This window comes from Nelumbo lutea, chromosome 1, assembly GCF_056320005.1.
Source record: "Nelumbo lutea isolate HS-2025 chromosome 1, American lotus-T2T, whole genome shotgun sequence".
Taxonomy (NCBI): Eukaryota; Viridiplantae; Streptophyta; class Magnoliopsida; order Proteales; family Nelumbonaceae; genus Nelumbo; species Nelumbo lutea.
Genome location: NC_142684.1, coordinates 119439107 through 119511195, shown reverse-complemented (window position 1 = coordinate 119511195; position 72089 = coordinate 119439107). Strand labels below are relative to the sequence as shown.

At 38.4% G+C, this 72089-nt stretch overlaps 1 protein-coding gene and 2 long non-coding RNA genes across 3 annotated transcripts; 2 read left to right on the top strand and 1 right to left on the bottom strand.

Annotated features, from left to right (window-relative positions):
- Positions 1–36937: 36937 nt before the first annotated feature.
- Positions 36938–38304, bottom strand: LOC148877109 (uncharacterized). The gene is made up of 3 exons (XR_016105314.1): positions 37721–38304; positions 37252–37612; positions 36938–37115 (listed from the first exon to the last, which is right to left on the bottom strand). It is a non-coding gene; the product is annotated as an uncharacterized LOC148877109 (long non-coding RNA).
- Positions 38305–38568: 264 nt separating this feature from the next.
- Positions 38569–44187, top strand: LOC148877108 (uncharacterized). Its single transcript, XR_016111311.1, has 4 exons — positions 38569–38968; positions 39060–39186; positions 42769–42856; positions 43752–44187. It is a non-coding gene; the product is annotated as an uncharacterized LOC148877108 (long non-coding RNA).
- Positions 44188–46530: 2343 nt separating this feature from the next.
- LOC148877107 (lipid phosphate phosphatase epsilon 2, chloroplastic-like) lies at positions 46531–57167 on the top strand. Its single transcript, XM_088981774.1, has 4 exons — positions 46531–47031; positions 49103–49328; positions 55641–55714; positions 56902–57167. The coding sequence occupies exons 1-4, from the start codon at positions 46735–46737 to the stop codon at positions 57127–57129; spliced, it is 825 nt and encodes a 274-aa protein (XP_088837900.1). The 5' UTR covers positions 46531–46734; the 3' UTR covers positions 57130–57167.
- Positions 57168–72089: the final 14922 nt, after the last annotated feature.

Genomic DNA, 72089 nt, shown 5'->3' with positions numbered 1-72089 from the left:
CAAGGCTTGGCCGAATTCACTATAGGAGACAGTGAACCCCTGAGTCCATCACCATCGGCTATTAATGGGCCTAACATTTACACTAAATGGTCCTTGGGTCCAGCCACCTTATAAAAACGCAAGGACTGTGGGTAGATACAAGATTAGCCCATCAGGTATTACCCTCAATGGTCTTACACTTAACCTCTCAACCCATAATGATTGAACACTACTTGACAAAAGAGGACATTTCCCTCGGCTGCAAGGAACAGTGCTACATCTCTACTCACATGGATCCCGGGAATTAAAACTTTTTGCATATATTTTGAAACCATAATATATATATATATATATATGTATATCTCTATATAAATATATTTTACAAAAACAAATTCCAACAATTGAAATCAACTACCGGAAGTTTAGGTTTCCATCAAAGAGAGTGCATCCCTGATCATTCACTTTGTCCGACAAAGGGGCTGATCCTGTCACTATGATCATCCACTCAGATGAATTCTCAGATTGTCCCAACATACCCAAGTTTTGACCACCTCTAAGGATTTCACTGATTGGCATATCAAAGACAGTCTGATCCGACACTTAGTGCAGTACCATAATCGAGTCTAGGGGTCAAGTGTAACATTCATGTTTTGCCCATTTATCTCCAAGGTCTAGGGCAATACTGAAATTTTGGTTTGATTTAGGGTTTCAAGAAAACCCACACTGCATGTACCTCATGTCTCACCCTAGCAGATAAGACAAGCCACCCCAACCAACTTGGCGGTACATCAGTGTCAGCCTTGGCAGGATAAATCTCCCAAGATCTATCCAATGGCTACGAGGATTCTAAAATAACACATCTCATAAATGTCCAGTTTAAGGGTATTACATAGAAACACACCACAATGACATGAATCAATCATGTACTTTATTCATTTGTAATAAATTTCAAAAGATACATCAATCTGATTGGAGCTAAAGGCATATCTGTCTAACATGAGCTACATAGGTAGATCAGTCGAATCATCCTTTATATTTATTTTTGAAATTAATTTTTAGTTCAGCTGATCTTTCTTTGGTCTTTTTTTAGAAATGGCAAGTACTGCTTCTCATCTAGTAGCAGCGAAGAGATCTTCAAGGAAGAAGAGGAGGGTGGCCGATTTCACGTCAATGGAGGGGACATCGTCCAAGAGCTTGAATAAGCTGGCATAAACCTAGCCACTTCCCCACTTCAGGTCGGCCAAGAGGAGCGCACTATTGGCCCCTACACCTCTAACATACATCGCTTCATCCCCAATATTGTTATTTCCATTTTCAACTACCTTGTCAACCCCCTAGCAGCTCTACGTACGAGGAGAAGTGTTCTTCCGGAGGACTTGCAATTCTACAATGGGATGGACCCTTCCAAGATCAACACTAGGATGACTCAGTGCATCCTTCAGGTTTGATCTTTGTTCTTTGATGTTTCAGTTCTCCTTTCTTCTAAGCCTTGTTCTAACTAGTCTTCTCTTTTTTCACAAGCGAATATGATGGGCCAAGTGTTGCTCAATCAAGTCACCTTGTCCCGATAGGAGAGGTGTGAGATGTAGGTGAACATATAGGCTTTACAGGCCCAACTAGAGGGAGCTTGTCTCAATGCTGAAGTTGTTCATCGTAGTGCTAAGGAAGACTGTCAACGCTTTATCAACCTTAGTGTCGCATGCAACACTAGTTGGAGGAGGCTAAGGGGACCATTACCACCTTGACCGAGGAAGTGCGAACAAAGGATCGTCAATTGGAGGAGCGATGAGCCAAGTATACTGAGGATATCCGCCATGCTAACGTCACAACCGTCGAACATTTCTATCAGTCACCTGAGTATGCCCAGGAAAAGATCAATAATTCCCTTCCCTCAATGAAGAGGAGATTCAAGCTATGTCTACGCTATCTTAAGTCTTTGCACCCAGACTTCGACTTCAGCAACTTGTCTATTAGGTCAATGTTAGACGAGCTAGCCATACAAGTCGATTAGGAGACTTTGACTCTAGATGAAGAAAAGGAAGAGGTCAGTGACGAGGCAGGCAAGGTGGTGGACGTAGTCGATGACGAGCTGCAAGACGAGGAAGAATAGTGGTCAATCAAGTCATTTCTATTCATGTTCTTTTTGGAATTGCTATTTCCTAGAGCTTGCATGCTCCTGATGATTTTCATATTCTATTGTTTCTTGGGGCCTACGTGCTCCTATTCATTTTTGTTAATTTTTATTTCTTCTCTCTCCTTTTTTTTTGCAATTAACTAATCAAGTTTTCACTAAAATCATATTTTGGTATATATTGTCTTTCCTCCTTATCTTATATTTTCACCTACTAGAGGATCAGTTGTTTGAAACATCCAATACTACCGTGGTGACATGGTGCACAGATTGCCAAAGTGATTGTAGTCTTAATTTCGACTAAGTCTAAACATCACTAACGTATCAACTTATCGACATGTCCCAATGTCAACGTAGGGGCCTTAGGACTAAAAAGCGATTTGACTTCCCTTAAGTTCATTTTGGCCAACGTGCTTGTAGGTCGGTAACTAGACTTGTAATTTTGGCTAAGTCAAAATGTCGTCAAGGTATCAAATTGCCAACGTGTCTCAAGGTCAACTTAGGGGGCCTTAGAGCTAAAAGAGATTTGGCTTCCCTTTGAGTTCATTTTGGCCAACGTGCTCGTAGGTCAGGTAGACAAGGTCGTCAAGGCGGGTGGTCATATTTTCATACTTGGAAAAATTTTGTAATTTTAGCAGATGCAACTTGATACTTCCAATCTTTTTCATGGGTAGTACCTCCTTAGGTTATCCACGTTCCATGCGTAGGGCACCTGCTTCTTTCCAATGTCTCGAGCTCGTACACGCCTTCACCGATCACTATGAGAACTCTATAGGGGCCTTCCCAATTCGGACCTAGATTTCCTATGCTAGGCTCAGGTGCCATAACTTTCTTAAGTACTAAGTCGCAAAGGTCTTGTATGTTAGGTTGAAAGGTGTTTCTTTGATCGTCGTCCTGATAGTAGTTCCATAGGCCTGTAGGACACTAGGTAGCTCATCCACCCACAAACCTTTAGCTCGAGAGAACCAAGCTTTAAGGCCGTGTGGAGTATTGGCCTATTCGTCACTTTGGCCTAACTGTTTGCTTGGGGATGGGCTACTGAGGTGAAGTTCAATTATATACACATCTTGGTGCACCCTAAAACTTGATATCTTCAAGTTCTATTATATACACATCTTGTCTGAAATCAATACCTTAGGGAGTCTGAATCTGCATATGATACTTTTCTAGAAGAAGTTCTGCACGTTCTGAGCTATGATGGATACTAGTGGCTCAACCTCCACCCATTTTGTGAAGTAATGAACCACAACAACCAAGAACCACATTTGCATGATTGCGGGTAAAAAGGAGTTGATGATATCAATCCCCCACTACACAAAGGGCCATGGGCTGGTAAGGTACCTTAGGTCGGCTTTGGGTTGGTGTAGCATGTTGTCGTGTCATTGACACTTATCACATTTCTGAACTAATTCTAATAAATCCACTTTCAACGTAGGCCAATAATATCCTTGTCATAGCACTTTTTGTGCGAGGACCCTACCCCCTAGCTGCCCCCCGTAGAGACCTTCATGTATCTCATGTAGCACCTGGTTTGCTTTAGATTGACGTAAGAAGCACTGGTAGGAGAGCGTGAATGACCTACGGTACATCTATTTGCCAATGATTACATAGCGAGTTGACTGCCGCTCTACCCTCTGAACTGAACTATGATTTGCTAGTAGGGTCCCATGGTGCAGATAGTCAATGAGTGAACCTATCCAATTCGATTCTACCACCAAGAAAGAGGCAACCTCCTCTTCCACCCTTTCTATGGTAGGGTGTGGCAGGTCTTCCATGTAGACCTTTCTCTTTGTGGAGCCCGTTGTACTAGCCAGCTCCAAGAGTGCATCGGCCTCGGTGTTCTCGAACCTCAGGATCTACTAGATGTACTAAGAGTAGAAGTTTGGTATGAGGCCCCTAACCTTGGCCAGGTAAGTCGGCATGGTGGGTTCTTGAGCCTCATACTACCCATTCACTTGATTAACGACCAACTATGAGTTGTTGCACACTAGTGGATGATTTGCACCAACATTCTTTGCCAATAATTGCCCGACTATTAGTGCTCATATTCAACTTCATTGTTCAAAGGTCGAATGTGAACCGGAATGCGTACTCTAGCTTTACCTCACTAGGTCCGTAGAAGATTAGTCTAGCCCCGCTTCCACACTAGTTGGATGAGCCGCCCACATGAAGGATCCAAGGTTCTTTGTCCCAGGTTGGGATAGGGGCCACTCTGGTTGATGCCTCTGAGGTGGTCATTAGCTCGACAACTTCAGGAATCGGCATGCTAAAAGTACACTCGATAACAAAAAGACCTGTGCCTTGATTTCTAGTCATGGCTCAAACCAGATATTGTACTTGCTAAGTTTGATTAACCATTTTTCTAGTCTACCCAATACCTCAGGCTTTTGAAGGATTTGCCTAAGAGGTCGATCAATTAAGACCACGATAGTATGGGATTAAAAATAGGGTCATGGCTTACGGGTTGCTAACACCAGTGAGAAGGCCAACTTTTCAATGTTTGGGTACTTAGTCTCAATAGCATACAAAACTTTACTTACATAATAAACAAGTCGCAATACATTTTCTACTTCTTGAATAAGGATCGGGCTGACCACCTCATCACTCGCAAAGAAGTAGAGTTTGAGCTTTTCTTTGGGTTCCGGCTTACTTAACATAGGCGGCGAACTAAGGTACCTCTTGAGCTTGTCAAATGAGAGCTAGCACTCTTCAATCCATTTGAAGTCTTGGTTCTTCTTTATGGCCTTGAAGAATGGAAGTCACCACCCAACCAACTTAGACATAAATTGGTTTAGGGTGGCTATTCCTCCTATTAATTTTTGTACTTCCTTTACTATTTTGGGTGGTTGTATATCTAAGACAGCCCAGATTTTGTTCGGGCGGGCTTCGGTGCCACATCGGCTTACTATGTACCCAAGGAACTTGCCCGATTTAATCCCGAAGATGCACTTGTTTGTGTTGAGTTTCATGTTATACTTCCTTAGAACGTTAGAAACATAGTTCAGATTGACAATTAAAGAGTTTCAAAATTGAGTTTGCACGACCATATCATTAACATAAGCTTCAACTTTATTTCCAATCAAGTTAGAAAAAAATTTTTTTACAAGATGCTAGAAAATCGCCCCAGTGTTTTTTAAACCAAAGGGCATAACTTTATAACAGTACAAGCCCATCTCAGTTACAAAGGCGGTTTTCTCTTCGTCAATGGAATCCGTTAAGACTTGGTTGAAGCTGAAGTATGCATCCATGAAACTCAACAGCTTGAACCCCGATGTGGCATCTATCAGGCGATCAATTCTAGAGAGTGGGAAGTTGACCTTTGGATAGGCTCTGTTGAGGTCAGTGTAGTCAACACGCATGCGCCACTTGCCACTATGAGCACTAGGTTTGCAATCCAAGTCAGATATTCGACCTCTCTAACGAATTCTACTGCGATGAGCTTCCCTACTTCCTCATCTACTATCTTCCATCTTTCTTGGGTGAGGTTCATTTTCTTCTATTAGACTAGTCTAACTAAGCGGTCAATATTTAACTTGTGAGTTATGATAGAATGGTCTATGTCCGGCATTTCTACTATCGACCAAGCAAAATCATCTAAATTTTCAATTAAAAAACTTATCAGGTTAGAGCACAACGGTTTAGTAAGGCGAGCACTGATTTGCACCGCCTTATCAAGCTTGGTGTTTGAGACCAAAACTAGGACAATGTCTTCCATGGGATGAGCTCGCTCATCAATGTTTTCTAGGGCTGCTCTATGTTGATGTGATAGCATATTTTCCTTTGTCCTTTAACGCGGCCACATAGCATTTGCGAGACTCGAGCTGATTACTTTGCATGACTCCTACTCCATAGGATGTTGGGAATTTCATTGCCAAATGGTAGGCCGACACTAACGCTCAGAGGGCTTGCAAGATAAATCGGCCCAAAATGGCGTTGTAGGGTGAGGGGGTCACGACCACTAGAAAATCGTGACGAGTCGTACTGAGTTTGGTGTGAGCCTACCATCATTGGAACCCTCACCTGGCATAGGGGCCAAACTACCTCTCCACTGAAGCTAACCAAAGGGACATTAGCTGACTATAAGTCTTTTGCATGGAGACCTACTTCTTCATGGTGACCTGTTATGCTGATTCCAAGGAGACATGTGCCTTGGTGACTTGATTTTCTATCATTGCTTAGTACACCCCGATTCTTATTTTATCTTTTTCCTTTTGCCGCTCAACTCTAATCAGGATCCGAGCACCTCTTCAGCCCTCATAAACTTGGCTACTTGGTTAAGGAACTCCTCCATAGAGGTTGGAGGTGCAATTGAACTTCCCAATGCAAGTCCGAATGCTATACATCGTTGATCGTAGAAATGAGCTGGATGATAGGGTCAAGATTAGGAATCTATAGCTACTCCAAATTGAATCTTTTGATATAATCTCGAAGTTTTTCATCTAGCCTATAGATGATATTTAGTAAACAGGTTGTCGATTTCAGGCACCTCTTACTTGTTGTGGAGTGCGTAGTGAATAGGTTGGCGAATTGGTTCTAGCTTCTTATGGAGCCTGCATCCAATCTTGAGTACCACATCTGAGTTGTGCCTTGGAAAGTCATTGGGAAGGCCATGCACAAGCTCTTATCATTTGTCCTGTGTAATTGCATTAGGTCTTAGAAATGGTCAAGGTGGTCGACAGGATCAGTTGTCCTGTCATAGGATTCTAGACTAGGGGCCTTGAAGTCTTTGGTTCATGGGGCCACGAGTATCTCAGTAGCCAGTGGTGAGGGGCAGGATATTGGCTGCATTGGCAAGGTACCAATCTGGCTGGCCTTGTTCTTTTTGCGCTTCTTCTCTACCTCGCATGCAGCTAGGGGAGGTGACTTTTTCCTGTAGCATGACATGTGTGTCTGTAGCGCCTTCTCTGAGACCCTTCGGTTGAGCTGGTGGCTTTTGTTTCGATAACTGATGTGGCTTGGCTTATTTCTTCCACTGGGGATTGATTTAGGTTTTGGTCAAGAACCTAGTTCTAGTTCTAGTCATGAACCTGGTTCAGGTTGAGCCCGACGTTCTGAAATTGTTGTGCTCATTGCTACTGTTGTGGTTGTTGTTGCTGCATCCCTACCAGGGCAGCAAATCGTTCCTCCTAGTTCTCATCTCTAAGTTCATCCCACAGACGTACTGCACTAACTCATGGAACTAGCGCACATTAATCCCATCAGGAACCACTGAGGGCTTAATTGGAGGGAGAGGCACGTTAACCTGACGTAGTGGAAAAGTCGGGTTTGGCATAACTAGGGCGCATAGTAGGGTCAAGGGCACTATGAGTTGTCCAATGGTCACTAAGGGGACCTCCAAGAGTGCCATAGGCTAGTCTTGCTCCCTGTAACCTGGTTGTTGTTGTTGTTGGCGGGTTTGTTGCTTGAGGAAGCCATTGATACTGTTGTGGTAGTGGTGAAGAGAGGTCAGCACTTTGCTTTTGTTGCAGTTCCCACAGACGATGCCAATTGATTATGTACGATCTGATAGCTCCCCTGTTGGATGATGACTCGAAAGCTAAGTTGGACAAATCCTTGTTGGAAGGTGACTCGGATGTCGAGCTTAGTAATGTCGAGCTAGAAGGTGACTCGGATGCCGAGTTGAATAATGGCGAGTTGTATAATTTTTGGGGGGCAACCTGCAAGGAGACAGTATTAGAGTGCCCGGGTTGCTTTACCCGGGCTAGGCACTCCGATACTTAAGTCAGCGAATTGAAACTTTTAGAGAGAAAGCTAGAATGCTAAATAACCAAAGTATGTGAGAGCTTTATCGTACATACCTTCTCTTAGGAAAGTGATGCCTTTATATAGGTGTAAGGAACTAGAACCCCCTTGTAGCGGGTTCGGGATTCTTGGGGAATCGCTCCCGCTAAGTTTGGATAGAATATCTCAGTCAGTTACATGATCCGCGTAGTTGGCTAAGATCCGTTCGATCAACTCTAATATGGGCAGGTGGGCTTAACGATTGAGCGTCATTACCCAAAGAATTCGGTCTTGATAATGGGTTTAAGTTTGTGACCATGTCTCATAGGTTGCTACCTGTACCCTAGTTAGCTTGGCAGGTTCCCAAAAGAGGTTGCTCCTTACACTAAGGTCCCTTAGGTCGGTTAGGCCAAGGTACTATAGGTTGGTCCTAGACGAGGTGCTGCTAGCCACTCTACCGAAGTGATCTATTTATTCAATACTGAGATATCGTCTAGCTATTCAGGAATGCCACATGTCATAATGTTATTTAGAGCAAGGTTCAAAATATCGATACGCCCGATACGCTTGTAGGGGCGTATCAGGTGAATCGATACACATTTTTGTGCCTTTTTTTATTTTTTCTTAAACCGGTTCAAGAGGGCTGATTTAGGGCTCTTCCACCCCCTGGACCAGTTAGACCCCCGATACACCCACTATAGGGGCATATCAAAAGGGTCCCAGAATGATACATATCGGCTAATATGGGCCGATACGTGTCGATACTTTGAACCTTGATTCAGAGGACCAAATTACCCTCGTCATATAACTTGATGATGTACCTGAGAGATTTTTTAGTATTAAACTAAACTCCCCTACTTTAATTTCTTTGATTTCTGAAATTTTCTCCTTGAGGATTTCTAATCTCTTTATACCCTTGATACGTTCATCAAAGAACGTAACTTGGTTAATATTTTTTTAGTCAAAACTTAGGAAAGAGAACAATGGGGAAAATTTTATAATTGTGTATATAATTAACAAACTATATGTAGGGTTATTGGTATTGTGTAGTGTGTACTTCAATATAAATCTTTAAATACTTCTAAATACAAGCCGTAAAGAAAAGGCAAAATGAAATAAGAAAATAAAAATAAAGGTGCATAGCGTGGCAGATTGCTTTCCTTCAAACAATGGATAAATTATGGTTTTTAAAATTGGACTAGATCGGATGGTCAGACCGGAAAAACCAGGAATTGGTCAAGGTTCTGTTTTACCCAGAATTGTTATTTCCCTCAAAATTGTTGATTTGGTCAAAAAACCGTTGACTTGAGCGGTCAAATTGTTCAACTCATTCGAACTGTTCATCGGTTGGAATGGTTTCTAATTTTCTTAATTCTTTTAATTTTTTTATCAAAACAGACCGTCTATTCAATTCAAACAGTCGAACCATTCAACCTGAAAACTGGACCCTAACCGTTTCATTGTCCGGATCGGCTTTAAAAACGTTGAGATAAACACGTCGCCACTTTGCCTTCTATTGGTTACCGTCAATGGAAATTAAAGAAAGTAACAAACCATTGAAAAATAATTGTAGCATCCTAAAGTCTAATTTTGAGACAAATATTAGAAGTTGGTTAATTAAGAAAAAAAACTTTTAGTGTCAAATTCATTTTCCACGTGAAATTGTAGTTGCTAGCTTCTTCTTATTGATTACAACTAGGCAACTAGCTAGCAAAATTAAAAGAGCCCATAAAATATCTTTTCAATAAACCCACAAAAAGTAGTAATGGTTTGATTTTATGTCCAAGCCACTTAAACGTTGCCATATATAGAATGCCAAATCAAGTGGGGAACTAAACCCCGAAAGCTTAATTAAAAAGTAGAAGCAATCAACGTTTAACTTTTTGGCGCTTGATTTGTGAAGTATAAGGGAAATTGCAAAAGTCAAATCTAGTGTTTTGAGAATGAATCCCTGTAATATAATATGTTACTGTTCCGACGACGAGCTAATTGATTGGATTTTTTTTAGTTTGCTGATAGAAAACGTAAGGCTTGGTGCTCAAATGGCAAGGCGACCAGGTTGTTACCTCCCCGCAGGCTCGGAGTTGGCCGTCTGGAGCCGTGGATTGAAATTGGACCCCTTATTTGTTGACTACGTTGGCCTGGTTTGGTGTGTTTGGTAATCAGGTCACGACCATTTCTTTCTAACTCCGTAAGATACCATACTGAGAGTGAGACTTACGCTCTCACGCCCACAAACTCCAAGACTTGCGCTCTTCTCTCTGCGACTGTCCTTTCCAGAATTAACTCCTGTGTCTGGCTGTGGATTGTTTTACCATCCAATAACCCAGCCACCCATAATAGATTCCTGCTTCATGTGTAGATACTGTGGGAGCGGCAGGCAACTCAACTGTTACCCTTCTTTGCTACTTTTTTGGGTTTTTGCAGCTTCGATCAATTCGGCGCCATTTAAATCGTCATGGTTCTTCTCACTTCAATTTCTCAGACACAAATGCCAACCGTTGCATTGGAATCTTCAACCTAGTTTTAAATAAAAATAATTATGTACACTACAACAGGATCAGTATGAGTGTTGATGGATTCTCCATTCTTCCACAACAAAAATAAACTATAATCAATCTCCGTGAAACCCGTGGATCTTTTCCTTTATTCCCAGTCCTGTTTAACACAATGCGCAACTCACGTGCCTTCTGCTGGTTGAATAAAATTAATAGCCCGGATAACAAACGAATATCTCCTGTACACGAACCGGAAAACCTGTAAAATGGACCAGCAGTTGGGTGTCAGCAACCTGCAACCATTTATTATTATTATTATTATTGCAATGGTTTTAAACTTTTAACTGCGTGAAATTTCTATCTTTTTGCAAGATCAACTGTTGCAACGTTTCGGATTCTCATGGAAATTCAAGCTTATTATTTATTGATGTTTATTTAATAGAAAAAGGTTTAAGAATCAGGTCAAACATATACTATGTGATTAATCTTAGACAGATCATTGCCATGATTCATTTAGGTGTTGTTTGATAAGTCTTTTTTAGGAAGATCTGATAGTTAGAAGATATTGTGAGCTTTTTCAGTAAGATTTTGAAATAATTTAGCTGGAGTCATTCTTTCTAAGCTCGAGTTGAACTTCTCGCATCTTTTTGGACCGCAATCATCTTTTGATAGAAAAATCTTCCCCCCAACCAAATAGAAAAAGATTCAAATATAAACTATTAAACTTCTAAAAAGATAACAGCCAGAAAAACATGCTAAACAGAGCCTTAACTAACTTCAAATTGAACTATAGATTTCCGGTTTATTCACCTGAAAGAATGAAATCGAGATTTCAATTCCCTAACTTGAGCAAAACTAATTAAACACCTACACATTGATTTTGGGTGAAACCACCCTTAAACAGTGATCCTGAATCCTGATCCCTCAAAGATGGAACATGTGTCAAGTCATAGGAACTTGGGCTCTGAAACTATATATGGTTCCTAATTAAATCAAGTCAATCCTACACGGAAACACTTCACCAGCATCAAGGAGGCATGGAAAATGGAACTTAACGTCATCAGCTTGACTTTCTGAGCAGGAGAACATATTCTTCTTTTGACAGCATCCCAACGCCATTAGAATCGATGCCAATCACTTGTCTATGGAGTTGATTTCATTCTATTAAAAACATAAAAAAAAAAAGAGGGGAGATTTGTAATTGATTTGTTTACTTAATACCTCTAAGCATAAATCTCAACTCAGCTCGCTACTACAGATGAGTTTGTCTTGGGTCATCCCAGCATCGAAGCTAAAATGGGGGGTCTTGTCATCAGTCTCCACTTATCCCTACATAACCCCACCTACAGCTATCCTCGGATAACCAACTGTCATAAAAGACTTGAATTCTAATCGTATTCAAAATTCAACTACTTTTTTACTTTTATTAATCCAATGTATTCACTAAGAATTAAGTTATTTATATATTTTAAGTATATTATATATAATATTTAAATATTTTATATATTATATATAAGAATTAAATAATTGATCGAATTAGGATGGTCATATCTAAATTTGATTTAATTATATCAAATTAAATTTTCAAATATCATTGACACCCCTGTATCCAAGCAAATGCAGTCAAAAGTTAGTCATCAAGCAGGCTCTAGACCAAACAATCTATCGGGGCAGAGTTAGATTGCCTCTAATTTTACATATAACCACCCCAAGACCCCAAGATTAGAATCATTAAATCCTGATTGGACGGCTATGATTCGTAATAGAAAAAATATGAGCCCTTGTCCTCTGGCAGAATGTAGGCAGTTTCTAAGGATGGCTCATAATTGTGGACCTCATGCTTTCAAAGCCCAATACTTGTTCCAAACAACCACATATATTTGTACCCAATTTGTCCTATAGACATAGAAGTGTAAATAGGGCTGTTCTAGGCTGGCATGACACAGCTCACAGAATGCTGTACTGGCTCGCAGGTCGAGCGAGCCGAGTCATGCTTCCCTCCCCTATGATACTTTGGAGACCATAATCTGTTTTTAGATTGGAATCATTGGATACTTGCACTCCATTTGCTCAATAATCTGAGAACCTTTTGCTTTTCTTTCTTGATGCATATTCTATCACAAAATCTAAGCATCAGTGTTCCATAAATTAGGTTATCCATAAAGCAAACGCACACACTCACACACTCACACACCGCAGACACACGGAGAGAGAGAGAGAGAGTAGTGGAAAAGTGTATATAATGCTTTATCTAGAAACTGAATTATCCAAGGCCCATGAGTAAAAGTGCAATTATTTCAGCATTATTCGAGAAAGAGTGCTAATATTCAAGAGAATGATTTCATGAGGTGGGTGATTCGTAAAGTACTGAGCTTTTTTTCGATCTTAATGTGGCTTTCTTGCCTGTAAAGTCTTTCAAGAATAGATAAGGCACCAATCTATCTAGTCTGTTATTGTTGATTAAGATTGAGCCTACCTCGTTTAGTTGAGATTATAGGTTCCCAGATACTTTACATACAGAAAACCTCAACTTTTTTTTTTTTTTCATTTACTACTATGTTCTCTTTTCCTTTAAAAGCCTCATCTGGTTGTAATCTGTAAATGCTTCTGTTCTGTCCCCGCAATCCAGTTGGATTTCATCTATCATCTATCTTGGTTTATTTCTTCCTTTAACATTTCTTGAAATGAGAAGTTAGGTTGGATTTCTTTCGGACTTATTCCACTGTTCAAGGGCCTCTATTATTCCCTTGGAGCTGTCACTTTGTCAGCTTCAACCAATCCTTAATTATTTACACAGTTGTGTAAAGCAATTGGACTTGGGGAACTATTCCATATCCATTGCATAAAGAAAAGCATCAGCCTTGGGGACCATTCTTGTAAATAAATTGGGCTTCTGGCTCGTTAAAACCTGAAAGCCCATATACAAGAATAGTCTCCAAAGGCCCATATAAAATATCCTTTTCAAGTTTTAAATTCAGATAGAAGGTTTGAACTTGGAAGGAATAAGAAAAGCATTCTTCGAAACCCGACGGCCTGTTGAAATTATTCCTGTCACATTTGACCGGGGACTACTGGATTCCATTGATAGCTATGAACTGTCCTTCAACAAGGCATCTATACTATAGGGCTGCATTTGGTTTGACAGAAAATAAGAAAGAACATATAATGTTGAGGCAAAGTTCTCAAGGAATTACACAAAATTTGTTGATAAGTTCCCCTCAACTTTCTGTTTCTCTCTTAGGCCTTCAGCAACACAGGGGATGATTGAATATGAGTCTGGTTAAGCCTCTCACACCCTCGCTCCACTCTCGTCTGTCAGAACCGCTATTGCTTCTACTGTTCTACATTGCTCATGGCAACAGATCCGGGGCGGGGTTCATATTCTCCATCCCCGACCCTGATTATGAACTAAATCTCCATCTCTGAGCCGGATCCCCGCCAAGGTTAAAAGTTATCTTTCATTCCCAATCCCCAACGGAGTCAGATTCCCCACAGGGACCCGAATGCCTAAAATTTTTTAATTAACAATATTTTTTAAAAAATAAATTTACTTAAAATAAAAGAAATTTTTAATATATATATATATTAATTAATGCAAGACGGGGAGTTCATTCCCCATCCCTGACCCGAGTCGGGAAGTCAGGTACCCTTGGAATTGTTTTTTTTTTTTTTTTCATTTCTGGGTTGAGATAAGTTGGACTACAAATTTGAGCTTGTATAGGATGATGAGCTTACATTATTGTAAATGAATAAAAGTATGTTATTGTTTCATATTGATATTGGTACGTTTCGGTGAAATTACCTCTTAAATTGGACACTTATGAGACTCGTGTTAACTTAGAATGTTCTCAATCATTGGATAGACTTGGGGAGTTTATCCTGCTAAGGCTGACACTAATGTGCTGCCAAAGAATTTGGGGCAGCTTGTCTCAACTGCTAGGGTTAGACTCAAAGCACATGCAATGTGTGTTTGGTTGAAATACTGAACCCGGACCATTTTACTGTTATGCCTTAGACTTTGGAGATTGATGGGCAAAATTTGAAAGTTACACATAACCCATTAACTTGATTATGGTACTACATTGGGTGTTGGATTGAGCAGTTTTTTATATGCCAATCAGTGAAATCCATTGAGGGTCAAAACCTAGGTATGTTGGGACAGTTTGAGAATTCACTTCAGTGGGTGATCATAGTGATAAGATTGGCCCCTTTGTCGGACAAAGTGAATGATAGGTCTTTACACTCTCTCTGTTGGAAATCACAACCTAGGCTTTCAAGGACTGATAGAGATCAATTTTCTTCTGATTTTTGCAAGAAAAATTCAGAGGAACTTCAGGCTCACCTCCCCTAGTTTGATCCAAGTAGTTGGATTGCAATGTTGTTAAATCAACTTTACCTACACACTGCGCCATTTTTAGTGGAGGTTGGTTTTATGACTGATTTGGGTGTGAACTTGCACATTGGGATCTGCGTTTGTGGTGCTCGTATCAGATATAAATCTCCTTCTTTGATTGGTTTCAAATCTGTTCCAATCCAATGCAAGACTGATCCTGAAAAAATGTAGTTTTTCAAAACAAAGGGAATTCGATTCCTAGAAAAATTATGAAATTTTTGAAAATTTTCCCAAGCATCTAGCATTATTCTGCCATCCATATGATGGATCCTAACCCTTCCAACAATGGTATCAAAGCACTAGGTTCAGCCCATGGACAGGCTAAACCAAAACTCAAATCGGTAAGAACTAGTCTAGACGATTTTAGTAGTTAGCAAAAATCTCTAAGAATTTGGTTCTCAAAGTGGGCCAATGATATGAAATGTTTATATATTCGAACTCTTGATGGTGGCAAGATTTGTGCACACTGAATTTGCTAATTTTATTATTTGGTCTGTAATTAATTATTTTTCTTTTTCTAGAAAGAATGCATTAGTTTTTTTTGGAATAAGCAATAGAAGTTAGAGTGTTTCTATTTTTTTACATCGGATAAATCGCTGGAGCTTGTAGAGAAGATAGAAATTGCAAATGGAGATTGATTTGTAGATTGTAGTTTCATACGGATGTTGTTTTTGTCCGGATTGGATCTGGACCATCACACTATCAGCTCTAGCCATTTATTTCTGATTATTTTTATTTATTTGTTAATATGATTGTGAATCATAACTGAGAATTTTAGATCATTACCTATGTGTAGACTTGTTCATGGGTCATGTTGGGCTTTCACTCTTAATTAACAAATTTTTTAAGGCCTGAGCCTGACTCTCATAAAAAGCCCGAAGCCCAGGCCCGGGCCTGAAGTCTAATGTGCATGCCGCTGCTATTGCTTAAGTAGTTGAACAAAGAGAGAGAAATTATAAAGAAAAAAATAAAAATTATATATATAAATTATTAATATATATATATATATGTATATTATAATAAATATTATATATTTTACATTATATAACTTAGTCGGGCCGGGCTTTTTTGACAAATCCTGAGCCTGGCCTAAAACACGGTCAAGCTTGGTGTTTTGGGCCCAAGGTCAAGACCACGGGCCTAACTACATGTCTAAGCCCGACCGGGGTGCGGGCCAAGCCGGGTCGGGCCATCGGGCACCTGGCCCATGAACATACCTATGTGAATTGATGCCTATTTTGGACACCAAACCCTAGGCTGATTTGTCTTAGTTTTGGTCCAATCTTGTTGGGCCAAACCTATAATTCTTTGGGGTCTGGTCACGACCCCTTGGATCACTATTTAAGTGACCCAAAATCAATTTTATGCCAGGGTTTGATGGCTCATTGCATGGACCAATTCGGCCCATACTTGAAAACCCCTTTTGTATTAGATTAAAGCAAGATTTGCCCATTTTAGCATGGACTAGTATATAAGTTGAACTACTTTTTATAGTTTAGCCCATATACCAAGATAAAATTATTACATAATTTGGTTTGTTGATGGACTGGTCATGTGTTAATCTAAATGGATATGGGTTTTAAATGTTTTGAATTGATATGAATCAACTATGTATGTGTATGTGGTGTGTTGAATGGATGTGAGTCGTTTATGGGCCATAAGTGCTTGGCCCATGTATTGACTTATGTGGCTCTCTACAAACATCATTGCTGAATGTACATCATTGCTATGATGCCCATGGATCATTACATGATCTCATTTTTCTAATGGGCCCCTCAATAGTTTTGATGAGAGGAGAATTTATCATATTTTTATCCCCAATTACTCTGCCTTTTATATTGAATTAGTACCTAATTGGACTCATATTTCTGTTCAGGGCACGAAAGAAGGCATCAGGAGCAAAGAAAGACAAATCGGATGATTTTTTACAGTTTCGACATCATTCAGTGATCTGGGCCTAACTCGCGTATCCAAACTTCGATTGGGCTGATTCAAAACCCACTAGAAAGATAAGAGAAAAAGCCACAGCTTTCATGTTTTGGGCTTTCACAGATTCGGCCTACATCGAAGTCAAATCCGGCCCCAAAGTAGTAGAAAATTCATAACAAGGCCCAATCCGCAGCTGAAGCCCAACTTGCAGAAAAGCCTAGCTGAAGCCCAATTCGCAAAGGAGGTCTAATACGAATCCAAGAACAAGAAACTAAGAAGAATCCTTCAAGATCTAAATTCTTGATGTAATCTTAGAGAGATAAAGGGATTGAGTTCATTAGATAAAGAGATAAGATTAGAATTAGGATAGGACTTTCCATTCTTGTAAGATTAACTTCAAGAGGAAGTAGGAGACCACCCCCATCCCCTTCAATCTATATAAAGGAGGGTGCAGAACAGCTAAGGGCATGACTCAGTCACTCACTTCCTGATTTGAATGAAGAAGCAAGGAGCAATCAGTCAAGAAGGGTTCAAGAAAGGTTCAAGAATTCAAGAAACTTCAAGAAGAAGGTGGCGGCAAGAAAAATGAGATTTCAGCACCATGGGCAACTTCAAGAGTTATTTCTTCCCCTTTGCTTGCTTTAATTCTTCCATCATGAACTGATTTGTTTCTTGCTAGGGCTATGGAAAGCCTAACCATGTTAATGAATATATTTTTATCTTCTTGATTTATCCAAGATTGTGATTTCCATATAGTCTATGGATTATTGTGCTTATTGCAATTAAGAGCTTGGCCACCTCTTAATTGATTTGGGTTATGTGAATGAATTGAGAGATGAATTCACATAATTGACAGAATAATTCATAGTGTGAATTGAATGGTATATAGAAATATATATACACGATTCATTTGAATTTAATGGTTCTCTTGGACTTAATGCACTTCCATCTTGAGAGTTCTACTCGAGAGATCGAAGGGTTACCTGATGGGCATAAGTTTAGTATATCTTGAGAGAGAATATTAAATAAATTTGGAAAAATCTCAGCTTATGGTAATGACATTAGTCTTGGATAATTGGACCCATCAATATTCATTACATTGGTTAGGTGGACCAAAAGTCCTAGCGATCCCATCCTTTGCAGATTCGATTAGTGATCACCTTCACTTTTACTTTCTTATGCTAGTTTTCATTTTCAGTAGATCTTGCTCAAATCTGAAATTCAATTGTCCAGATAATTAGGGAAGATGGTGGTTCTAATGCTTATTTTGTTAAATCCCCGTGGGAACGAAATTTTTTATACTACTTGATAACTAGTGCACTTGCTAGGGTTATTTTTATAGCTATCAAGCTTCCCCCCCCCCCCCCCCAAGATGAACATCGTGGGAACCCTAACCTATTAAGGGCCCATTTGAATATGGTTTTATAAAAGTCAGTGGGAGCTACTATGGTATGACATAAATCTGACCTAGGGACTGATATACAAATTCTCTCATGATTAATATAAGTGCAATGAGATAGAGAATATCATAGGATGATTTCTCTAAAGGCCTTTTGTCATTAATATGTAAACATGCCAAATTGGTGGGTGGAGGTGCACAATAAAATTGGGCTATCCATTTCACTGAGATACTTAGTGAAATTGCTTTATGAGATGATAGGATCATCATAGACTAATGGAAGAGGCATATCCTAAATTGGAAGACTTTTTCACAGTACCTTGGGGCTCTCGATATGATGGGTCTACACTTACCAAACAAAAAGGTTCAACCTAAAATGGAAATGAACCTTGTTTGATGGAGGCCAAAGGGAAAACTTATTGATGGGTGGATATGTGATCTTTCATAGAAAGTGGTGGGGTTATGCATCTAAAGCAGTTGGCCCCATGTATCTATGTGATTTTCCACATTTCCAAGGACATAAATTGTGTCATTGTCACTAAGATAAGAGGGAAATCTTAGAGATAAACAATTTGATATGAAACATAATTAAAAGTTCATCCCGTGAAGGATAACATGAAACAATATTAAGGCTGTGGTCTGATTAATCGTGTTTTTTATCAAAAATGGCACACGATCAGTTCCATAAATTGTTAAGACGACATCAAATTTTAATGACCCAACTATGCAGACTGGTTTCGTAACCTGAACTTAGTACTCACATTAGAGAAATTGGACAATGTTGCTAAAAACTCAACACTGGAACATCTAAATGATAGGGCTTTTAGAGGCAAGAAGGAGGCAATATTAGGAATAGGAAGAAAAAAAATTCTCTTGCCCGATGTTATGTCATAGCCTCCTTGGATAGTCTAAAACCATGTATGAAGAGCATAATCATTCTACAAGACAAAAGGTCCTCAAAATGTTGATGACCATGAGGATGATCGAAAGCCAACTAGTTTATGACCATGTCATGCAGATGATAGGTTATGTAAATGAATTGTAGGGTCTTGATTCCCAACTTGACGATGACATCAGGACTAATGTCGTCCTGAACTCTCTACCCTCATCTTCAATCAGTTTGTCATGAAATACAATATGAACAAGTTAAAAGTTAGCTTGCAAAAGCTTAGCAATATATTGTAAAGAGCCAAAGAACTGATTAAAAAGAACAAGTGGTAGTCATGCTTGTTGAAGGTGTCAAATCTAGCAGGAAGAAAAGAAAAGGGTAAGAAGAGGCATAAAAAAAAGGGAAGCAAACCGAAAAAGCATAAGAGAGACAAGTATTCTGATGAATGTCACTTCTACAAGTAGACTGTGCACTAGAAGAGGAATTGTCCTCGGTATCTAGAATCCTACAAGAACAAAGAAGATAATTGTTAGACGTTGTATGCCCTTAGCTCCAATCAAATTAATGTACTGATACATTTATTATAAATGAATAAAAGTAAATAATTGTTTCATGTTATGATTGATGTATTTTTATGTAATTACCCCCTAAACTAAACACTTATGAGACTCATGTTAGTTTAGAATGTTCTCAGCCATTGGATAGACTTGATGAGTTTATCCTACCAAGGCTAACACTAATGTGCTGCCAAAAAGGTTAGAGCAACTTGCCTCAGTTACTAGGGTTGGACACGAAGCACATGTAGTGTGTGTTTGTATGAAACACTGAACCCACACCAATTTCTAGTTATGCCTTGGACCTTGGAGGCTAATGGAAAAATATGGAATGTTACACTTAGCCCCTAGACTCGATTATGGTACTATATTGGGTGTCGGATTAGACTATCTTTGATATGTCAATCAATGAAATCCTTTGGGGGTCAAACTTGGGTATGTATGAATAGTTTGAGAATTCACTCAAGTGGGTGATCATAGTGACAGGATCAACCCTTTTGTCAAACAAAGTGAATGATTGAGACTGCACTCTCTTTGATGGAAACCAAAAATGTTGGTAGTTGATTCCAACCGTATTTGAGATTTGTTATGAAAAATATATTTATATGATAATATATATATTATTTTTTAAGAAAAATATTTGCAAAAGGTTTTAATTCCTGAGACCCATCCAAGTAGAGAGTGCAACACTACACCTTACAGCCAAAGGAGTGGTCCTTCCCTATCGGACAATGCTTGATCATTATGAGCTAAGAGGTTAAGTGTAAGAGACCATTGAGGGTTGTTTTACCTGATAGACTATATCCTACTTAAGTCCATTATCCTTGGGCCTTCATAGATGGCTAAACTCAATGATCATTTAATGTAAATGTTGGGCCCATTAAGAGCCCATACTGATGGACTCAGGGGTTCACTGCGCTTTTCAATGAATTCAGCCAGGCCTTTTTCACAAAAGTTGGGCCAAACCCATACGGGTTTATGTAGGATCATTGTTGGGGTCCCACACCATACAAAATGAATCAAATGAGCCAACAACTACTTAGGGCTGAGAGCTACATGCTTAATGGGCCTAAATCCCATGATTAATTGGATTAATCAAGTGGTCACGTGATAGCTTAAGCAATCATGTGACTTGGGAAAATATGGGTTTGGATAAGGGTATGGAGCACCCATTAGGATAAGAGGATAAGTCTTATCCACTTAGAGAGTCCAAATCCAAATAAAGATTTGGATTAAGAACCTCCTAATTCGATTAGGAGTGGCACTAATTAACGCTTATAAAAGGAGATATCAAACTACTCTAGTTACACACATCTTCTCTCAATTCTCTCTCTTTGCTCTTGTTGCCTTAGAAACCCTAATTCGCTCTCCACCTTTGTGACTGATCTTGATCAGTTTGATTTCTAACTTTTTGCAAGAAAATATCAAAAATATTTCGTGCTCACCACCCTTGTACAATCCAATCTGTTGGATTGCAGTTTTGCTAAAAACTGCATTGTTGAACTGGCTTCATCTCAAGCCACACCATCTTCAATGGAAGCTGCTTTTGGAATTCAGTTTGGCTGTGAACTACCACTTTGGGAGCTACATTTGTGGAATCTGTATCAGGTATATTTTTCCCTTCCTTTTGGTTTCAGAATTGGTATGGTTTCAGTGCAAGAACGACCTTTGAAAAATATAGTTTTTTTAAAACTAGGAATACGATTCTCGAAAGGTTGCAAGAAAATTTTTAAAATTTCGCCCAACCATCTTACATGGTTTGGCCATCCATAAGTTGGATCTAACCTTCCCTTCAATAATTTCAAATCTCTTATCATAGAAACCAATATGTTGGTCACTTCTGCATTTTAGTATATTGAGTCTAGGGCTTCCACTCATGCATGTAACACATTGTAGGGGTTTAAGGAAAGTAGAAGGTTAAATGATGACAAGGTTATGATTTACTTGGGATCGACACAACTATTGCATTTACTACTATAAGAAAAATATATTTAATTTTTAGAGAATGAATTGTTACATTAAAGATTGTCTTTATGTACCTTTGCTTAGAAGAAATCTTATTTCAATTTCTAAGTTGTGTAATGATAGTTATTCTATTTTGTTTAGTAATAAGATTACAATTAAATTGAATAACAAATTCCTTACGGAGAACTTGAGAATGGTCTTTATGTTCTTTATCATTCTCTAGAAATAAATGTGACCAAAACTATATCGAAAGACATCCCCAAGAAAAAAACACATGATACAATTAATCTCGCGTGCTTGTGACATTACCAACTTGGCCATATTAATATAAAATGACGTATCACAATATTTGTGAATGATGGTCTTCTAGATTTTCTCAATGTGAAAGATCTACCAATTTATGAGCCTTGCCTCCTAGGCAAGATGGCAAAAAGGTCATTTACAGGTAAACCTAAAAGAATTACATTCACACTTAACCTTATACATACTAATGTATGTGGTTCCATGAATGTTAGGACACAGAACCAACATTGTTATTTCATAACTATCACAAATGATTATTCTTGGTATGGTTACATGTACCTAATGAGACATAAGTTTGAATCCTTTGAAAAATTCAAGGAGTTTAGACAATAAGTCAAAAAATAATTCGGGAGACAGATCAAAACCCTTCGATTAGATTGAGTAAGTGAATATATCTCTAACAATTTTAGGAACTACTTAAAGGACAATGAGATTATATCACAATTATGTCTTCCTTCTACACCATAATTAAACGGTGTGTTAGAGAGAAGAAATCAGACTATTAGATATGGTTCAATCACTCCTCATCCATTCAGAGTTACCCATATCCTTTTGCGGGTATGCATTGGAGACTGCAATTTATGTTGAACCGGATTCCAACCAAGTTGGTTCCTAAGACTCCTTATAAGCTATGGACTGATAAGATACCAAGTGTAAGACACTTGAAAATATGGAGTTGTCCAACACATGTCAAAAAGACAAGTGTAGACAAATTGAAATCCAAAACCAGTTGTCTATTTGTAGGCTACCCCAAGGACTCCATAGGGTATCTTTTTTATGACCTACGAGAAAAAAATTGCTTGTTAGTCAAAATTCCTACTTCTTGGAGAAGGACTACACCTTCAACAATCATCATCAAGAAGTTGTTCTTGATGAAGATAGCTCAGGAGAAGTGGGAGATAACTTATAGATTCTAAATAATAATATACAGCTTAAAAGATCTACCTAGATTTCTAGACCTCCAACTTGTTATGACTATGATCAATAAAACTTGATGGATGCTACGAGCAGTGGATAAGATCCTTTGACTTATATGGAATCTATGTTGGACATAGACTCTTTGAAGTGGGTAGGTGCCATGAAAGTTGAGATGAACTCGATGAAAACCAATGGATTCTGGATTCTCCTAAACCCACCCCCTGGGGTGAAAGCAATTGATTGCAAGTGGATCTACATGTTAGATAGTGTATATTCTTGGCTCCAATCAGATTGATGTACTAATGCATTTAGACAGTGTATGTTCACAGCCGTTGGATAGACTTGGGGAAGTTTATCCTACCAAGGCTAACACTGATGTGCTGCCAAGAGGGTTGGGGTAGCTTGTCTCAGCTGCCAGGGTTGGATCCAAAGCACATGTAGTGGGTATTTGTTTGAAACACTGAACCCAAACTAATTTCTAGTTATGCCTTGGACGCTAGAGACTAGTGGGAAAAACTAGAAAGTTACACGAAACCCCTATACTTGATTATGGTACTGCACTGGGTGTCGGATTGGGCTATTTTTTATATGACAATCAATGAAATCCTTTGGGGGTCAACCCGGGTATGTTGGGGCAGTTTGAGAATTCACTCAAGTGGGTGATCATAGTGACAGGATCAACCCATTTGTCGAATAAAGTGAATGATCAGGACTACACTCTCTCTGATGGAAACCAAAACTGCTGGTAATCGATTTCAATCATGTTTGAGATTTGTTTTGCAAAATATATTTATATGATAATATATATTATTTTTTAAGAAAAATGTTTGCAAAAAGTTTTAATTCCTGATCATTATGGGTTGAGAGTACAACACTACACCTTGTAGCCAAGGGAGAGGTCATTCCCTATTGGGTAGTATTTGATCATTATGGGCTAAGATGTTAAGTGTAAGAGACTATTGAGGGCTATTTTACCTGATGGGCTATATCCTACTTAAGTCCATCATCCTTGGGCCTTCATAGATGGCCAGACTCTAGGTTCATTTAATGTAAATGTTAAGCCCATTAAGAGCCCATACTGATAGACTCAGGGGTTCACCGTGCTTGATAATGAATTCGGCCTGGCCTTTTTCACAAAGGCTGGGCCGAACCCATATGGGATTATGTAAGGTCATTGTTGGGGTTCCACGCCATACAAAGTGAACCAAATGGGCTAGTAACTACCTAGGGATGAGAGCCACATGCTTAATGGGCCTAAAGCCCATAATTAATTGGATTAATTAAATTGTCACATGATAGCTTAAGTAGTCATATGACTTGGGCAAATATGGGTCCAGATCAGCCATTAGGATAAGAAGATAAGTCTTGTCCACTTTAAGAGTCCAAATTCAAATAAAGATTTGGATTAGGAACCTCCTAATTCGATTAGGAGTGGTTATCCTTAAGGCTAAGAAAAGAGGAGATTGAAATATGCTCCCAGATCTCTCTCTACTCTTGCCACCCTAAAAAACCTAATTCGACCTCTAGTTCTTGAATTGACCTTGATCAGTTTTGGCTTTTGATTTTTTCAAGAAAATATCAATACAAATTCGTTCTCACCTCCCTTGTTCGATCCAAGGTGTTGGATCACAGTTTTGCAAAAATCTATATTACTGAACCAACTTTAATTCAAGTTGTGCCATCTTTAGTGGAAGTTGATTTTGGAACTCTCTTTGGGCATGAACTACTACTTCGAGAGCTACATTTGTGGAATCCGTATCAGATATACTTTTCCTTTTCTTTTGGTTTCAAATCTGATATGGTTTTGGTTTAAGAACAATCCTAAAAAAATGTAGTTTTTTTAAAAGTGGGAATACAATTCCTGAAATGGTGAAAGAATGGCCCTGATGGAAAGGTTGAGACCTATAAATCTCGGCTTGTAGTGAAAATGTACACTTAGAAAAAGGGAGTCGATTATGAGGAGACCTTCTCGCTTGTGGCCATGTTTCTAAAAACTGGAACATCCGATTTGATTCCACAACCAAACAGTTTGATTTTGAGTAGAAACCAAATTAACCCTATGTTTACAGAAAGACTGTGGGTGGTAAGGTTACATTTATGATTCTGTTTGTAGATGACATTTTGTTCATTAGGAATGATGTATGAATATTGACTACGGTTAAAGTATGGCTTTCGTAGCAATTCTCCATGAAAGATCTTAGAGAAGCCTCTTATATCTTGGAACTTCGACTCTACAAAGATAAATCGAAATGGATAATTCGATTATCCCAATCTACTTATGTTGACAAGATCGTCAATAGATACAAAATGCAAAACTCCAAGAAAGGGTTTCGTTATTTTTAGGCATGGAGTCACTCTCTCCAAAGGAAAATCACTTAAGACCCCTGAGGAGATAGAAGACATAGAACTCTCTCCAAAGGAAATTCACTTAAGACCCCTGAGGAGATAGAGAACATGAGAGAGGTTCCCTATGCCTCAGTCGTAGGTTGCTTCATGTATGCTATGTTGTATACTTGGTCAAACATTGCTCAAGTTGTTAGTGTTGTAAGTTGATACCAATCTTACCCAAGACGAGCATTGAATTGTTGTAAAAGAACATACTCAAGTACATATGAAGGACTAAAGACTACTGTCTTGTCTTCGATGGTAGTTCAATACAGATGGTTGGGTATACTAATGCTGACTTCCAGCTTGACCCAAATGATAGAAAATCTATATCTAGATACTTTGGGACTCTATGTACTAAGAAAAATAGTCCATGACCGAGGCAAAACACATTATCGTAAGTGAGAGTGCCTAATGAGTAGTATGGATGAAGAAACTTGTCTTGAAATTTGGAGTCCTACCATACCACCCATTCCATTATTGTGTGAGCACACTGGAACTATAGGAGATTGCTGGTAAAAGGGACATCCTAATTCAGAAGGTAACATCAACGAAGGATGTAACAGACCCATTGACTAAGCCACTAATACAAAAAGTGTTTAAGAAACACGTGGACAGTATGGGACTGAGACTTATACCCGATTGGACCTAAGTACAAGTGGGAGCTGTTAGACAATGTATGCCCTTAGCTCCTATAAATGTGGTGGTGGTGGTTAGGCTATATGAGAGTGGTCTTCTTGAAAGACAAAGGAAGACTAAAAGCAGGAGGTAGGTTGGAAGATTAGGGCAAATGGGAATGATAAGATGATAAGATCAAATTATGATCTTGTCATGGTATGGACCCTCATTTATAGAAAGAGATCCTGAGGTCCTGAAAGGAAATAGCCAAAAATGTTTGATTCCCACTAGGAAAGGGGATATTGGATTCATTGTCGATTTTTAAGGATTACTGCTAGGGTTTCGCCACGTCTTATGAGATCTCTCAATGACGAACTTTCCTTTCATATGAGGATTCTCATAATTTGGCGACACACTTTATTAAACCCACGCGGAACCTTATCACATGCATTCGAAGTTCATCGCAGATTCATGCGTGTCTAAGCTTTATTGCAGGTTTATGAGTTTGTCACGATCATGCGATGAGTCGTATATTTATCGTAGCCATCCAATGAGTTATAAGTTCATCGCAAGCAACTAATGAGTTGTGAACTCATCGCAAGCGTCCATGTGGTATAAATTTAGTATCCTCTATGATTTGATGGTTTTAGCAATCATTATGTATCTACAACTCCAATCAGATTGATATACAAATACATTTATTGTAAATGAATGAAAGTACATTATAGTTTATTGTTGATATTGGTATGTTTCTATGAAATTAACCCTTAAACTGGATATTTATGAGACTCATGTTAGTTTAGAAAGTTCTCTGCCATTAGATAGACTTAGGAGCTTATCCTACCAAAGTTGACACTGATATGCTACCCAAGAAGTTGGGGTAGCTTGTCTTAGCTACTAAGGTTAGACACAAAGCACATGTAGTGTGTGGGGTTGATACACGAAATCTAGACCATTTTCTAGTTATGCCCTAAGCATTAGAGATTAAAGGGCAAAATTGGAAAGTTGCACATAACCCCTAGATTTGATTATAGTATTACACTATGTATTAGATTGGACTGTCTTTGATATGCCAATTGGTGAGATCCATTAAGGTTCAAAACCTGGGTATGTTGGGGTAGTCTAAGAATTCACTTGAGTGGGTGATCATAATGATAGGATCGGCCCCTTTGTCGGATAAAGTGAATGATAGGGCTTACACTCTCTCTAATGAAAACCTAAACTATCGGCATTGGATTTCAACAGTGTCGGATAAAGTGAATATTTGCAAAAGGTTTTAATTCCTATGATCCATCTGAGTAGAGAGTGTGACACTGTACCATGCAGCCAGGGGAAAGGTCCTGCCCTGTTGGGAAGTGTTGTGATCATTATGGGCCAAGAGGTTAAATGTAAGAGACCATTAAGGGCTAATTACCTGATAGGTTTTATCTTACTTAAGTCTATTATCCTCGGGTCTTTATAGGATGGTTGAATTCAATGATCATTAAAGTGTAAATGTTGAATCCATAGTGATGTGCTCAGGAGTTGATTGCTTTTAGTAGTGAATTCGGCCAAGCCTTTTCGCAGAGGTTGGGGTGAACTCATGTGGACTTATCCGAAGTCATTGTAGGGTCCCATGCCATACAAATCAAGCCTAACTTGGCCGTGCACCATCTTGGATTGTGAGCTTTGAAGCAAATAGGCCTAAGTCGCATAATAAATAAGATTAAGTTATCAAATGACAATTGTGCTCTTAGTCAAATCTAGGTTTGGAAATGGGTATGGAGCACCCATCCTCTTAAGAGGATAATGCTTATCTCTTAATAGAGTCTAGATCGAAATTATATTTGGATAATCTCTTAATTTGATTAGGAGAAGTGTTTCATAAAGAGAAAAGAAGAAGAAGGCAAACTAAACTAGAACACCACTTTTTCTTGTTCTTTCTTCTTCTCTTTTCTCTTCCAAGAAACCCTATCATGACCTAGGCTTTCAAGGATTGATAAAGATTAGTTTTCTTTTAATATTTTTAAGAAAAGTTCAGATGAACTTCAGGTTCACCTTCCCCAGTTCGATGCAAGTAGTTGGACTATAATTTTGTTGAAAACTATGTTGTTGAATCAACTTCACTTACACACTACGCCATCTTCAGTAGAGACTGGTTTTAGGGCTAATTTGGGCATGAACTTCCACTTTGGGATCTGCATTTGTAGTATCCATATCAAGTATAAATCTCCTTCTTTGTTTAGTTTCAAATCTGATCCGATTCAATGCAAGACTGATCCTGAAAAATGTAGTTTTTCAAAACATATTGAATTCGATTCCCACAAAGATTAGAAAATTTTTGAAAATTTGCCCAGCCATCTAGCATGGTTCAACCATCCATATGATGAATCCTTACCCTTCCAACATCAATTTGTATTGTCATGGAATTCAAATATTCTTTTCGCATGGCGCTTCTCACAATACATCTCAACTACACATCAGGAAAATCTCCCATCATGGAGAGATGTTCCCAATTAATACATGGTAGGATTTGTTGTTAGGTTGGTGTGAGATGTTACCTCTCCCGCAACCCTAATCTAGATTTCCTTTCTCTTGCCCTTCGCTTTCATCCCATCTATTTCTCTCACTTCACTCTTTTTCTTCTTTTATTCCTAACCCCAATTTTCTTTGTTAGTCCACCATGCAGTGTATGTTCTAGGGATTAGAACCACAAAACAAAGAGTGCATTCTCTCTTTAACAGACAAAGGTTTGAATTGACGAAAATTTAATAGAATTGTTCAATTAATAATGGTCCAACAATTCAACTAGCCACAAAAAGAGAAAATAATAAAATCACACTTTCCTCTCTCATTTCAACTCCCCTCCCACGTTCCATCGTCTCTTAGAACATTGTGACTATACCACCGGCCACCACAACAACTAACCTTCCATCTCGAACGGCGTCATTCATGACTATTAGTTAAAAAAAGGAAATGATAATAAAACAATAAGACACGTCAAAGTTTTGACTCAATAAGTGGCTATATATTTGGCCCATCATGGTGGGACCAGGTGTAGGGGCCCACTAATTCTTTATCCCAAGTAATAGGTACTCCACCAGCCCATCAATAAGCAAATGGTGTTCCTCACCACATCGACATATTACATGTAATCCCTATAAGATTAATTGACAAATTAGTCAACCCAGTGGGGCCAATTAAATGACAATAACACTTAAATAAAGATCCATAAAATAAGAAACATGGTTGGCTAATAGATATAAAAAGGAGTAACTTAACTGGACTTATAAAATTTTTGAATTTGTGGAGTCAAACTCTTGCCATTTGGCCGTTTTAGCAAGTCTCACCAATCAATCTTGATTGGATTAAACCAAAATTGGTGGAGATAATCCTGCTAACAGCTATCTAAAGCTAATCTTATGGGTCCCCCCAAATTAAATGTTTGATTTCTATTAGATTCGAATGAAGAATTGGGCGGGCTCTTGAAACAAGGCCAATTCACTATAAAAGGGGATGAGGGGTTTTCTTCTTTGGACATTATTTTCTCCCTTTCGTCTCCTCAACCATTGAAGCTCCAAAACCGTTACAGCTCTGTGCAATGTCGGCTAAAGGATTCTGGCATTTGAGTTGTTACAATTAAAAGCTTCATCAAATTATTACAACCAAAAGAAAAAAAAAAAGAATGAAAGTTCTCCTATCTTGTGCACATATTGATCGTTGCAAGTTCTTTCTTGAACTACAAGTTATCAAGCTTTTTGGATCATGTCCATGACAAACTACATGTACAAGTTCTGAAGTATTTTCTTTGCAAAAAAAAATGTTTGTATCCCACCTACATTTCTATAAAAGAAAATTAAATTTCTTTGAATTTGTCCACATTTTTTTATTCTCCAAATTTATGCATGAAATTTGTGTTGACAAATGGTGGGACATCTCTTTTCTCTCTTCTCTCAAGTCAACACATCAAGTTTGTTTTTGACAAACGGTGTGGAAGTATGGCTCCAAACTATGAGAGGCCAAGCATCGCCGGGAACAAGAAAAATGCCACATATAGCTCAAGCTCGTCTAGATCAAGTGCATTTTTTGCCTCCAACTATGAGAGGCCAACCACCTGCCTTATGGCAAGGTCCAAGGATTCCCAACTAGTTGCACCTCTCGCCTTCTATAGAACTCAAGGGGTTCCTTCAAAAGTCTGAAATGCCAAAAAGGGACCTTTAAGGTTGCCAACGGTAAGAGACATTAATATGAAGGGGGTAGCCCTAACGAAAGAGTTCATCATAACAAATCCGCTTGAGCATCCAAGTGGAGGAATGCCCATGTCGTACGCGGAATTGAGTACCGACTCAAGGTCTAGCTCCCATCCCAACTCTCCTAAGACTAGAGGGTCTGATTACATGCAGACTCACTCCTACACTTCAGTAACACCCGTCATGATGGCAGGAGCTACTACGGTGGGACAATAACTTGCTAAGATGGTTGCGGCCATCGCCAAGTTAACAAAGATAGTGGAAGAGAAGGACCTTCAAATTGCTCCTCTCATGAATCGGATGGAACAAATTCAAACAACGGCATCCAGGCCGGGGCCTTCACACCCACCAAGGTTCACCTTGTAAGTAGACCCTCCCCAAGAGGAGTTGCCAGAACATACTAACATACAGGACACCCAACATTCTTCGGTCGCCTCCCTCTCAGTACAACAACTCCAAAACATGATAGCTAACACAATATGTGCTCAGTATGGGGATGTTCCATAGTCATCCTCGGTGTATACTAAGCCATACACTAAGTGCATTGATCATATGTCTATGCCATTAGGGTACTAACCCCCGAAGTTTCAACAATTTGATGGGAAAGGTAACCCCAGGTAACACATTACACACTTTGTGGAGACATGCAACAATGTTGCGACCTATGGCAATCTGATGGTGCAATAGTTTGTGTTATCCCTATGAGGGAATGCATTCGATTGATACACCGACCTCCCTTCTAGGTCAATTGATGGTTGGGACCAATTAGAAAGAGAGTTCTTGGATCGCTTCTACAGTACTTGGCATGCTATAAGCATGTATGAAATTACCACCACAAAACAAAAGAAAGATGAACCAGTCATTGATTACACCAACAAATGGAGAAATCTCTATCTTAAATGTTGAGATAAGCTCACTGAGGCATCAGTCATACATGTATTCAGGGTATGCATTGGGGGTTACATGACATCCTAAAGGGAATAAAACCCCAGACGTTCGAAGAACTAGCCACCCGTGCTCATGACATGGAGCTTAGCCTAGCCACCTTTAGGGAACAACGGACACAAGACTTTCGAAAATGAAAAAGAGAAGAAAGACTAAAAAAGGGAGGTAAAGGCATCTAAACCAAAGGAAGTTTTGACAACTTCAGCGACCCCTCTTAGGGTTTCTAGGAGCAAAAGGGGAAGGGAAGAGACAAAGTCATTCGCTCGCCAAGAAATGGAAAAACCAAAGCTTACTCTTACGGAGTTAGAAGCAAAGGTGTACTCATTCCAAGACTTGATGTGCTAGGGATGCTAGATACTCTTCTAGCCCAGAAATTAATAGAGTTGCCTAGCTACAAGTGCCCAGAAGAAGAGGGGCAAACTGACCACCCTAAGTATTGCCACTGCCATCGGATAATCAATCATCCAACCGAAAAGTGCTTTGTTCTCAAAGACAAAATAATGCGGTTGACTAAATTAGTGATGATTGAGTTGGATGTAAATGAATAAGCTACCAACATGACAACTATCACATTTGGGTCCCCTGATACTAAATCCCCCCTAGAAACTCACTAATCATTAGTCGTACTGCCATATGAAATCGTGTTTGGTAATTTTGACCCCATTGTATGGGATCCAACATCAGGGGGACTACTAAGCCAAATACAAGTGCAAGATCTTATTTTGGAGGAAATTCCTTCACCCCGTTCCATCATATCACTTTTAGACGATGAGGGTTGGACTATCGTTACTCGACGGAGGTGTCGTGTTACACGTCTACCCAACCTACCTTGCGAGCGACCTAAGCAAGTCAGAAGGGTTCAATCACATATACCACCCAAGAGCAAGAAAGAGAGGGGAAAAAGGTTCAATGGCATGTTGGGGGCAAGCGACTGTGGATGAGTTGAAAGAGTTAAATCTTGGACAAGAAGAGAACCCCCAACCTATTTATATTAGTGCACTCTTAAGCCCCGAAGAGGAATATCAATACTTTGAGCTACTTAAAGAATTCAAAGATGTGTTTGCCTGGACTTATAAGAAGATGTCAGGGCTAGACCCTAAGGTAGTAGTCCATCACCTCTTGGTCAAACGCGGTGCTCGTCTAGTAAAACAAGCACAACATCAATTCCGTCCCGAACTTAGACCACTTATTGAAGTTGAGGTTAATAAACTCATTGAGGCTAGATTTATTCAAGAGGTAAAATATCCTATGTGGATATCCAATATTGTCCCAGTAAGGAAGAAAAATGGGAAAATAAGAGTTTGTGTCGAATTTTGGGAACTTAACAATGTTTGTTCAAAAGACGATTTTCCTTTACCTATTACTGAGTTGATGGTTGATGCCACCACGGGATATGAAGCATTGTCCTTTATGAATGGCTCATCGGGGTACAACCAAATTCGGATGGCCCCTGAAGATGAACTCATTGCATTCTGTACCCCTAAGGGGATTTATATAAAGTCATGCCCTTTGAGCTAAAAAATGCTGACGCAACTTACCAACGTGCCATGCAAAATATTTTGGATGACTTATTGCACAACACTGTGGAGTGTTTATGTTGACAATTTGGTCATAAAGTCAAGGAAGATAACTAACCATTTAGGTGATTTACATAAGATCTTTAGTAGGTTAGGCGGTATCAACTAAAGATGAATCTCCTAAAGTGTGCTTTTGGAGTGACACCTGGGAAGTTTCTTGGATTCATCATACATTGTCATAGCATTGAAATCTAAAATTGATGCCATTCAAAATATGCCTGAACCTAGATTAATGAAGAAGAGAATGCCTTTTGCCATTCAAAATTGAAATTGATCAATTTAAAAGTCTTCAAGGTCACATTGCCTACATTCGGAGGTTTATTTCTAACTTGGCAAGAAGATGTGTTCCATTCAATAGATTAATGAAGAAGGGAGTGCCTTTTGTTTGGGATGAGGCATGTGAGAATGCTCTCGAAAGCATAAAAAATTATCTCCTCAAGCCTCCATGCAAGAATCTGTGGAGCCGCCCATGCAAGAATTTGAGGAGCTTGCCAATCTAGGCCAAAACTTTATGATCGGATCAAGAGAATGGGATATTATTGGCCGATCATGATAAAAGACTCAATAGAATATGCAAAATATTGCCAAGCATGCTAGTTTCATGCTGACTTCATTCAACAACCACTTGAGCCTCTGCACGCCACGACTGCTTTTTGCCCCTTTGACGCTTGGGGGTTAGATGTCATTGGTCCACTCCCAAAGTCATTTAAGGGGCATCTTTACATTCTTGTTGGGGCCGGTTACTTTTCAAAGTGGGAAGAATCAATAGCACTCAAAGAAGTCAAAAAGGAAATAATCGTGGAGTTCATTAAGAATTACATTGTCTATCGCTATGGTGTTCCACGCTACATTGTGACTGACAATGGGAAGCCATTTAGCAACCATTTAATGGACCAATTTTGTGAGAAATTTGGTATTAAACAAAGGTGCTCTAGTATGTACAATGCAATTGCAAATGGCTTGGCTGAGGCCTTTAATGAAACCCTATATAAATTATTAGAGAAAGTGGTTTCTAAAAGCAAAGGATATTGGCATGAGCGTATGGGTGAAGCACTATGGGCCTGTCGTACTTCTTACCATACAGTTACACAGGCAATCCATTACTCACTAGTTTGTGGGGTCGAAGCGGTGCTCCCACTTGAGGAATAAATTCCCCGTTACACATAGCAATCCAAGAAGGGCTTATAGACAACAAGAACGCAGGCTTAGGCTTGCAAAGCTCGACTCCTTGGATGAAAAGAGGTTAGAGGCACAACAACGCCTGGAATGCTACCAAGCCCAAATGGCTCAAGCTTTTAATAGAAGAGTTCGGCCTCGCTCATTCCAAAAGGGAGATTTAGTACTTGCAATTTGTAGGTCAATCATCTTGTCACATTGCTCTAGAAAAAAAAAAAATTCAACCCCAAGTGGTATGGTCCACATGTGGTCCAAGAAGTCTACAACAGCGGTGCTTACTTATTACTCTCGATGGACTACAACTGGGACCTACTAATGGGAAATACCTGAAAAGGTATTATCCATGAAGATTTATGGTGCTTCTCCTGGACACGAGCCTAAACTATCCACTAAGTGCTCCTAAATAAGAGCCTAAACTATCTATAAAGCCCCAAGTCACAAACTACTTTATGAATTAAGTCATGATTTGGTCCCTCTAAGGGATACATAGGCAACCTTAAAAGGTGCAGTCACTAAATAAATTATTTGTATTACTCCTAACCTGCATGAGTATAAACTATGAACGGTCAAATCAAATAAAAGAAAAACATTTATGTATAACTCCTGGCTTGCACGAGTATAAACTACGAATGGCTAAATCACAAAAAATAATAATAAAAAAATAATTGATGAATAAAGATCCTACATTCCAAAAACATCATGAATGATTTGAAAATAAAACACGAAGGTATCTCTTAAATGTCTAGTACAAAATAACACGTTGAAGGAGGCAATTATGAATGTAAAAGGGTATTGTTGGGACTGACACTAAACATGTTAAATAGGTCGTCACTTCCATTACCGGGATGTGCATCTTACAATAAACCATTATCCTTCTTGGCGAAAATGGATATTCTTCCAAGCCTGTACATGTTGTTCCCTATTGACTTTCTCGTCATTAACAGAATCTTCTGCTTGAGTCGATATCCTTTCCTTTCTAATTGACTTTGGAGGCATAAACCGATGGTGCATTTATTGATAGAGAAATCACCAAATTGGGGATTGAACTAAATTATAGGGAAAGAAATGAAAATATTAATATAACTAACATAAAAGGAAAGGAGTCCTAATTTCAAAGAGATTCTCTCAGAATTTGAAGGCCTCGAGAAAAAGTCCTCATTTCAAAAAGTCAATCATTCGATTTTCAAAAAAATACCCCTAATAGATTTCAAAAAATCTTGAAAAAAAATTCCGAAAATTTCAATCCAAACAAACTCCAATTCTTATATAGGGGCTCCTCTAATTAGATTTGGCAAAAAGTTGATCCAATCCAACCCGAAAAAACCGGATTAGGGTCTCATATTTAACTATCTAAATGTAAGCATAACCTGACCCCACCCAACCCAGAAAAAAACTGGGTTGAATTGGGTTGGGTCATGGGTCAACCCGCTGACCCAATTGTCAAGTCTAATTGGGACTATTTATGCATTGGTAGAAATTTTCACTCTTTAATTTTTTTATTTAGTATTTATTCTTTATTGTTTACTCTTTAAATTGTTAAATGTTCAAGTTTTTTATTTTATATTTGAAATTTTAAGATTAGTTCCTTTAATTTTGGAAAATTTCATATAATTTGTCTTTTTTTTTTTATTTCAGTTTTTTTTTTGGGATGACCCGAATTGACCCATGGGTCAACCCTAACCTGAAAGTTTAGGGTTAGGGTCTAGCATTTGATAACCCGAAAGTCTTTATCCAACCCAAACCCGACCCACCCAACCCAATTGCTAGGTCTGCCTCTAATCAATGCTAGGGTAACAAAGAACACTTTCCTAAATGTCGGGAAAAATTAATAAGAAGCTTCCTAGTTGGAAGAGAAATACTCTCTCCCTGGCAAGAAGGCTTACATTGCTAAATTCAATCACTAATATAATGCCCCAATTCTTGATGAAGCCCATTAGCAACATTCTTGAGGACATTGACAGGGCTCAAAGAAAATTTTTTGTGACCAATACAAGTGATAAAAGGCCTCTTCACCTTTTGAATTGGGAAAGAGTTTGCTTGCCAAGAGTTGGGGTGATCTCGGTCTAAAGAACTTGCGTTGGATGAATGAAGCTAGCCTAATTAAATTGGGATGGAAGATTTTAGAAGAATAAAAGAACCTCTTGGTTAGTATCTCATCATTAAGGAAGATTTTTGGAATACAAAAAAAAAGGGGATTTTTTAGGCCTAGAAAGGAATTCTTCCATCTTGAGATATCATTAAAAATTGTATTAGATGAGAAATTGGTGACGGTAAGAATGCTAAATTTTGGAGTGACCGATGGATGAGTGATATTTTGAATTTTGATAGCTATTAGCTAATGTTGCCCCTTCTCCTCTAAGGAAAGAAGAAAACACTCTTGTTAGTGACTTTATTAATCAAAAGAGAAAGGTTTGATTGGAAGACAAAGTGAGGAATCTGGTTACAATAGAAATTTGGAGCAAGATCAAACCGGCTTTTATTCCTTCTAGTCCAATAGAAGATATAAACCTAAATGGAAAATTTTCGTTGAAATCAGTCTATAAGTTGAAGTGCAGAATGACGATTGGTAGGGGAAATGATTTAAACTAGATATCTATGGTCTGGAAGATTTAATGGCTCCCAAAACTGAGGGTGTTTTCTTTTTCTTCTATTGAAAAGTAAGCTCCCATCAAAAAGTTTCCTCAAATCTAGAGGGTATAATATTGAGCCAGGGTGTAGCTTCTATGGCTACTCACTTAATCAAAGGCCCTCATGAGCATGCCTCATCTTTGTTTGAGTGGTGAGTGAGGATCAGCAGCAAGATAAATTTGATTGTACACGACAAATTAAAAGAGAAATGTGTGCACTTTCTTTGGTACATGTGAAAAATCGAAACCAAAGGGTACTCTTAAGAAAATAAAAATGTCAAATTTATCTTCATTATTTATCAAATTTTCAATATAAAATGCAATTGATGAAAAACCCCTGGTTTCTAATTTTTCAAAGCTTTGCTCGACCCAATTTTGCCCTTCGTCCCTCTCTCTTCTTCTTCACCATTTCTCTCTCGGGCGGCCATCGGTGGTTGTTCAATAATTGTTTTGGTCTCAGGTAAGGGGTTTCTTCCGCTTTCTCCCCGCCCTTTTGCATTCGCCGGAAAGTAAAGTAAATTCTAAATTCTAAAACAGCCGCTGGCATACCCAAAGTTCCACTCTGCTGCAACAAATGGTCCAATCCTCAATATCAAATACATCCCAGCTCGCTCAACAATCTTCACAAACTTGACCAGATTGTAGGGCTTATCAAAATAATACTACGAGGTTCAGAGTAAAGAAATCTAAGTTCCTCTTGAGCAGAACACAATAAAACAATAAAGAATCAGAGCTGATTCCGAAGTTAGTAGCATCCAATAAAACATCCTCTGATTAACTCACATTGTCAGGAGAAAGCTCATGTCCATTCCAGAACACATAAGTCCCTATTGCATCAGCCCCTCCTTCTTTAGCAGTTTTAACGAGCTCCGGCCACATCTACTTCAAACCACATTTACCATTATCAAGATTATGAATAATATCCAGAAAACTAAAGGAAAATAAGCAAAAACCAAACAATTAAATGAAATTTCTTCAATTCAGGGCCAACAGAGCAAGAAAGGACGAAGCTCACTCCAGGAACACTGCGAGGGTAATGAATGGAAGAAGAAATGATGAGCTTTCTCTGGCCATCGAAGATAAAAGAACGACTGTCATACGTAATATTAATGGCTAAAGACAATGCAGAGAAGCAAAAGAAGAGCAAGAACAGAGACCCATGGAAATGGAGGTAGAAATGTTCTTTTCCGCCATTGTTGAGCTCAACTAGAAGCTCATCTGAGCTCAACTACCCTTGAGTCCAAAAGGGTCTAAGAAGCAAAGCAGAAATTGTCTGCATTTAATCCAACAAGATCAAATAAGCTGGTTTTATAGAAAAAAACAGAGCGCGTTGATTTCAGCAAGACGGCAATGGTCATTACTCTTCAACCAGATTCCTGCTAGAGAGAGAGAGAGAGGGAGAGAGCAAATTAGCAAAAGAAACGAGATTCAGAGTCAGAGAAGATTTACTTTTGGCTTAAACGAGTTTATGTGATGCAGATTACATGAGCGTCACTACTGCCCACTCTGAGACAGGTTGGCCGTCGAAAGGGGACGAAGATGAAGCTGGAGCGATGCCGGACAACGCCAGAAAGCTGCTGGTGCTGTATATTCAAATTGATGCTGTATAGTCAGCACCGACGCCGGAGCGCTGCCGAAGAACGCCAGAAAACTTTCGGTGCTGTATACTCAGCATCGACGCCAGAAAGCTACCGGTGCTGTATACTTAGCATCGACGCCGGTGATGCCCTTCCTCGCCACCTGTAGGAGAGTCAGGGAAGTAACAGAGATTTGGTGGGTTTGGAGAAAAAAACGGGAGAAGTGATCTAAGATTCCAAAAACTTTCGAATGAAATGAGGGAGCCAGAGGTGGAGGGAGCTATCGCCGCCGTTGGTAAAGATGGAGCTAGCGGTTTGGCGGAGCCTCTGGTTAAGAAGAGATTTATCGGGAAATGGGTAGACGGAGCTAGACGGAGCCTCAAGTTTGGAAGTCTACGACCAGACCCCTGAGGTGCGCCTCGTCTTTGCCGGAGCCTCTGCTTAAGAGCTTAAGAAGAGCAGAGCCCAGAGCAGCAGATGGGTTTGCCTCCTTTCAGCCGAGTTATTGTCGACGTGCTTGGCAGCACTAGTTAGAACGGTCGCAAGGCGGTCGTGGTGTACCGTCACCTCCTAGGTGGTCGTGGTGTTCCATCGTCATTGTAATTGTGATGGTGACGTGTGCGTGTGGAAACGAATCGAGCGTTTCACGCTCGATTCGTGAAAAACTCGGCTTCGGGTCAAATCGAGATTTAAGCCAAATTCGAACTCCATGCATGGCTCGTATATATGGTTCGGCTCGTTAAGCTTGCGAGTCTATATAAGGAAAAATGAAAAATCAATCGAAAACCCTTTTTCAATTTTCCAAGTTCCAACCCTCCCTCTCTCCCTGCGCTGCGAGCCTGCAGGCTACAGTCTGCGACTGCGAACTGTGAAGAAAACCTTTTTTTGGAACAAGAAACTAAGCAAGCATTGAGCGAAGAATCGGTGGTACTATGAAGAACACCCTTGTTCGGAACTAACCCTTGTCCTTGTTTAACGTTCAAGCCTCCCTCTCCCTGCGCTGCGACCTACGAGTCTATGATTGCGAGGCTGCAAGTTTGCAACTGTGAACCGGTGGTACTTTTCATTAGCTGACGCCCGACGAATTGGCGGTACTCACAGCTCTCAGTCAAATCTCAGCTCTTACCTTCTCAGTCTCACAATCTACGCCCGACGGTATTGTCACCTCTCACTCTCTTAGTTTCAGTCTCTTTTCTTCTTCTTCTTCTTATTGATTTTGGGTTTTTTTTCTTTGTCATTTGTACAGCTCTGAGAGTTCGAAGTTGGAGCTTGGAAGAACTGATTGGCTCCCATCAACAACTCTATTACTAGTCGTCCAGCATTCAAAAGACCACCGCACCATCCAATCATCATGCTAACTTGTTGCAGTATTTGTAAATCCACAAAACTCAATAAAATGGTAGATCATGTTCATATGATGCATGTGCTTCCAACTTAAACAAGGGGTTGGCATGTCCATGATCAATTTGTGGGGTTGTAGCTAATAGTTTCCAATTTTTTTTATTAATAGCTAAATGGTTACTAGTTCGATGAATTTAAATCTAAATCAATTTAATTTTGACTGTAGCATACCAAGAACTGTGAGGGAGTGAGACGTAAATATTGGGGTCCATTGTAGCTAATGGTTGTGGGGTGTTAGAACTGTAAGGAGTGAGAGTTAATTTAATTTTTCCAATTCGGTGATTAATTGTGGGGTTGTAGCTAATGGTTTCCAGTTCACTGAAATCCTTGGTTTAACTCTTCATTAGCTAAAGAGAAGATAAGTTTAAGGGTTTTCATTTTGAGGGCTGAGAGGTAAATATTGGGTCCATTGTTAGCTTAAGGGTTTTCATTTTGACTAGTTTGTAAATTATTTTTTCTCGTTTTGGTCAACACTTTGCACTTGTCATTAAACTTCTCATGGCTTTTCAATGATGCACTGAGTTGATAGCAAAGAAGCTATTGGCTTGTGCACATTATAAGATTTCACTAGGATTTAGGAAGGATATGCCCTATTAATTTTATTCTTTATTTTTTTAGTTTGCTAATTATTTATGTAATTAGGTATGACTTATAACTGTTGATTGATTTATATATGTAATTTGGTATAACTTATATGTCCTAATCTACTCCTTATCCAAGCATGTTGATTGATTTATATTAACGATTAGAATGATCAAGTGGTAACTAACCAATTTGAAATGTAGGAATGCCATCATACCCCATTCATGATCACAATCTTTCAACAAATATTCCCTTAACCTTTATAGGACCCTCGTTCTCTCATTCTGTGTCTGGTCTGTCCCCTATCACTATGATTGACACTATCGATGATTTCTCACCAAATGAGATAAGTCAGATAGCAAATAATGCAAATAATCCCATTGCAAGTGCTCTTTCAGGTGGTACTGAAACTGGATCTCAGAGTCCTATTGAAGTTGAGGAAGATGGTCTAATATCGAAGTCAAAAAGGCAAAAAACTTTAGATGTATGGTTGGAGTTCGAAGAGGTAAAAATTGCTTATGGAACAAAGAAGGCCTAGTGTGTCCATTGCAAGAGTAAATTGTCTATACAATCTACTGGAGCTACAAGTCATATGGGCCGGCATTTGAAATCATGCATCCCAAGAAAAGTGGCTCTGAAAGATAAGAAACAATGTAAGCAGCAGATGATCTTGAATTTTCAACCAATAGATTCCAATGTTGATGTAGAAATTGTGGGTCCTCCTCTCTTAGATCCTATAGTTGCTGCAAAGTATGACCATTCCAAAATGAGAGGCAATTGCTCATTGGGTTCTTATGCATGAGCATCCATTTACTGTAGTGGAAGAGGAAGGTTTTATTTTCATGATAAAGATGTGTAATCTATCTTTTGAAAAGATTTCTCGGAAGACACTAAAAAACGATTGTGTAGCTGTGTATGAGGATCAAAAGAAGAAGTTGAAAAATCTTTTAAAAGGTACTTCGAAGATTAGCATAACCACCGACCTTTGGAAGTCTCAAAACCAAAGGATTGAGTATATGGTGATAATTAGTCACTTCATAGATGCCAATTGGAGGTTATAGAAGCATACTCTTATCTTTGTTCATGTTCCTCTACCCCATCGATGTGTCAATATTGCAAATGCAATTTACAAGTGTTTAAGGGAGTGGGGCCTCGAGAGTAAGGTGTTTATAGTTTTTGTGGATAATGCATCATATAATGATTCTTGTTTAAGGTTTTTGAAAGAGATCTTCTCTAGGAATAGGAAATTGCTTTGTGATGGAAAAATGTTTCATGTGCGATGTTGTGCATATATTTTGAATTTGTTGGAAAACCGTTGGTCACATCATAGAAAATGTGCGTGAGAGTGTCAAATACTCTAAATAGTCTGAGGGTAGGATACAAACTTTTTTTGAAATTCTACAACAGTTACAACTAGGTACAAAGAAGTTGGTTATTGATTGTCCTACCCATTGGAATTCAACTTTTGAGATGTTGTCATGTGCTTTGAAATTCAGAGATGTGTTTCCAAGATTTCAAGAAAGGGAGCCCAATTATGACTACTTGCCAACTCTTGAAGAATGGAAAAAAGTGGAGAAAGTATGTGAGGTACTTGAAGTGTTCAGTGTAGTTACCAACATTATTTCTGGTAGTGACTATTCTAGTTCTAATTTATACCTCAGTGAGATGTATAGGGTAAAAGAAATTATGAACTTAAAGTCAATGGATGAAAATGATTTCATTCGAAGGATGGTTGGGAAGATGAAAGAGAGGTTTGATAAGTATTGGGGTGAACGTAATATGCTAATGGTAGTGGCTTCCATCTTGGATCCAAGGTGTAAATTGATGCTGGTTGAGATGTGTTTTCCGGAAATGTATTCAGAAGTTAAAGCTAGAAGAAACATTGAGCAGGTTCAAGGGGCTTTGTACCAACTTTATGATGAATATGTAGCTACTTATAATGCTTCTAGCAGTGACCAATCATCCACTAAAGGGAATGGTAGCAATAAGTCTTCTACAAGTTCTAGTTCCAACTCTCAAACATCAACAAATTTGGGATGGTCAAAATTGATGAGTTATGTAAAGAGAGTTGAGACCATTCCCTCACCAAAATCAGAGTTGGATATGTACCTTGAGAAGGGTGTTTATATTTGTGAGGAAGAAAGGTCACATTATGAGCTTAATGCTTTGGAATGGTGGAAGGCAAATAATTTGAAATATTGGGTATTGTCAAAGATGGCAGTTGAAATTCTTGCTATTCCAATATCTACAATAGCTTCAGAAGCTATATTTAGTGTTGGTGGTAGGGTAATTGATTCTTATCGTGCATCTTTGGCTCTAGAGACTGCTCAAGCTTTGATTTGTGGAGGGGATTGGATTCGTGTCCTTCATGGGGTGAAGAAAAAGCAAAAGATATCTTACATTTAATTTATACTTTTTATTGCTTATTGGCACACTATTTATTTATTTATGGTTTATTGTTCATCAATTATTAAATTTTTGTCATTTTTCATGTTTTTAGGTGGACAAGAAACCCATTGAGATAGTTTTACCCGTTTCTTAATGATGCCTTCAACTTTGGATAAATTGTTTGGATGCTCTAGGAACAGGACTCAGGAGATGTGACCATGTCAATCATGGTGTGGATAAATTGTTGGTTGTGGACTCAACTGTTTAGGATATTTAGCTTTTGGATTTTTCTAGTTGCTTTATGGTTACGGACCTTATGGTTAGAAACTTATAATGGATATTTGACATTTGAACAAATATATATGGCACTAGCAATTTATATTTGATGGTTTTGTTTAACTCTGAATGGCACTAGCATCTTACATTTGAACAAAGTTTATTAATTTTGTTAAACCTATTTTTTTCTTTTCACCTTCTCTAAATTGGAAACAAGGCATACTAGTGTTGCTTTGACAGTATTGATTAAACTTAGGAAAATTGGGGTTATTGGCCCTACTGAATACTGATCAGACTGTAGTGGTTAGCTGTTAGCACTACTCATGGGCTGAAGTTCACACAATCCAAGATTGACTACCATTCAAAGGAGATTGCAGACTTGGCTTGCAGTTGTAGGTATGCTAACCCACATTTGGTCCCTGATTTCTTTTAGTTGGTATTAATTTCCTGTGTTCCATTTGTTGCTGCCTTGGATTGCTTTGCAGAACTTGATATTCATGTTTGGTATATGATAGATTATTGGACGAACTTATGAATGATAGATTATTGCTAATTGGTCATGTTTTCCTTTCTTCATTCAAATATTTGTGGTCATTTGATAATAGTGGCTTGTTAACTTTGCAAGGCTCCATCATAGAAAACTATATTTGAATGAAGAAATATAGTTGCAAGGCTCCATCATTCAAATATTTGGTCATAAGATCGGCAAACAATCTCACAAATTCTCTTGCTAGAGAAGGGTATATTGTGCTGATCTGTGTTGGTGGATGTAACCAAATACTCCCTTGGACTCATTCCGAAGTTGGGAACAGAGCTCAGTTGTTGATAGAGTCGTGGATGCCTGTTCTATGTGGTTGCTCTTGTGGTTTAAGTGCTGCAAGAACATTATATGTTTACCATCACATAGATTCATAGAAAATAATGGAGAATGGAGATGCACAATGAAATCCCAAAACTCTCATTCATGGAGTGGTAATTGATTATATCATATGAAATCTAGCAGGTAATTCAAGGGTGGAAGGAATTATTAAGGTATCATAATGTTGGTTTGATTGCTTGAACAAGTCTACTTCCTCCTATGTTTTACTGTAATTAACTTTCTCTTTGAATAAGTTGCATTCAAAAAATAATAGAAATTTGTTTCTTTCACCCCAACCAATCTTCAATGCAGAACCAATTCCAAAGATCTTTGAAATTTTTATTATGGTACAGGAATTAGGAGAAAACTTGTTCTCATATTGACTTGATTTCTGTTTCCTTGGTTCCCTTGGGTTTCCATTCCAATATACAGCCAAGAAGGTATCTCTAGTGGATGTTGGAATTGTAGGAGGCCTCAGTGATGGGTCAGACGAGAAGGAAAAGGGACCACCAATTTCAGCTTTCATGGGAAAAGCCATGGTGGTAGGGTCAGGTCTTGGTAGATCTGGATTTACCCCTTCAACTGGAATGGCTGAAAATGACTCATTTTCGTCCCTCAGACAACAACAGTTCGGTAGCTTCAAATGATGATTTTTCTGTTTTCCTCTTGATATTCTTCAACGCTTTCGCAGAAAAAGTTGAAGAATGGGTGTCTTGGTGTGCTTCATTTATTCTATGCATTATTAACAATATTTGGTTTGATAATTGCATGTTGTTAACTCTATGATGGCATTAGCCAGGCCTTTTTTCATTATGTCTCTAGGCATTCCAGAATATAATTCCTTAAAAGATATGTGACTTAATCAATACGTAGGATCTTTCCATTGTTAGATTGTGGTTGTAGCAGTTCTGTCTTAGCCCAGTTGGAAGTTCTATATAGCTGGGTCAAGCAAATCCATCGAAATCTGGAGAAAATTTCAGCAAGAGCAAACTCGGAAATGTTTACTACTGGGAGCTGGCGAGTGATAATTAACGAGTTAGAAGTATTCTCCATGCTCGCAAATGAAAGAGTTCGCATTGGTTCAGGATTATGAAGTCAGCTTAGAAACTGGAGTGTTTGTGTTCCTTGGAGATTCTTAATGAAAGAGTGATTCTTTTGCATATCTATGCTGTTTGATTATTCCTAAATTTGTTCATTGGTAATAATCAGTTTGACAGAATCATGCTTTATCCCCTAAGCCCTAATAATGGATTTTGGACTAATGTTGATCCATGTGATCTTAGCAGGAGAAAAAAGACTTAGTTTTAAGCCTATTAAAATTCTATAATTACCAGCAATCAATGTTTATGGATGGGAAAAAAAAGATATGACTACAAGGTTACAGTTGGGCCTAGTACATATGTGTGATCCCTTTTAGAGTTGGCATTCAGTTTGGGACTTTGGGTAAGTTACAGACTTACAGGGTTACAGTTGGGCCTAGGTGGGCCTAGGTGGGCCTAGCTTGCCAGTTGCCACTTTGGAGTTGTCCAGACCAACTGTCTCCAATTCCGAGATGCCACAAGTTGCACGGTTGCAGCAGTCTTGTTTTTTTCTTAAATGGAGCCTGAACCGTGCGTCTTGCCATCTTCTACAGGTTCATTAAAGCTCGAGTTCGAATAGGCTCGAACCATTATCGAACTCGACTCGAGCTCGAATATATAGTTTTTTCATTCGAGCCGAGTTCGAGCTTGCATTTCCTGCTCGAATCGAGCTCGAGCTGGAGTCTTATAATTTTATACCGCCTTGAATTCGAATATCCAAATATTTGGCTCGGCTTGGGTTGTTTCTACTCCTAGTGGCATGTTTCAATAGCTGTAGTGAACACTAAGGGTATTTTAAGAATTTTAAAATAATTAATACTTATGTGATATTACAATTGAACGGAGTATGATGGAAAATTAACCGCAAGGTATTAGACAATTGTTGAAAAACTTAATAGTATCCCAAGACAATATCCAAACAGTAATAATACAGTTTGTCAAGTAGGAATAGTTTAAAAGATTTACCCTAATTTGAAAGACAAGCATAAGTACGTAGAAACTCATTAGATGGTACCCCTGATTCGGGCGTTGTTGAAATCAAATTTGACGCCTCCCGTTCAAAGAATGATGTTGGGCGATAATAGCTAGAAATCATCTTGGCAGAATTTTGGACTAATAAAGGCTTCTCTTTCGATACCACCACAATAAATGCAAAAGTTTGGGCAGCATGAGAGGCTTTTCATGGAGTCTCTAATCATCATTGAGGTGATGAATGGTCAGCTTTAAGTGGTGGGCGGTGGCAATTGGAAAAGCAAATGAAAAATGAAAACAAAAATATATTACTATAAATCCCGAATTGCTGGTCACAAAACAATTTTTAGGAGAATGACCGATCAGCCCAGGATTAGAATTTGTAGGCTCAAAGTATTATTGAGATAGGTGTCGGTTCGGAATTGATATCAATTCATAGGCGGTGCATAGAATGTGGGCTATATGGTCCTTTTGAATGTTTATAGCATTCCAATGTAAATAAAAAATTTGCATTGGGCAAATCCGTACTCCAAACATTTTTTACACCATCGTATACAGTACATAGTAGCCATGTTTTGAGGCCAGATCTACTCCTAGAGAGCACAACTCACAATGACCTCACAGGCTCATTCCACTGTGCAGTGGGAATAATAATAGGGAGAATGACCGATTAGCCTAAGGCTAGAATTTATAGGCTCAAAGTACTGTCGGGGTATGTGCCAATTCACGGGGGGTGTTGGTGCATAAAGTATAGGATGTTGTCCTTTTGAATATTTATAGTTCTAAGGTGTAAGTCAAAATCTGTATTGGACAAATTCATACTTTATCGATAATTCTACGGTGTATGTGCCAATTCCGATAAAGTGTGTCAGTATGTGGAGTAGATCTGTTCTCCCATGTTTTAACAACACCTCCCATGAATAGAAAAATATGTATGTAGGAGATATTGCCAATATATGACTTAAGGCCCGGTTTGAGAAAACTTACGAGAAGTACTTTGTACTTCTTTTAAGATATAAAACCACACATTAATATGCTGTAAGGAGCAAATTCTATCTAATATGCTAGCTGTGGCCCCACGTCGTGGTGGGACAATACATCCAAAACGATACTCAAACTTTCAAGGCAAAATGATTCACGGTTTTAGCGCTGCCACGAATTGACTTTTGCCCCATCACCAATGAGATCGGTTTCGATCAAAGCAAAATCCGTTCAAATACTGTTCGAACAGCCTTTATAACCTTCCATGAGAATATATTCCGTACTATGGTGGGGAGATATCACCAAATTGCTACTCTCCCTTTTCTCCTGTTCTTCCTCGTTCCTCTCCCCAGTTTTCTTTGTCAGTCCACTTGTGCAGAAAAATGCCTGTAAGTACCATTCCATTCAGACCCGTCTCCCCTTATTTTCCTTGTCGTCCATGTTCAAAATCCTTTTCGCTCGTCCAACTTTCCTCTGCAAAGCCATTCCATTTTGTTGGATTTTTCCATAGAAGAGGGCCAGGAATTATGACGGATTTGGTTAATACATCAGCTTTCAGAAGCAATGATGGTGATGAAGGTTTCTTTTCCGTGGAAAAAGAAGCCATCTTGGGTAATGAACTGTCGGAGTTTCGTTCTAATTTCATATCTGGTGGATTCGAAGCTACTCTAAATCGATTGGTTAGTCTACGCTTTTTTTGGGTTCTATGTTATGGCTTCATTCCATAGTTGTTCCATTTAGGCTTTTATTTGATTTTACACTTGGCTTGGGAACTGAATATTTATGTTTGTCTTTGGGGTTCGAGTTTTTCTCTGGATATTCCTCCGATGTAGTGCTTATGGAACCCTTCGGACATTCGGAGTTTCAACTGGTGTTACCGGTTGTCTTGCTCACTTGTATCGAACAGCCAAATACTTCATATTGGTCTCAAGAGCCCTAAACATCAAAATTGCGGAAACTCATTTGCTTTGTTTTTGTTATGTGTAATTCAGTTGGGCAATTTATATGCACAAGACTGTTCCCCGATGAAATATGTAGACTATATATATTTTTTTTTTGTTGAATTGAAGTTTGTTAAAAATCTTAGAATTTTATATGGTTTTTGATGAATTGAACCTTGTTCCATAGGTCATATTTCTAAGCTTTTTGCAAATAAATACTAAAGTTTCTGTAGCGACCATTTAGAAATCATCTTACCTTTTCCACGCCCAATCGTTTTGGTTAAGTCAGAATTACTTTCTTCCTATACAGCCGAGCTATTAAAGCTTTATAAAATATCTAAAATGTGATGACTGATAAGTGAAGGGAGGAAGAAGAGCAGTTCATCCCTTTAAGGATGAAACCAGAAAACAAAAGCCCTTAAAATCCTTTAAATCCCTGCAGCAATGGAACAAAAAACCCCTAACGAGTTCACTACTTTTAAGAAGGGTCACGAATTTATTATTAAAAACTTGGCATTATATTTTTTCTTTCCAAAATCTCCAAGGTAATGCAAATGGCAGCACCTGCTTCAGGACCTGGCCTTGATTTCCAGAGGCATAATAATACCAGTCTGTCATATAAGCATGTCCGTTTTTCTAGTGTAAGAATAGAGTGAAAATGAACGTCCAAACAGTTACGCAATTCTGAGAAACCAAACAGTTATGCAATAACGTGGTCCGAAGTCAATTTTATCAAGATAAGCCATCCACATGAAGAATTGGGTTTTTACCCAATTGGCCAAGCCTCCGAAAAACAACCAAACATGAAGCAGACATCAGCCTCTTTGCTTTATAGCCAAGAGTCCTTAACTGAGAGAGTTGGAGTTTCTAAATGAGCAATAGGGGCTAGCATTGGCTCGATATAACCTGATAAACCAAGGTCTTATAGTTATAGTAATCCTATATATAGCTCCTTTTGCAACCAGATTTTGTATAAAGATGGGAATCAAAGCATAAATTTCTGGAGTGACATCATGCCTGGCCTCAATTTGAAGAGCATATTTCTGAGAAGTCTCACAAATGTTTGGGGGATGCCATACCAACTTACCAAGTGTCAGGTGTCAGAAATTTATCCAACTCTCCAGCCCAAATATTTAGCTTCATAGCCATTAACTATATCTGAGATGAAGCTCAGAATTAGGTGTGTGAGCTGCAACCAGATTTCTAACCATGACATTGCAGGACAGAGTGTCAGATAATTGAACTATAGTTCAAACTCCGTATCTGTATCATTGTATTCAACCTAAGAACATCAGAGTTTAATACATACTTCCCCTATGTTTATAACTGTATCTGGCCCTAGTTCATTTAATCACTAGAGTTTTTGAACTTAATTTACACGGTCATCCATTTAGGGGGTCAATACTTTTGGAATTTGATTTGTTTGTACTGCATTAGTACCAACAGTTTTGTTAAATTGATGCTGGCAATTTAGCAAGCTATTAATCAGAAAAAAAAGTGATGCATTTGTAGCACAATTTTTCTAGGATTTACAGTCTTTACAAGGAAAGTATGCAATACCTGGCCCTGATATTGAAATATTATCATATAGATACCTGAATATCCACTCACAAGTTATGTGGAACTATCTGGGTCTAGTCTCCACCTTGAATGATAAGTCCTTTCTGTTTTAGTCTACATCAAGTCTTATATGCAGCTCAAGTCCACAAATAGCCTGATAAAAATTGCAGGAGAATGCACATGCTTCTAAATCTTTTTATTTACAAAGTTACCAGGATGGATATATTCATGCCTCTTTTGTTGGTTGCAGAGCAAGTGGCTAGTATTTGCACTTTTTGGGGCTTTCATTCTTTTGAGGCATGATATTGAAGCTTTATGGGCTGCAATGGGGTCTGTCATAAATGCATGGCTTTCAATTACCATAAAGCGGATACTCAATCAAGAGCGACCTGTTTCCACCTTGAGGTCTGGCCCTGGGATGCCATCTTCACATGCACAGACAATCTTCTTTGCTGTCATTTTTGCAATTCTGTCATGTAAGTTTTTGTTCTTTGAGACTATATAGTAAGGCCTATTTAAGATCACCATCATCTAATCCTGGTCCCAACTCAATGGGGTTGGGTGCATGAATCCTGTTCTGCTATTCTGTATTCAGTGCCATATACTAATGGCCCTTAAATCATTTTTAGATATTTCAACCTATGCCCTTTTTGCTCTGCCCCTTGCTCTTCTAGCCCCTTCAACTTGTAATAGATCACTTCTTATTGATGCTACAGATGGTCTTCTTTGTACATGCCCAAACCATCTTAGTGTACTTTCCCTCATTTTATCACCCTTTGGAGCTACTCCTAGGCTCCTTTGAATAAGTTCATTTCTGATCATATCCTTTCTAGTTTTCCCATTCATTAGATTTGTTGTTTCTTGATTCCCCATCACTATGCCTTATAACTATATTATAAAATTTTCTAGTAAGGCCCATTTAAGATGGATTCTTCTAAATGAGTAAAATTCCTACATAAGGCGCGTGCTGGATTCCAACACTCAACCTTTCTGTTCTAATTTGAGGCTTCCTTTTTTTCCCTTCACTGCATGGATTAGGCTAAAAAACAGATAATTATTCAGTTATGCCTATTTTATATATAGATGATACATGCACGTTATTTTGTTCTATATTACCCAGTTTGCGAACTCAACAAAGATAAGTTTGATCAGTGGTTGTTTTCAGCAACGCTTGGTAGGAATTGGGAATGGAAATGGGAATTTTGAGAGCGACAACATGATGAATCCAGTGTTGGGAATAAACCTAATACTTTTCCTTGTGAAATTCAGGGATATCTGAACCAATAAACAATAAGTATGCAGCAGCAATAAAACAAATAACCAAACCAGAGCAAACAACAGTAAAGGACACCAAGTTTTTACATGGAAAACCCCTCAATGTGGGGGTAAAAACCATGGGACCGAAGTCCAAATCATCCACTATCAGCAATAGTAATGGGGTACAATGTTTTTCTATCTAGTTACAACTAGATGATGAACCTCAAGAAAACTTTTGGATACCAATAACAGAAATCATCACTAAAATGGATAACAAACAAGTAATTTCTCACCAAAGGTGGAAGCACAACAATGGAAGCAAGAGGAGTTGCTGAAAACAGATTTGTCTTCTTCGTTTCAGCCTTTGTAACTCTTCTTCTTCTTCCCAAAACCTTCTTCTCAAAACCCTTTTTCTGTTCTCTGATATTTCCTAGAGAACTATTAGAGTTGAGAGAGTAGAGATAGTGCTCTCTCCAATTCGTTGGTTAGCCAAGGACGTGTTGGCTTGCCTTGCAAGCCAATGCAAAAAGTCCCTTGACTTTCCAATTCCTTCTTCTTTTGTCTTTTTCTTTCTTTCCTTTTTCTTGCCTTTATTAGTGGGTCCCACCTCATAAGGAGGGAACCCCAACAACCTCCCCCTCTCGACTTATGAGGAGGGCTGCACCATGCCCAAACCTGTAATGCTTCTACAATATTCAAATTTTTCTTTCGGTAAGTCCTTGGTCATCATGTCTGACCCATTCTTGTCAGTGTGAATTTTCTCAAGTTGCACTTCCTTTTCTTCAAGAACATTCGGAATCCAGTGATACCTCACATCAATATGCTTGGACTTAGAATGAGAGCTTGGATTCTTACACAAGTGAATGGCACTCTGACTATCACAATGAAGTGTAAATATTTCTTGCTTCAAACCAAGTTCATTTAAGAACCTCTTCATCCACAATATCTCTTTGCAAGCCTTTGTGACAATTATGTATTCAGTCTCTGTAGTTGACAAGGCTACACATTTTTGCAACTTGGACTGCCATGACATTACTCCCTCAGCAAAAGTGAACAAGAAACCTGATGTAGACTTTCTAGAGACAATGTCACCTGCCATATCAGCATCTGTAAACCCTTCAAGTATAGGTTTACCACCACTAAAACACAGACATACTTTGGATGTACCTTTTAGATACTTGAGGATCCATTTCACTACAAGCCAATGCTCTTTGCCTAGATTAGAAAGAAATCTACTAACCACACCAACTGCATGTGCTATGTCTGGCCTAGTACAAACCATAGCATACATAAGATTTCCTATGGCAGAGGCATAGGGAATGTTCTTCATTTCTCCCATTTCTTTCTCATTCTTTAGGCTTTGATTACCAAACAATCTGAAATGATTTGCCAATGAAGCACTAACTGGCTTTGCTTTATCCATGCAAAATCTCTCAAGCACCTTTTCCATGTAGTTTTCTTGTGACAACCACAATCTCTTGGATTTCCTATCACGTGAGATTTTTATACCCAAGATTTGTTGAGCTGAACCTAAGTTCTTCATGGAGAATGACTCACTTAATTGCTTCTTTAACTAGTCAATTTTTGTTTTATCTTGCCCAACAATCAACATGTCATCAACATATAGCAAAAGAATGATAAAATCATCATTAAAAAAATACTTAGTAAAAACACAATGATCTGAACCTGTTTTACTATACCCATGCTCTATCATGAAAGATTCAAACTTTCGGTACCATTGCTTTGGAGCTTGTTTCAAACCATACAAGCTTTTCCTTAGCTTGCAAACCATATGTTCTTTTCCTTTGACTTCAAATCCTTCCAGTTGTTCCATGTAGATGTCTTCTTCCAAGTCACAATGGAGAAAAACTGTTTTGACATCTAATTATTCAACCTCCAAATCCATACTTGCAGCCAAGCCCAATGCAATACGTATTGATGACATTTTTACTGTTGGAGAGAAAATTTCATCAAAATCGATGTCCTTTTTTTGTCCAAATCCCTTGACAACCAATCTTGCCTTGTATCTTGGTTATGAGCTCCTATCTTCATGCTTCAACCTGTATACCCATTTGTTCTTGAGTGCCTTCTTACCCTTGGGTAGTTTCACCAAATCATAGGAATGATTCTTATGCAAAGAGTCCATCTCCTCTTGCACAGCCTTGAACAATTCTTTCTTGTGCTCACTTTCTTGAGCCTCATGATAGTTTTTGGGTTCACTTGCATCTAAAAACATTATGTACTCATTTGGTGGATATTTGCTTGATGGTTGGCATTCCCTAGTTGATCTTAATTCAGTTGGTGGCTCTTGAGGGGGTTGCTCCCCTTGTTCATCATCATCGCTGACATCTTCATTGGGAACATTCTCATTATTTTCTGAGTTCACATTTTCTTATTGCACATCTCCCCCATAATTTCTACACGCCAAGGGAGGAGACATTGGGTCCAAGTCTACAAGTTCACCATCATCTGCTTGAGGCTTCTCAACTTTTTCAAAGTCTTCAATTGTTTGGTCTTAAGAAAGACCACATCTCTACTTTTGATGATTTTCTTTCCCACTAGATCCCATAGCCTGTAGCCAAACTTTTCATCTGCATATCCCAAGAAAACACACTGCTTGGTTTTGGCATCAAGCATAAACCGTTCATCCTTGGGTATATGCACAAAGGCCTTGCAACCAAATACCTCGAGATGATCATAGGAAATATCTTTTCTTGTCTATACCCTTTCAGCAACATCACCATTCAAAGGAACTGCAGGAGACAAATTAATCAAGTACACAACTGTACGCATTGCTTCTCCCCAATAACATTTTGGCAACTTTGCTTGTGATAGCATGCATCTAACTCTCTCTAGAATGGTGCGGTTCATTCTCTCAGCTATACCATTTTGTTGTGAGGTCTTAGGGACTGATTGCTCATGTCGAATGCCATGATTTTTACAATAATTCTGAAATGGACCTTCATACTCGCCACCATTGTCAGTATGAATACACTTGAGAGGTCTACCTGTCTCTCTTTCAGCCATAGCATGAAAAACTTTAAAGACATCTATACTTGGTCTTTAGATTTCAAAGCGTAAGCCCATACTTTTCTACTAGCATCATCTATGAAAGTAACAAAATAAGATGCACCACCAAGAGTTTTGACTTTCATAGGCCCACAAACATCAGAATGAATCAATTCTAAAACATGCTTTCTTCTATGAGGAGGAGAGCTTTGAAATGAAACTCTATTTTGTTTACCAGCTAAGTAATGAATGCAAGTATTAAAATGCATACCTTTCATGCTGGTTAACAGATTTTTCTTGGTAAGAATTTACATTCCCTTCTCGCTCATGTGACCTAATCGTCTATGCCACAAATCTGTAGAGATTTCCTTCTTCGTGATGTTCATTTCACCTTTGCAAACATGTCCCTGTGTATGGTAGAGAGTGCAACACTTGTTGCCTTTTGCTACCACTAGAGACCCCTTGGATAGTCTCCATCTTCCATTGCCGAATTGATTATTAAAGCCTTCTTCATCTAGCTTCCAAGCTGAAATCAGATTCAAACGGAGATCTGGAACATGTCTAACATCCTTGAGAATTAATTTACAACCTACATCAGTCTCAAGGTAAATATCACCCATCCCCACAATTTTGGAAGTTCCATTGTTTCCCATTCCTACAACACCAAAATCACTTGTACTATAAGAGATGAAATATTCCTTGTGAAGGGTAGTATGATAGGAAGCACCCGTATCAACAATCCAATCTGTGTCATGGCATGCTAAATTAATGCATGACTCTTCACAACTTGTGAGAACAATAATATCTCCACTTGTAACTACAGTGGTGTCATTTTTTTTCATTTCTTTCACTTTCTTTCCTATCTTTCTTGTTGTCTATCTTGAATTTCTAACACTCACTCTTGTAATGGCCTTGTTTCTTGCAATGAAAACATGTGATGTCTTTTCTTGTCTTGGACTTGCCTCTAGACTTGTCACGACTATGTGGACCCCTGCTTTGGCTTCTAACCCAACTTTCTATAAGAAGAGCATATGATTTTGGGTCAATAGATTTTCTTCTAATTTCTTCATTGAGCAAACTGCCTCTTACCATGCTTGTTGTCACTATTCCATCAAGTGCGGAATTACTAAGAGATACCACAAGTGTTTCCCAGCTTCCAGGCAATGAACTAAGTAATAATAGAGCTTGAAACTCATCATCCAACACCATCTTCATTGAAGCTAATTGATTTACAATATCTTGCATTTGATTCAGGTGTTTGGTGATGGACACACCTTCCTTGTACTTCAAATTTATAAGCTTTCTAATTAGGAAAGCCTTATTGTCGGCGGTTTTTTTCTCATACAATTCTTCCAACTTGTTCCAAAGTGGAACAATTGAGGTTTCATTTGCTATAAGGTGATAGACGCTATCATCCAACCATTATCTAATAAAAGCAACTGCTTTTAAGTTAAGGAGTTCTCAATTCTCATTTGACATTGTCTTTCGGCTAACCATTATCACCTCTCATAGGTGCATACAAATCTCTAGAGAGCAACAAATCCTTTAGTTTTGGTTTCCAGAGAGATCAATTTCTTCCATTTAATAAAATCATTCTAACTGAACCTCCTTCCATGATTTACACAAGAATCAACACCAAGTTTTTACATGGAAAACCCCTCAATGTGAAGGTAAAAACCATGGGACCGAAGTCCAAATCATCTACTATGAGCTATAGTAATGGGATACAATGTTTTTCTATCTAGTTACAACTAGATGATGAACCTCAAGAAAACTCTTGGATACCAATAACAGAAACCATCATTAAAATGGATAACAAACAAGTAATTTCTCACCAAAGTTGGAAGCATAATAATAGAAGCAAGAGGTGCTGCTGAAAACGGATTTGTCTTCTTCGTTTCAACCCTTGTAAATCCTCTTCTTCTTCCCAATACCTTCTTCTCAAAACCCTTTTTCTATTCTCTGATATTTCCTAGAGAGCTATTAGAGTTGAGAGAGTGCTCTCTCCAATTCGTTGGTTAGCCAAGGATGTGTTAGCTTGCCTTGCAAGCCAATGCAAAAAGTCCCTTGACTTTCCAATTCCTTCTTCTTTTGTCTTTTTCTTGCCTTTATTAGTGGGTCCCACCCATAAGAAGGGAACCCCAACATCCAGAAGTTTGGGTTCTTTCAAGACAATTAGTTTGTTGACTCATAGTTCAGACAGGCCTTGGTCCAGTTAAATTTCTGCTCAGTGCTTGAAAACATTTTGGGCTGTAAATATACACCTAGACTGCAATATTTACAGTCTAGGTGTATATTCTACATTACTTTAAGGGAATTGATACCAGTTACCACACATGTTTCTGTACCATAGAATTTGCATTACAATGGTTACTTGGTGAAGGCTAGGTTGCTGTTGTTAACATTAACTAAATGCCCTTTTATTGAGATAGTAATAGGACATATAGTGCATACTGTGCATTTTCTTTTCTTACATATTATACTTGTTTATTTACCTTTCCCTTTTTTTTTTCCTGTGTCAGTGGTTGAGTGGCTAGGGATCAATGGATTCACCATTATTGCCGGGCTGTTTGGCTTGGCTTGTGGCTCATACTTTGTAAGTACCATTGCGTTTGAGTTCTTACAATAAACAAGTTTATTACTTTCTCACTTTTGTTTGGTCTTTTTGCAATGTTATTTCTTACCATGGAATCACTAAAAGAGAATTGTACAACCTTTTCACAACTAAACTATCTCCTTTGTAACATAAACATGTATAGGAGTAAACTTAGACAAGACAAGGCAGGAATAACACCTAAACTTACTAGGGCATCATTTGGCATTTCTTATTTTAAGGACTTATCACCTTTTTGCAGTTAAAATGCCCTTATGAACAGTAAGTTTTTAACTACAAAAAGGAGATACGTCCTTAAAATAAGAAATGCCAAATGTAGCCTAGAAGCAATATCTTTTTATAAATAGAGAACTGCTAAGGGATAGTTTAAGGGAAAAGGTTGGGGTAAATTGCTGAAACCTCCCCTGAACTTTATGACAGTTGCAAGTATACCCCCTCTTTTAGAATCCTCTAACAAGAGGCATGAAAATGTCCAAAATACCTATGCAGTTAATAAAGAGGCTGGTTTCTACAGAAAAAAACAGTACAAACTTTATAAACAACATAAAAACAAATAGAATTTAAAGTTGCAGCTTTACCTTTGAGTGATTGATATGAAGGGCAAATTTGAAAAATAAATCAATTTTAGAAAAGAGATTGGAAGGGTTTGGACTAGTGATTCATATGAAGAGAAAATTTGGAAAATAAACATTTTGATCAAAAGTAATTGCATGGGTATTTTTAAACATTTTCATGCCTCTTTTTAGAGGAATCTAACAAAGGGGATCTACTTGCAACTATGTCAGAAAGTTCAGGGGAGGTGATTGCAATTATCAAACTTCAGGGGAAGTTTCTGCAATGACCAGAAACTTCAGGGGAGATTTCAGCAATGGACCGAAAAAGTTGCTTAAAGATTTGAAGTACCAACAAGGAAAGATACAATTTCATTTAAAACGCATCTAATGCACTTTGGTTAATGACTTCTTAGGAATTCTTAGTGTTACAACCTTTTCCTTTTTCACAAAATTGTGAAGTCAGTTGGATCACTCCCAGCTCATGTATTTTCCTCATTCTAAGTATATAAGTTGGGATGTATTATAGTAAGTTGAACTTCTTGGGGAATCTTGAGAAACGTATGTGGTAAGAAAGTAATGGATTGATATAACATTTGTATTTTATCTTGTTGGCAGTCATGGATAAGGGTCTCGCAACAACTCCATACACTCAGCCAGGTCATAGTGGGGGCTGTCTTGGGGTCCATTTTCTCTATCTTGTGGTTTTGGTCATGGAATGCAATTGTGCTGAAAGCATTTATTTCATCTCTTTGGGTTCGGGTTCTTGTTGTTCTGGGGGCTACTGGATGTTGTGTGGCCTTTCTGTTGTATGTAATTAGAAACTGGCTTATGGATGAAGAGTAAACTTTAGAAAAGATAATTCATTAAGCTTTGGTATGAAATTCTTTCGTTGTATGGTAACCATCTAACAGCTTAGCTCTGAATTGTGGTGGATCAAGGCAAACCATCATAAATTAAATACCTGGAGAGAGATATAACTCATTTTTTCTCAGAAAATGTTTATCCTCTCTCTAGAAGTCGGTAAGTAGCATGGCATATCATCAAATCAAAGCTTCCATATAATGTCTCTCCTTGAAAGCTTGAATGCATGCATATAAATGCTGCAATATTGGAAAATCTCCAGTGGTCTACAATTTCTAGGGTGTTTAGATGACAGATGCTTTAAATTCCCTGCCAAGCGACTAGAAATAGAGGGGGTAAGTTGGCTAGTTGGTGGACAAGCTCATGGTCATGGTGTCCATATTTGCTAGTAACAAAACAATCTTAGGCACATCACATTATATATATAGTTTTGTGCCACTGCCACTGACACCCGTAACACAAGTTGCTAATTATATTGTACATGTGGGTCGGAGGCAAGAAGTGGCCACTGGAAGCATATTGTAGGGGTTGGGCCACTAGAGTGGTAGGGGTGAGCAAATGGGTAGGTTCTACTTGGAACCAATCTTGAACCATCCATGAACTGATCCTATCCAATTTGTTACAAGGTAGGGTTTGGTTTCAACCTCTTGGAACCGGCCCCCACTCAGGTCGGTTCCAAGGTCTAGGGGTTTACTCTACTTGAACCGATATGATGAACCAGCCTTGGTTGCCCTTAGTGGAACCTGCCTTAGAACTGAAAATACTTTTGGGGATGTGAAGATTTGAATCCATGCTCATGGTTACAAATGTTATATGGTCTCATTTGACCATTGGGTTACTTAAGTGATTTGATAATTTGTTTTCATTTTTTTATTTGAATTTGTACAATAAGCAATGTAAAAGTTAATGTTTACAAAATTTAAATTTAAATTATAAGTTTTTGAACCATATAATGATAATCTACGTATTTACTCAATTTAATCAATAAAGATAAGGTTTTTTTTTTCTTTTTGTATTAATCACTTTTTTACACCCCCTTAGGGGTTGTTACTCTTTTAGGTGAACAGTACAATATCACATCAACAACTCTTTTCTTACAATGATGATAATAGCGGGATCCAAAACCACACCACCACTGGGATAATTCATCCAACACACTGAATGGACTACCCCTTAGTTGGTAATAAAGATAAGTTTCAAACTATTTATTACATTTATTGAAAATCAAGTTTTTAAAGAACATGCTTCTTTTTTTTTTTATTTTTGAAGGGGGAGAGAGAAGAAAATAGCAAGGCAAGGTGCCTTTGGCTCCTTAGGAGCACGTAGGTCTCAAGAAATTACCAAAAAAAAAAAGAGATAACCCTAATTGGACACTCGAGTGCAAAGTTATGGCCTTTAGAATTAGAATTTTGTATTTATGTGCAAAAGAAATGTCAAAAACCAGGATCGAGTCACTGGTTTTCTGATTTGACTATTCGGTCACTGGTTTTGGCGGTTTTTTATCCACTACAGTTTTAGGGGTATGATTAGACTGGCCAAGCCGCCAAGGGCCTAGGTCATAGTTCAACCAATCCAATTGGTCAGTCTAGTCTAGTTTTCTAAACACTAGTAAACTTTCCATGGGTCCCACATAAACCTAAAAAAAGAACAAGGATATCTTGGTCAATGAAAACCAAAATCCCATTGACCAACTTCCCTGGGCTTAGGCTTTAGAATTTAAGGTGGTTGAATGTTTTCATCCTACCATTATATGAGCCAATATCTACGAACTAGGTGGCTCAATTAGTAGATGGGTTGTCCTAGTGGATGTGCGGATTCAAGGCCCACTATTACCACCTACCTCTTAGAGTCATTAGTGGGTTGTGTTAAATACAAAAAAAAAAAAAAAAGCCCAGTATCTTAAGACATATGATCAAGCTTCAAAATATTGATACACCCTAATACGATGTGTTGATATTTTGAACTTAGCACATTTTTTTTTAGTTTTTTCTTTTCAAAATTTTAGAGGAAGTGGAAAATAGTGGCTTGGGATGAGAAAAGAGTAAGATGCGAGATCCCAAAAAACATGTGAGCAGGATCCCACCAAAATAGCGTGGCCCCAGTGAGAAAGGAAAAAAGTGAGACGTGTCTGAGAAAGATTATCGGGCTTTGTCAGACTTGGACTTTGAGAGTTTCTTCTTCTTTCAACCCAATGTCCCAATGGTTGTATCTCCGACGGCTTTTCCGGTGATCTCGAGCAATGGTGAGACCAGATTTGTAATCCTCTTGCGATGGCAAGCCATTTTCACTTTTCTTTTATATATTTTGATGCATATGAAAATATTCCCCATTGTTAGGGGTAGCCCCACTAAGCTTCTCATGAGTTTATTCGAGCTTGGCTCTTCTCGGTTTAAACTAAGCTTTGAGTTGAGCTCAAGCCCGTTGTATAGGCTCATTTGCTAATCGAGCTGAGCTCGAGCCTAGTGATGGTCGGCTCGTGAGGCTTGCGAACCTAGTATAATAAACAAATAATTTTTTTTATATATACATATAGATATACATATACACATATATAATAATATTTTTATTTTTTATTTATAATAATAAATGATTTTTATAATTCTTAATTTTTGTATATAAAATAAAAAAATTATATATATAATTTTTATTTTTTTAAAAAACTTGGCTTGCAATCGAGCTCGAGTCGAGCTAAGCTCGAACTTGCAAGCTTTTGAACCGAGCTGACCTCGAGCACAAGTCTCTATCTTGAATCGGGCTTGAGCTTGAACCTAACACTATTTCTATGAGCTGAGCTCAAATAGCCAAGTATTTGGCTCGACTCAGCCCGAATCCACCCCTACCCATTATTGCAAAAGTCTCTGCAATGATCAAACCTCCTATCAACTTCCTCACTAGTTCCAACAATGAGAAACTCCGTTCTCCTTGTGTAGCCGAGACTTGCATTTTTTTTTTGTCTTTCCTATTTTATTATTTCTTTTATAAGTATCTTTGAGTGAAGGAACAACCGAAGCTGATTACTAGTTACTATTTTCCAAAACAGCAAGAGACTTGCCACCATTTCCACCTCTCGAAGAGAATAATGTAACTCCTTTCCCCAAATCAACCTTAAATCCACTAGCCCCAGAGAAAACCCTTTTCCCAAAACCATCAATAGTGTTATATAATCCCCTCTTAGCCCCAGAAACAAAATTTTTTAATATGCCAAGTGAGTAGTCATTCTTATCCTTTACAGTCCTTCCCAAGGGGGAAAACTCCAACCCCAACATCAACCTTTATCTTGGGAGACTCAGAACCAGGCAACCCAAGTTTGAGCTCAATCTCTTTGAGGTTAAGTGCATTTTTCTTCTCCTCCTCGATGGAAATTGTGGAGGAGGTAGAAGAAATCTTCTCAAACCCTTCCATGGAAGAAATCTCTGATAAACTTATGTAATCATGTTCTAAGGGCTTAAACATTAAACTTCAACAACAAAGGCACCTAAGAGAAAAAACCATGAGCATAAAAAGAATATGCACAAGAAGAAGAGAAGAGATTATTTGAATTAGAGTTGAGAGAGCAAAGTTCCTGTGTTACAGGAAGACTTGGCATTATAGAGCAATGGAGGCTGCAAACTTGTAGTAGAAATCTATGACAAACCTGCAACAAATTTATGGACTATGTGTTGATTTCTTGAATTCAAATTTTCTCATTTGGGCCTAAGTGTTATTTCTTTCTCTCAAACAAGATTATGTACTCTTCTTAGTAGGTTTTGGGATGTATTTTTGAAGATGGAGTCTCAAACTTCTAAGTTGATAGTAACAATAGCCAATCCTGTCCATCAAATCCAGGTCTGTGGGTGTGTTGTATCAATTCTTGTGTGTTTACATATGTTGCCTTATGTAGTCAAGCCCAGTTTGGCATGAGTATTTCTATATAGTTTCCGGTGCATGTATGAGGATTAAGGTTGATAAGTTGTCCGCCATTTCTTCAAGAATTTGAAGTTAAATATCATGTGAACAATATGGACCACCCTGCATTTGTTGGATGTTTTCATACTTGTAAAATGATGAACCACCCTGCAGTCATCCAACAATCTAGAAAGCTAAATATCATGTGAATTGGGTGCATATCTTTTATGCAAGAAATTGAAATTACATTGGAAAATTTATCTGCCATAAATTTGGTGCATAGAAAGGTCAGGTCTATGTAGTTACTTGGTAGCATCTTGAAATGTGCTTGCAAAATAGTTAATTAAGCTAATGAGAACTTTACAACTAGAAGACAAAACTTCTCTCATTTGTACTTAGCCTTTATCATTTTAGTTAAGTAATGCCTAAGAACTTTATTTGTAGCCATGTAAAGTTGAACAAGCCCATGCAACAATGCGCTCATGCTAAGTGAAAACCTTAACCATGAACTAAAGATACTAATCAGAGAGAGAGAGAGAGAGAGAGAGAGAGAGAGAGAGAGAGAGAGAGAGAGAGAGAGAGAACCAAATGCCAGACCCAACTTACCCAACTTCTGAAAAGGCTTAATAAGGCCAAGTTAGGCTATGTTAATTATGCATAGTCAATTTGGCATATGGCAAAGATGATTATGTAAATAGAGAGAGAAAGAGTTTTGTAAGCATGGAAATCTTAAAACAAGAAGGCAAAACTAGGGGGGAAAACATAGAAAGTTGCAAAAAAATCATGTCTACCTCTAATTATTTTCCCACAAAATAAACATGGGAAAATGAATTTTCCATTATTTTCCTTTGTATAACCAAAAAATAGAAAGTGAAATTTGCACACTTTTTCGTCCCATCCCGTCCCATCCAAAATTTCCCACAATCCAAATACAGCCTTAATCCTATTATTAATAACTCATGACAAAAGCCCCTAAATCTTAATATTAATAAAATAATAATAACAAACAACGATATTAGTTATTAAATAAAAAATAAAGTATAAATAAAATATTGATACAACATAAGTAAAGTAATAACACAATAATATTAGTAAAATACTAATAATTAAATAATAAAATATTGTGAAAGTAATAATAATAATAATAATAAAATAAGAGTATATTAATAATTAAAATAATAATAAAATATTAGTAAAATATTCATAAAAATAATAAAACTATAACAAAACATTAACAAATTAATAATAAAAGTGAAGATATTATTTTAAGTAAAAATAAATTATTAATATATTATATTAACATAATAATAAAATAGTAACATATTATTTATTAAATAATTATAAATTAATTTTAAAATAATAAACAAAAACAATAGAATATTAGTAAGATAATAAGAAAAAATAAGAAAATATTGATAAAGTATAATAATATAAATACTAGCAAAGTAATAATAATTTAATGATATGTTAATAACATATGCATAAATAAATGATAAATACTAAGATATTAATTATTAAATAATAATTATATATTCATAAAATATTAGTAATAAAATACTAAATAGATTAATACAAAATTAAAAAATTTCAATTGATTCCAAATTTAGTAATAAAATACTAAATAGATTAATACAATATTAGTAAGTTACTGCATTCAACTGCCTGTAATCTACGCAGAATCTCTAGCCTCCATCTTTCTTCTTCACTAGTAGCATCGGTGAGGAGAACGGGCTTGTGCTGGGCTGAATGATCCCATGGTTGAGCATCTCCTGGACCTGTTTCTTTATCTCCCCTTTGTGATAATGGGGATACCGATAAGGACGCACACACACCGGTGCCTCCCCCTGATGCAACAGAATGGCATGGTCCAAGGCCCATGGAGGAGGTAGACCCACCAGCTCTTCAAAGACCTCCTCGAATTCTTTTAGTACCAATTGGACCCCGAGATCAATGGTGGGCTCCGTCATGATGTGGTTGTCTAATATCTGTAACAGGAAACAACTCCCAGAATTGCGTCCATGTCTCTCCATTTGATCCCCAACTACTGCTCTTAGTTCAGGGGGTCGATGGCCATGCAGAAGGTGAATGCCGGCTTGGTCTTGGTATTCTAGGGAGAGACTGTTGAAGTCTAATGTGACTGGGCCTAAGGTCCAAAGCCATTGGACTTCGAGAATGACATCCAATCCAGGCAACAATAACAAGAAGAAATCTGTAGTGATCTCGGCCCCTTATGTTCGAATGCGGACTCCATCGCAGCAGCCTTGTTTGGATACATGATCCCCGTTTGCTACTGTCACTTGGAACCTGGCGTCGGAAGTCAGCGCCACCCTCGGGTTCATGAAGTTGTGTGAAGATCCTGAGTCCACGAGAATGGTCACCGGAAGTGCCCCTACCATCCCATTTAAGCGCATAGTCTATGGGGTTTTAGCCCCGGAGATGGCATGTAGGGAGATGGTCGGTGTAGGCTCCAGTTCTTCTTCCTCCAAGGTTGAACTAGGGTCGAACCAAGGTCGTCACCTTCCTCCTCCTCTGCTTCCCAATTGATCCACAACAACTTCTGTACCTTGCACCGGTGGCTAGGGACATAGTGTTCCTTGCAGTTATAGCATAATCCTTTATCTTGCCTCTCTTTCATTTCTGTTGGTGTACCTTGGAGACGACCTGCTCGCCTGAGGGTCGCTTGCGGCTGTAGGACGTGGTTGCAAGTGCTCCGACCTAACTGTCCATCTTCGAGCTGCCCACTCTTCTGTTGGACAGGTTTGTATGCCCTTAGCTTCAATTAGAATGATGTACTTTATGAGTTTATTGTAAATGAATAAAAGTGCATGTTTGATTCATGCTCCCTTGGTATGTTTTTGTGTAATACCCTTAAACTGGACACTTAATGAGACTCATGTTAGTTTAGAATGTTCACAGTCAGTGGGTCGGTCTGGGGAGAACTATCCTGATAAGGCTGACACTATGGTGCCACCAAGTCGGTTGGGTGGCATGTCTCAGCTACCAGGGTGAGACCCTAGGCACATACAGTGTAGGATTAATTGAATCTATGAACTAGACCGGATTTCCAGTATTGCCCTGGACCTTGGAGATTGATGGGCAAAACTGGAAAGTTACACATGACCTAGACTCGATTATGATACTACACTAAGTGTCGGATTGGGCTGTCTTTGATATACCAATCAGTGAGATCCTTAGCGGGGGTCAAAACCTATGTATGTTGGGACAGTCTGAGAATTCATCTGAGTGGGTGATCATAGTGATAGGATCAACCCCTTTGTCGAACAAAGGTAATGATCGGAGATACACTCTCACTGATGGAAACCAAGACTGCCGATAGCCGATTTCAATCGTTGAGATTTGTTTTGCAAAGTATATTTTATATGAGATATAAAAGAAGCCCAATTGGGTAGTAGTTAGGAAGGTTAAGTGAACACATAAGCTTAATGGGCCTAAAACCCATTTTGTACTGGGCTATTTAATTAGTTAAAATATGGGGCGAATTTTGAGATAGATTAACAGATAGGATAGGGTCTTAACCTATCCACTTAGAGAGTCCAGATCTGAATGTGATTCATATCTAGAAACCTCCTAATGAGATTAGGAGAAAGTTAATCTAATCTGCAGATAAGATAAGGGTTTATCCTTATCACCTAAAGGGATGTCTGATCCAAATCAGATTTGGATCAACAAGTCCTAAATGGATTAGGAGCTGATCATTTAGGGTTATAAGAGAAAAAAAGGGGGCGGCAGCCTTTGGTAGAGATAATTTACATCCTCATTGAGAGCTGAAAACACAGAAGAAAAAATTAAGCAACCCTGCAGAATTCTTTCTTGTCGCCTCCTTGTTCTTGCCGCCCTGTTTGCTAGTTCGATCTCCAGTTGTGGGAGAAGTCAAGATTCGATCTTGATATCAGTTCTTTGAGAAAGAATTGATAGGAAATCGTGCTCACGTGCCATCTTGATGTTTCTTGCGAAGGACAGAATTCTTGGAGAATAATACTATTGATTATGCTCCATCCTGCACTGTGCCATCTTCAATGGGAGCAGTCTTTGGATCCTTCATTGGGTGTGAACACCTTCGTTGGGAGATATTGTTTCTCCGTATCAGGTATAATCATCTCCTACTCCTTTTGGTTCAGATCTAGTTCAGTTTATGGTTTAAGAATGATCATTGAAAATATGATTTTCTAAATAGGGAATGCAATTCCTAGTTGAAGGGAGAGAAAAATTTTTGAAATTCGCCCCTTTATTCCGCAAGATTTGGGCGTCCATATGATAGATCTCTCATCCCTTCAGTGGTATCAAAGCCATGTTCTCAGATCTGAACCTACGCAAATGGGTAGAAGGCGTTCTACCCAATTTGCGCAAATATGGGTTTTGGGAATTTGTTCCCAAAATTATGGGCAAATAATCTGAAATTAATTTTTATATAAATCTGATTATTATTTAGAATTATTCTTTATGATTTTCTTGATTTATGGGTTATTCGTACAAGAGAAGATCGAAATCTTGATTTGCGTAGGGAACCTGTGATTTTGTAGTTTTTGAATTGCTTTATTACATTTGGTCTGTAAAATATTTTTTTTTAATTTTTAGACTGAATATATATGTATTTGATATGATGTAATTATTAATAAAAATCATGATTTCTATTTATTTTATTTTGGATTGAAGATGGCGGTGCAGAAAAGGAGATTTCGCAGATGGGAGAATTACAATATGTGATTTGCAGTTTATGAAACTGCAAACTATGATCTAACCTCCGTTTTGTAGGATGGATTGTGCGAACAACCCTGTTTGATTGATTCTTGATTTTCTTTTATCAGTATTTAATTTCAGATTATTTTCTTGAATTAAAGATATAATTAAAGATCAAACCCTAGACCCATTCGAACCAAGATTGGTTCAAAATTGTTTGAACCGAATCTAGGGCTTAATCGAGGCTGAAAGTCAGCCCTAATTTTCTCACTAATAGGCCTAAGGATTGATGTTTAATTAAATGGTTAATTCGGCCCAACCTGTACAGGCCTAGTTTTAAATAATTAAAACTGCTAAAAGCCCACTTAACTCTTAAAACTATATGGGCCAAACCAATCAACCTTAATTTGGCCCATATACCTAGATAATATTAATGGTTAATATTATAGATTTAAAATGGGCTTTAAATGGGTTTTATAGATAATTAATTGATTGGATCAATTTATCCTTGCATGTGATGTATGGATGTGTGATGTGCTATGTACATGGGCCATAAGTACTTGTCACATGCTCAATCAACAGTGGCTCTTGCGCATACCATGGTTGAATGCAAATCATTGCCATGGTGTCCCTTTTGGTCATTGGATGACTTCCCTCAGTGGTGGGCCCCACACTTCATCAAGATATTACATGCGGAACCCTAGCAGATTTAGGCCCACCGAAATCTGGCTTTATGAAAGTCAGTGGGAGCCACTTGGGTTTGACCTAGATCAAACTAAGGCGTAATTAATTGTTCTCTCCAGCTAATACGAGTGCATGTGATAGGGAGATTCATATGATGAACTCTCTAAAGGCCTTCCATCATTAGCATGAGAATGAGTCATTTAGTAATGAGGAAACACACCAGAAAATGGGCTATCCATTTGCTGTTGGGCTTGTCTGAATGTTTCATAAGATGATAGGGGCATCATAGACCGATGTGGGAGGGGTTTCACCAGAAAATGGGAACTCTCTCACGGTACTTTGGCGTTCACGAATATGATGGGTAAGCACTCACTGGATAGAAATGTTTACCTGAAAACGGTTCTGAACCTTGTCTGACAGAGGCCAAAGGGAAAACTCATATGATGAGTGGATATGATCTTTCATAGAAAGGTGGTGGGGTTTTGTAGCTAAAATAGTTGGTTCCATGCACCCTATGTGATTTCCCACATTTCTAGAGACAACTCGCAGTCTCCGTCACTGAGAAAGGAGGAAAATCTCAGAGATGAATAAATGAAAATGGAACGTAGATTAAAACCCATATCTATGTAATGAACATGAATCAAATTAGGTTATGGACTAATGTTTGTACTTTTATCAGAAAATGGCAAATGAACAATTTGCAAAGTTGTTTGATGACAACAAGTTGAAGGGCCCAAATTATGCCAACTGGTACAGGAACCTTATGTTGGTCTTAACCTCTGAGAAATTGGACAAGGTAGCCAATAATCCTACCCCGAATCGTCCGGGAGATAGGGCTTCCGAGGCCCGAAGAAGAGAATACCAAGAATGGAATGAGAAAAACTCCCTTGCCCGCTGCTATATCATTGCCTCTTTGGAAAATCCAATTCAGAGGCAATTCGATCAGAACGAACTTGCTAAGGACGGATTGGATAGTCTGAAGACAATGTACGAAGAGCAGAATCGTTCTACTCGGCAAAAGGTCTTGAAACAGTTCATGACCGCGCAGATGTCCAAGGGCCAACAAGTTCACGACCAATGTCTCCGGATGATGGGTTATATCAACGAATTGGAGGCTCTTGGATTCGGGCTGGATCTGGTAACACAAATCGATGCTATTCTCAACTCTCTACCTCCATCCTTTAATCCATTCATCATGAACTACAACATGAACAAGCTGAACGTCACCTTGCAGGAACTCAACAATATGTTACACGAAGAATTGATTAAAAAGGATGAGCCCATTGCCATGCTTGTTGAAACTAGCAAATCGGGCAAGAAAAGGAAGACAAAGAGAAAGCCCCAGAAGAAGGCTGTCAAACCCAAGAAATAGAGGAAGGACAAGGCATTAGATGCCTGTCATTTTTGCAAGAAGACCGGCCATTAGAAAAGGAACTGTCCTGCCTACCTGCAATCCATGCAAAGATCTTTCTTGCCGCCTCCTTCATGCAGCCGCCAGACATCCAGTTCAATCTCCAGTTGTGAGAGAAGTCAAGATTCGATCTTTACATAAGTTCTTTGAGAAAGAATTGATAGAAAGCTATGCTCACGTGCCATCCTGCTGTTTCTTGCGAATGACAGAATTCTTGGAGAAGAATACTGTTGATTCTACTCCATCCTACACTGTGTCATCTTTAGTGTGAGCAATTTTTGGATCCTTCCTTGGGCGTGAACACATTCGTTGGAAGATATTGTTTCTCCGTATCAGGTATAATCCTCTCCTACTCCTTTTGGTTCAGATCTGGTTCAGTTTATGGTTCAAGAATGATCCTTGAAAATATGATTTTCTAAATAGGGAATACGATTCCCAATTGAAATTCGCTCCTTTATTCCGCAAGATTTGAGCATCCATACGATGGATCTCTCATCCCTTCATCTTCTTCCTCCAACAGCGCCAGGTGGAAGGCTCTAGCTAAAGTCACTGGTTCAAACTTTTCCAACCCTGCTCGTACCTCTGTTTTGAGATCCACAGTGAAACACCTTACTAGAGATTCTTCGTTCAGCCCCTTCACTTGATTGGAAATCCTTTGGAACTCCTCCATATACTCATGGACAGTGGAGGTTTGAGAGAGTTTTGCTAGCCGCCCCACATGGTTGGTTCCCAAGGGCCTGTTGAATCGAGCATCTAAGGCAGTTATAAATTGATGCCAAGTGGGCTTAGCTTGATGATCCTTTTACCAGCTATACCACTCCATTGCTTGTCCTTCAAACCCAAGGCTCACCACTGCAACCCAGCTCTCCTCGGGTACCTCGTGTAGGCGGAAGTACTGTTGGATGAGGAGAAGCCACCCGTCCAGCCCGATGCCTCCGAACTTTGCCAGTTCCACCTTCTAGAACTTCTGCAGGGAGATGAAACAGCTCCCTGTTGCCCCCGAGCTCTCCATCCCCTTCCCGAAGCCACCACCAGTGGATGACCGGTGCTGAGACTCCTCCTGTTGGTCCATTCGTAAAGCGATGTAGTTTAGATGCTCCAGCATTTCAGCAAACTTTATATTCATTTCTTCACGGGAGTTTTCCAAGATTCCTACGCGATCCTCCATTTCCAGTATCTGAGTTGCCTAGGGGTTCGCTTGCTCTGATACCATGATGTTAAGAACCTCTTCCCATTGGTAGGGAGAGAGCTTCGAGTTTCCCCGAGCTATGGTGAGAATCATCGCTCGAAGGGGATGGCCAGAAGCGAGACCCAAGAGAATACTAATGATAAGGCAAGTTCAACCATCCACTTCCATTATTCAATCATTTATAATCATGGGCGGTTGGAGAACGCTACATTAATGATGAGACACTCAGCGCAATACTAACAACCTGTACGGAGGATCAGGTGGTTGGAGCAGAATATTCGGAGTGGCTGATGTGGCTATGGTGAGGTGGCAACGCCCCATATCATGGTGAGTGACCGATTGGTGTTTGGGTTAGGGCTCGAAGGAGAGGAGGACTCCGAGGGACTCATTTGGGCATTGGATGGTTGAACCAAGTTTGTTCAACTAATGATTGAACACCCGCATAAGCTGACGTGTTCGTTTCTGGTTAGTGGGTTCATACTTCTCGGTTCATAGGATGTACTTAGAGGTATAAAATGGATCGTGCTGGGCGTACGGGCAACCTGTGCAAAATGCAGGCCATGCCGTGCCAACCCGCAAGCCATTCTAGGTTGTGCTGCCTTCCCTTGGGATAACTTGGGGGGTCAGCCCGATATAGCCAACAACCCAAGCCTGTGCAAGCCCGTGCTGGGCTGACCCGTGGTCTAGGTCGAGCTGTGGACCGGGCCAAAGCTATTTATTTAAATAAATTGAAAAGAAATTTAAAATTTTAATTTTATATGAATTTTGATAGATACAATTGCTTATATATAATAATTAAATAAATTAGTATAATAAAATTGAAAATAATTATTTATTTTATTAATATATTATATATTATATTAGTATATAATTATGACTGATATAATATTATATATATATATATGGGCTTGCATACCGGCACAACTTGCTCGGTCATACCGTACCAGCCCAACCCGTGGACCTACAAGCCCAACATGACACATACAATTATATCAGACCTAACACGGCCCGCGTGCCATCGTGCGGGGCCTGTCCAAAGTCGGGCCGGGCCCCCAATCTTCTTTTTTTATACTCCCTCCTCATTTTATGTTTGTAAATGAGATTACCTGAGACAGCTACGAAGGCAAAAGATCCGAGGAACCATAAAAGTCATTAGAAAGAACTCTTTTAGTTGAGTAATCAACCAGAAAAGCTAATCTCCAATAAGTGAGGGGTCGCGTTACTGATATCCTTGATGATGGGAAAACGCAAGGAGAGAGTCGCTTAGCCTGTTCACCTGGAGAGAGAATATCAAGGATAAGATATGAGTTATCACATTCAACCAACAGTTGAAGGAAACCATATAACAGGGCAATGGCCATGCCTATCCTTAAAGCAAGGGAAGAGGGCATCTCCTGTGTGATTTACTTTTGCTTCAACTTTTACCTTAGTTTTTGTTTCAAATTTTATTTTATGTCATCTACATTGAAAACAAACATAATAAATATAAAAGTTAAAAAGTTAACAACAATAAATCATTTACACTCTTGTTGTTAGATTTGTGCAAATGAAATCACAAAATTATTTTGCTGAATCCGGAATTCCTCATCACACCCATCTCAAACAATGCATCGGGAATATCTCCCCATGAATAAACGTGTTTGGCATTGAGGTATTATATTCAGTGTATATTTTGTTTTCATTTCAATGACGCATCGCCATTTTAGGCTGTTATAATTATATCTTATTCAAGTGCAAACACAGAACCTATTGGCACTGAATGTAATAAAAACACAATAAACAATGTTACATCGTTTTTTTGTGCCATCAACAATTTTTTCCAATTTCCAATGCTAAATGTAAGAGATGGACACCACATCAAAATACGATTAACAATGTTGCATTGAATTTTTGTGCCCAGCAACAATTTTTTCCAATTTCCAATGCATAAATGCAAGGCATGAACACCGCATCCATATCAAACAACCCCAAAAGCATACAAGAATGAACTAAGAATCTTAGGGGGCGTTCTACAAGTCTAAAGTGAATTGTTTTTCTTATTGCTGATTCTAAAAACAAATCAAAACCATCTTTTTGAAAATAGATTATTTCTTAAAATAAAAACACAAGAAACATATTTTTGGTTGAGTATATGCTTTTTGTTTTCATAACCAAAAACTTGTTCTTAAATCTGGTTTTGGAAAATATTTTCATCTGATTAATCAAATATTGTTTTCAACAAATGATATAATTTCTATATTAGAAAATTTGGTTTTGTTTAAAAAATCCAATATTTTATTGGTTTCAAAAATATATATTGTTTTTTGAAACAAATAGCAGAAGGGAACATGTATATATGATGCTATTGAATAAATAAATAAATTTTTATTTTGGTATAAAAGGATTTCATTAGAATTGAAGCAAAAAAAAAAAAAGAAAAAAAAAACTATCCAACGGTGGTCTTCCGACAGAGTAACGATCTCAATCCCATCCTCAGGTGGACTGCCAAATGGTGGATAGTTTGATTTGCTAATGTTGTGATGCTATAAATTAGGATTGGGATTGGAGACAAGATGGCCATTGCTTGTAACTTTAGCCGGTTTGCATCAGCAATTCCTTGACGCAAAGGCTAGACCTTTTAGCCATGGAAGTAGAGGCACACCTAGCCTAGAGGCCCTTGACTACTTCTGCAGACACTAACCTTCCTTGATAAGCGAAAGGAAAAAACCAAATCAGTCATAGAAGTAGGATAACAAGAGGAAAAAACGAAAAGGAAAAACTATTTCACAATTATGATGAATTTCTACACCCAACTAAACAAATTTTCTAAGCAAATGGGAGAAATAGAGGCAATGGCTGCTGCTAAAAGCTATGCAAGTTCAATTAATTAACAAAATAAAAGGATATAAATGTAGATAAAGAAAACTCTACAACGAATCGGATTGGAGGAAGAAAAAAAACATTAGTAGTAAATGTGCAGAAGGTGTTTGAGAAACTGACCTTTAAAGTAGAAGGTAGAAGCAAATCGCTTCGACCCATCTAGACAAAATGAAATGTGTTGTTTTAGTTCAAAATAAACTTAATAATTAATGACTG

What these genes read in the sequence shown, in the direction of transcription:
- LOC148877107 (XM_088981774.1), top strand. Translation starts at nt 46,735, where the DNA reads ATGCCTGTAAGTACCATTCCATTCAGACCCGTCTCCCCTTATTTTCCT. An exon ending in AAGCTACTCTAAATCGATTG is followed by an intron (nt 47,032 to 49,102) that starts GTTAGTCTACGC and finishes TGTTGGTTGCAG; the next exon opens with AGCAAGTGGCTAGTATTTGC. An exon ending in TGGCTTGTGGCTCATACTTT is followed by an intron (nt 55,715 to 56,901) that starts GTAAGTACCATT and finishes TCTTGTTGGCAG; the next exon opens with TCATGGATAAGGGTCTCGCA.